The sequence below is a fragment of the Malus sylvestris genome, chromosome 6 (genome assembly GCF_916048215.2).
Source record: "Malus sylvestris chromosome 6, drMalSylv7.2, whole genome shotgun sequence".
NCBI lineage: Eukaryota > Viridiplantae > Streptophyta > Magnoliopsida > Rosales > Rosaceae > Malus > Malus sylvestris.
This window is the reverse complement of record NC_062265.1, coordinates 8,579,473-8,651,561: the sequence shown is the minus strand read 5'-3', so window position 1 is coordinate 8,651,561 and position 72,089 is coordinate 8,579,473. Positions and strand designations below refer to the sequence as shown.

General features: G+C 38.6%; 3 protein-coding genes across 15 annotated transcripts; 1 reads left to right on the top strand and 2 right to left on the bottom strand.

Annotated features, from left to right (window-relative positions):
* Window positions 1-25,148: 25,148 nt before the first annotated feature.
* LOC126625195 (O-fucosyltransferase 29-like) lies at window positions 25,149-30,203 on the top strand. The gene is made up of 9 exons (XM_050294278.1): window positions 25,149-25,886; window positions 26,009-26,099; window positions 26,193-26,269; window positions 26,451-26,539; window positions 26,672-26,861; window positions 27,005-27,186; window positions 27,795-27,897; window positions 28,143-28,471; window positions 29,376-30,203. Exons 1-9 carry the CDS (start codon window positions 25,533-25,535, stop codon window positions 29,752-29,754), a joined length of 1,794 nt encoding a protein of 597 aa, XP_050150235.1. The 5' UTR covers window positions 25,149-25,532; the 3' UTR covers window positions 29,755-30,203.
* A 1,702-nt stretch (window positions 30,204-31,905) lies between these two features.
* Window positions 31,906-36,280, bottom strand: LOC126625196 (uncharacterized). Of its 8 annotated transcripts, none has more exons than XM_050294284.1 (5): window positions 35,660-36,279; window positions 35,064-35,411; window positions 32,481-34,122; window positions 32,264-32,394; window positions 31,906-32,172 (listed from the first exon to the last, which is right to left on the bottom strand). In XM_050294284.1, exon 3 carries the CDS (start codon window positions 34,109-34,111, stop codon window positions 32,939-32,941), a length of 1,173 nt encoding a protein of 390 aa, XP_050150241.1. In that variant the 5' UTR covers window positions 34,112-34,122; window positions 35,064-35,411; window positions 35,660-36,279; the 3' UTR covers window positions 31,906-32,172; window positions 32,264-32,394; window positions 32,481-32,938. The 8 variants fall into 8 exon arrangements, with proteins under 8 accessions (XP_050150241.1, XP_050150239.1, XP_050150243.1 ...); XM_050294282.1 differs by having other exon boundaries at window positions 35,362-35,411; XM_050294286.1 differs by having other exon boundaries at window positions 35,064-35,402.
* Window positions 36,281-37,924: 1,644 nt separating this feature from the next.
* On the bottom strand, window positions 37,925-51,109 carry LOC126625193 (uncharacterized). 6 transcript variants are annotated; one of them, XM_050294272.1, is made up of 17 exons: window positions 50,957-51,109; window positions 50,736-50,832; window positions 46,936-49,034; window positions 46,319-46,852; window positions 45,875-46,024; window positions 44,989-45,374; window positions 44,185-44,654; window positions 43,646-43,740; window positions 43,455-43,562; window positions 41,634-43,387; window positions 41,328-41,436; window positions 40,947-41,121; window positions 40,479-40,546; window positions 40,227-40,339; window positions 39,237-40,127; window positions 38,416-38,512; window positions 37,925-38,309 (listed from the first exon to the last, which is right to left on the bottom strand). In XM_050294272.1, exons 3-17 carry the CDS (start codon window positions 49,022-49,024, stop codon window positions 38,293-38,295), a joined length of 7,056 nt encoding a protein of 2,351 aa, XP_050150229.1. In that variant the 5' UTR covers window positions 49,025-49,034; window positions 50,736-50,832; window positions 50,957-51,109; the 3' UTR covers window positions 37,925-38,292. The 6 variants fall into 6 exon arrangements, with proteins under 6 accessions (XP_050150229.1, XP_050150231.1, XP_050150233.1 ...); XM_050294274.1 differs by having other exon boundaries at window positions 41,634-43,372; XM_050294276.1 differs by having other exon boundaries at window positions 43,646-43,698.
* Between the last annotated feature and the right edge of the window lie 20,980 nt (window positions 51,110-72,089).

The window sequence follows — 72,089 nt, the reverse complement described above, 5'->3', positions numbered from 1 at the left end:
GCATACTAGTCATTTTTAGTTGGTGTTAAAATGTTTGAGGGAACCTCGGTTGTATGCTAAGTTTAGCAAATGTCAATTTTGGACGAATCAAGTGGCATTTTTGGGACATGTGATATCTACACAAGGTATTCAGATAGCTCCTCAATGAGTGACAACTGGGGAAAATTGGGAACAACCTTGAGCCGTCACTGAGGTACTGAGTTTTCTTGGTCTAACAGGCTACTATAGACGTTTGTAAAGGATTTTTCAATCATTGCTTTGCCCTTGGCGAGATTGATGAGAAAAGAGGTTAAGTTTGAGTGGGATGAAAAATTGTGAGTAAAGCTTGCAAGTAAAATATTCCCTCACTCATGCATCTGTTTTTGCACTCCCAGACGATAGTGGTAATTATGTGGTCTATAGTGATACTTCTTTGAACGTTCTTGGATGCGTGTTGATGCAACATGGTAGGATGATTGCCTATGCTTCACGGCCATTGAGATCTCATGAGATGAATTACCCTACTTGTGATTGGAATTGGCGGCTATCATTCTTACTTTGAAGTTATGGAGACATTATATTATTGGTGAGAAATGCAAGATTTTTATGAATTATAAGAGTCTCCAATATCTGTTTATTCAGAGGTATCTTAATCTTATACAACGAAGGTGGATTGTGTTGCTTAGTGATTATGATTGCACGACTAGGGTGATCGAGCAAATGTTGTGGCCAATGCTTTTAGTAGGAAGACCCCAGTGAGAATTAATGCTTGGTACGATTGCCATGTTCATCTTCTTGTGGATTTGAGATCTACTGGAGTAAAGTTGGGAATGGAAGATCGAAAAGAAAACGTACTTGCTAATTTTCAAGTTAGGCCTATTTGGTAGGTCGTACTCGAGACTTAAACGTTTGACGAAGAAATTCAAGAATTTATTTAAAGCAAGGAATAACAAAAAAAAGAAGGACCTCAGAGTTAGAGAATCAGATGGCATGCCTATGCAAGAGAACAAAATGTATGTACCTAATGTTATGGAATTAAAGAAAACAATTTCGGACGAAGCGCACGGTTCAACTTATACAAGGCATCCTGAAGGTATTAAAATGTATCATATCATTCAAACATTTTACTATTGATCGAGTATGAAAAGAGAAATGGTGGAGTATGTAAGTAGGCGTATTATCTGTCAGCAGGTTAAAACGGAAGAAAGAAGTCTTTTGGATTGATGTAGTTACTTCCCGTTCCATAGCGGAAATGAGAAAATATTAATATAGATTATGTATGCAAGTTTCCTCGTTCATGAGATGGTTATGATGAAATTGAGGTGATAATTGATTGGCTTACTAAATCAACGCAGTATTCTTCAATGGAAGAGCAGTAACCTTTCCAGAAGTGCAACAGTTATTTATCTATCTTATGGAAAAGAGATTTGGGCTTACGGATCTGTTGAACTTCTTGGGTATGTTGGTCCTTTCAGTTTGTTCCTTAGAGTAACGCCATAAGGCCGTGGAAAGCTGTGTTTTGTGTTTCAAAAATTGTTAGAATTGTGGACAAATGGTATTCAAGGCCCTGAGTTAGTGGAGGAGACTACTCGGAATAGTCAAGTAATTAAGTCTAACCTGGAAGTGAGCCAAGATCGGTTGAAGAGCTTAGCAAACAAACATGCCACTGACAGGATGTGTAATGCAGGAGATTGGATATTTCTGAAATTATCACCTTGGAAAGGTGCGGTTCGGGTCGAAATGGAAGACAAGTTAAATCCTAAGTACATCAGGCCGTCTTTGACTATTGAAGGAATCGGTGAAATACTTTCAAGTTTGAGTACCCTCGGGATTGGATAAGGTGTATAGTGTAGTTCATGTTTTGATGCTTCGTTACAAAGTAGCAGATTTGTCGCATATGATTCCGGTTCAGCCTTGGAGATTAATCCGGATTTGGCTTATAATGAGGAACCCATGATTATTTTGGAATAGAAAGAGGAAGTCCTGAGAAATAAGATAGTGTACTTGGTAAAAGTTTTATGGAGGAATCATTCAGCAGAAGAAACTACTTGGGACAAAAGATCGAATGAGAGGGATGTGTTCCAGTTGTTTTATGGATATCGATGCATTGTAACGATTGTGTAAATTTCGAGGACGAAATTTTTTTAAGGTGGGTAGATTGTGACAGCCCGTTCCTAATTTTAAGAATTTTTAAAGTTTTAATAAAGGATTTTACAAAAGTGCCCTTTGAGGTACTTGCATTATTTGAGGTTAATCATCATGTTGTGCCATCTAAGATTTGTTTTCTTGACATATCCTCGAAGTACTCGTCGCTACGGACGCGTGGGCGTAGACGGTTCGTTATTTGGAGTTATAACGAAAAAGATTTTAAAGTTTGAAATTTGGGCATTTTATAAATTTTATTATTAAATTTTGGATGGCCCAGATTTAATGAAGATTAAATGGATGGCTTGGATGTAAGGAAAAACAAAAATAAATAAATTTAAGTGAAATAAGGTTTTTGGTGTGTGTGTACGCGTAAGAAGAAGAAGAAGAAGATTGAGGATTGGGCAGAAACTGCCCAACCAGAAGAAGAGAGAGCCGGAGCTCCGGGAAAGAAAGGAGGGAGTCCAGCGAATCAGGAGAAGAGAGATGGAGAAGCTGACCAACCAGAGGAAGGAAAGGAGGGAAAGGAGGGAAAGGAGGGAGAGTGGTGAACGGGGGAAAAGGGGGAAACGGGTCATCCTTGACCCGTGCGACCCGTGCCTTCAAATCGGCGGGTTCTCGCCGTTCTCGTTCCATTTTCCGACGAATTGGATCAAGGTATCACTCCCAATTAGTACCTAGGCCTTCCCTTTTCACGTTTCACCCCAAAAATCAATGAATTTCGTGGTGATTTCGCGAAGAACACCCACACAGGTGCCGCGACTTTCTTGTCTAAATTCTTCAAATCTTGAAATGTTTTCTTTCAATTACTAACACCATTAGTATTCCTTTAGGACCTAGAACAAAGCCCAAGAAGTAGTAGAGGCGTTGGAACAAGTTTGGAGGTCGAATTGAAGCTCACCCAATTCTAGGGTCTGCATGGAATTTGATGAATTTGAAGTGTTTCCAGGCCAAATTGGCCTTGGACACAGGTATGAAAGTTGCTCTATTCATTGAGATCTTTAATTCTGTATTTTTTGAGAATTTTTGGAAATAGTTGGATTTTCCGGCGAACCGGGGCGGCCGACCGCCACCCGCGGCGGCCCGTGCGGCGGCGCGTGGCCAATGGCCCGCCAATGTCATTCTTAGCATGTGTTTAAGGTTCTAGGTTCAGTTTTAATAATTGATGGACGTAAATTGAGTAATTGAACCTAAGTTCGTTTCGATTCGTGGTTAGGTGAAAATGTGAATTGACGATCCGACCGTTGGATCGTCACCAAACTTTGATACGTTGTAATACGTAATATTTGAGGATTATAGGAACTTACGGATCGGGAATCTGATTTACGGATCTTTCGGAATTAGAGTTGTAAGTTCATAAAATAAAATGTTAACCGTCACTTGGTTTCCGAAATTGACGGAGATCCGACCGTTGGATGGTAATGAAATTTTAGGATGATGTCCTAGAGGTATATTGTGGACCTCTGGAAGTTATGGATTTGAAATCTGAGTTGCAGATCGTCCGGACCGAACTACGTAGTGACGTGTCTTATATAAGTTATATATTCCATCGATATGAATTCTGAGGTTGGATTTGATTATTGTTCTAGGCGCTGATCGTCTTGACGCCTTGATGTGTGGTGCTACGGAGTTGTTGGGCGAACTCCAGGTGAGTGGGCAGTTTTTGTTTTTTTAGTATTACCTATATACTATTAATTGTCCCAGAAATTGAATTTATATGAAAGTATGTTTTCAATTGCCATGATGCATATAAAAAAATTATATGAATTGATATTGATGCATATATATATATGTGAATTGGTGCTGTGGACGCACAGGTGAGTATCAGGTGAGTTTATATGGTTTATATGAATGAATGATGATGTGAATTATGTTGAGAGCTCATAACCTGCACCTCTGGTGTTAGTGCTTATGTTAGTCACCCTGCATCACACGCTCACCTTGGATCCAAGTAGATGCTAGTCGTACAGACCACTAGAGGTGGTTCCGACATGCCAGTTGTACAGACCATTAGAGGGGTTGCGACTGGTAGGTGACCTTAGATTATGTGCACAGATGATTGATGAGAGAAGCACTAGAGCGTATTATTTCACCATATTAGTCGTACAGACTACTATAGGTAGTTCCGACTTATGTGCAGTGTAGTGCCATATAGGTCACAGTGGTGACTCCGGCAGGGCCGTACAGGTCACAGTTGGTGACTCCGGCTGGATGAGATATTGAGCTATAGAATCAGCCGTACAGGACCACTGTAGGGTCTCCGGTTGATTTATTATTTCGCCTGATTTATATTGATGCATTTATATTATATTTTGGCATATGACATGGCGTGACATATTCTTTCTGGAAAGCGTTGAAGGATTGTAATTTGAGCTTTTGATGATATATATATGTTTATATGCTATTATGCTATTTTCTGGGAAAGTATACAGGTTTTACAGCGAGGGGTTAGAAATGTTTTAAATGAAATTGTGAACACGGAAATTTCCTGAAACGAAAGAGACAAGAACAACGTGCACAAACAAATATTTGTATTTGATGATTTTGGGTTACAATCTCTCTCTATTTTGATCCTCTGATTCGATCTCCGTAAGGTGTGTATTTGTGGATGTGTGATTGATCCAAAGGGCCGTTGGGCTTGATCTAAGGATGAAAGTTCTTCAAGGGCCGTGGACTTGATCTTGAAGGTGGATTTGAGCGGATATTCAAAGGGACTTTTGGGCTTGATCTTTGAAGAACAGTGATGAACGGATCTCCAAGGGCTTTTGGGCTTGATCTTGAAGAACAATGATGAACGGATCTTCAAGGGCTTTTGGGCTTGATCTTGAAGAACGGTTGGATGTGTGGATTTGTCGACGTTGTTGATCCAAAGGGCCGTCGGGGCTTGATCTTGGATCGCCGTCGGGGCTTGATCTTGAATTGGTGGATGGTTGATCCAAGGGCCGTCGGGGCTTGATCTTGGAAGAACGATGAACGAGGAACGAATAACACTTTCTTCAAGGGCCGTCGGGGCTTGATCTTGAATTGGTGGATGATAGTTGATCCAAGGGCCGTCGGGGCTTGATCTTGGAAGAACGATGAACGAAGACGAATAAGGCTTTCTTCAAGGGCCGTCGGGGCTTGATCTTGAAGATGGATGATTGTTGATCCAAGGGCCGTCGAGGCTTGATCTTGGAAGAACGAAGAACGCTTTCTTGATTCTTCGGAAACCTGGATGCTTAAGAGCTTCGGAGTTTCAGAGCTTCAGAGCTTCAGAATTTTGCCTAATGATTTTTTTGGTTTTTTTCAAATGAATGAATTAGCCTTCTATTTATAGAAATTTCCAAGGCCTAATTTTGAATATAATATTCCAGATGAAATAAGTCGTTTCTGCCAGGTGTTGACACGTGTCCTGTTTGATGACTTTTCCAACTTATTTTGATTTTTTGTTTAGACACACGCTACGTGTAAAATTTATGTAATACATGAGCGTTGAAACTTTGATTTATCGGTCAACATTTATTTACCGAAATTTCGATGTCTACAGAAATGTTTTCGAAAAACCTTGTTGTACTGACCCACTCAATTTTGTTTTGCGCCCCTCCAGGTTCTAGTTGCAGAGCTTTGGTGGCTACGCAGAATCCAGCGGTGTTCTAACAGAAGTTACAAAAGTATGACTCACCCTCGGGTGTTTCATCATAGTAATTGTATTTTTTTAAAGCTTTCGAACTGTGTAAATGGTTACGTCACACTCACGTGACGGCCAGCACGCCCTCCTTCTGGACGGGGTGTGTTAGATGAGATATTAAGCTAAATGTTAAAATTTGAGCCTGTATTGGGCTGAGTTTTTAAGTTAAATGTTAAAATTTGGGATTGGTTTTTTTTTTTTTCAAATAAAAATGGCTCACTTTAAAGTAAGTAATAAAAAAGTGTTTGGTATAAAATATATTGTTTATTTTAAAACTAATGACCTCTAGAGAGCAGGTTTAAAAGTTGTAGGTTGTTTTAAAAAACTGCTTTAATAAAAAACGGAGTTGAGCCTTTACAATAGTTTTAATTCCTATAAAAAAACTCATTATTTTTAAACGAAGACATTATTTATCAAGTACTTACAACACTTTTAAAAATACAGTTTATCAAACGCTGAACAGCTTTATTTTGTAGTTGATTATTCTTAAAGTAAAACAAAAGTAATTTATTAAAAAAACATAGCAATCCCAGATTGGATGTTCGCCTCTGGAATTGGAGAAGTCTATTTGCTATTAGCATAACTTCATTGTATACCTTGCATTTTGCAACAACTCTTTCTGTTTTCATTTTTATTCTAGCCACACTCAGTATATTATTGATGGTTGTTATTAGGTCAATACCGCCGGTCCTGAGGGTGTGCAAGTAGTGCCACTACACAAGGCCCCTCTAATTAGGAAGGACTCTGATTTCGATTTTATTTTACCTGTATGTATAGTATATAGATTTAAATGTGCAGTGATATACCATATTGTTCTTGCAGTGCAATTGTTACCGCACCAAGATTTTTTTTTTTACATCATCTCAATTACATATAATCATAAAAATTAATATGTTGAAGAAAACATAGCAACTAAAATTCTATACTTTTGAAGGATCCCCGTTGAAGTCTCCCACAGAGCCCAAAATCCTCAGGACCGTCGCTGCCGGTCAACCCAAAGGCTATCTTGACATCCTTTAGATATAAGCCAACATCATGATCATTGGAAAAAGCCTATAACAAGCAATAATTTCACATGGTAAGTATCGATTGTTTTGTTTTGTTTCTCAAGTGTGTGTGTATGTATATATAGGCTTAATTAGACATATGGTCGTCGTAGTTGTCTTCCAATTAACATGAAATTTAAATTCTAATTTTTGTTATCACAAGGACTATATTTTGATTACTCTATAACTTCGAGGACTATTTGTCCAATTAAGAGTACATATATATATTGCTTTACAATGAGTATTGTTGAAAACTTTCCAATTGGCAAAAACTAAGCTAGCATGACACATGCCCATAAGGTGTGATTTTGACTTTGAGCCAATGAAATTGAGATAAAGAACGAAAACTACAAAGATGTTGAATCTTTAACTATATAATAAGGATAAAGAGTGCATTAAGAAGGGCCTTAAACAACACAATAAAACAAACCTACGTGACAAAGATCATAAGCAAACTAAATAGATCAGTCAAATTCTAATTAGACCCAAAATCAAATCTAAATAGACCAAACAACAGATTAATTGATTTCTTAAACATTAAAAACATTAAATCATGCCACTTATTACGATAATTTATTATGGACAATACTTGAGTCCTGAACAGTCAGGACCCTTTATACTGCCAAATCTATGTGGCACAATTAGAACTTAACACATGTAATTTTTTTTTCAAAAACGAACCAAGCCTAGTTAACGGCATCTTCTCCCATCCTAAAGACAGAGGACTTCAATCTTCAATCGTCCTTCTCCTTCCCGCTCACACTACCTCTCCCTCCCGCTCACGCTACATCTCCCTCTCCCTCTCTCTCTTAGTCAACCTCTCCTTCTCGCTCAGACTACCATCCACCTAGAGCGGCGATGGCGAGCTCTGAGCAACGACGGCAACTGGAAAAATTGAATAGAAAAACCAGACAATCTTGAAAAACAAGGAATTGTGTATGTTTTTGAAGAATTACACCTTTTGGTTTCTCCATTCTCAATTTTTATGTTCAATTTTTATGCTGTGAGCAGGGTTTTCTCCCTGGCCGTCTCTCTCTCATACTACCTCTCCTTCTCACTCAGACCACCATCCACCCAAAGCGGCAATGGTGAGCTCCGAACAACGATGACAAGCAGCAAAATTGAATAGATCAGTCAAATTCTAATTAGACCCAAAATCAAATCTAAATAGAACAAACAACAGATTAATTGATTTCTTAAACATTAAAAACATTAAATCATGCCACTTATTACGATAATTTATTATGGACAATACTTGAGTCCTGAACAGTCAGGACCCTTAATACTGCCAAATCTATGTGGCACAATTAGAACTTAACACATGTATTTTTTTTTTTAAAAACGAACCGAGCCTAGTTAACGGCATCTTCTCCCATCCCAAAGACAGAGGACTTCAATCTTCAATCGTCCTTCTCCTTCCCGCTCACACTACCTCTCCCTCCCGCTCACGCTACCTCTCCATCTCCCTCTTTCTCTTAGTCAACCTCTCCTTCTCGCTTAGACTATCATCCACCTAGAGCGGTGATGGCGAGCTCTGAGCAACGACGGCAACTGGAAAAATTGAATAGAAAAACCAGACAATCTTGAAAAACAAGGAATTGTGTATGTTTTCGAAGAATTACACCTTTTGTTTTCTCCATTCTCAATTTTTATGTTCAATTTTTATGCTGTGAGAAATGTTTTCTCCCTGTCTGTCTCTCTCTCATACTACCTCTCCTTCTCACTCAAACTACCATCCACCCAGAGCGGCGATGGCAAGCTCCGAACAACGACGACAAGCAGCAAAATTGAATAGAAAAGTCAGACGATCTTGAAAAACAAGGAATCGGGTATGTTTTCGAAGAATTACATCTTTCTTTTTCTCCATTCTCAATTTTTATGTTCAATTTTTATGATGTGAGCAGGGTTTTCTCTTATTAGGGTTTGCTCTTGTCATTGTTAATTTTGTTCGAATTATTTAAAAATTGAATTCAATTCTTTTAACTTCTCCATATTCTTTTCAATTCCAATGGAACCGAAGGATCCATTCTCTGATGTATTATTCGATAGTAAGCTATTTTCGTCCGTTTTGTTATTGTTATTGGTGTTGGTATATCAAGGTTTACAGCTGCACGAATTCTGGGTTTTTGGGTTTTTTATTTATTATAGTTTTGAGTATGTTTTCTTTTTTTGTGTTTGAATACAAGTAGGTTGAAGAGCTGCATAAAGGACAACCACAAGGGCAAAGCCATACAAAGCAGAGTTTCCAACACCGCGATGTCAAACATTTTGCATCTGTGAGTATTAGATTCCTTTTTCCATTTCCATGCCCCTTGATTGGTTTTACAATTTGGTCACTTTTTTAAAATGTATTGTGTTCCATTTTTTCTAGGAGTTGTCAAGATTCTAGTAATCAACTTGTTCCATTCAGTGACGCCCATATAACGAAAGCTACCATATTCATATGTTTTCCAAAATATCTCGAATCTCATTTGTGGGTCATTTGTGTGCAGGATGTTCATTACGAGGACCAGGATAGAAGCACAGGCTCCTCCTAGGTATCACTGACGTGTCTCAGATGCTTAGAGTTGAAAAAGTTGATATGTCTATCTGATATAAATAATGTCTTTGTATATGTTGATGATTATGGTCTAATATGGACATAGATTGTTTCTCAAATTGGTATGAGAGGGTCTTAGTTTCGTTTATAATTTTGGGTTGGAATCTATAAATCTGTAACGAGTAAGAGACTTTTGTTTTATATTTGTATATTTTGATAGCCTCTTTCAAATCTTCTCTATAAGTCAAACAGAGTTTACTACCTTATGTATTCTCAAGGAAACCATTTTTGTTTTCATGTACATCTGAAAGTGTCTTTCTCCTTTATTTAGTTTTACTTAATTAGGGCATTGTCATTTGTGTATGTGGTCAGAGTGTTATGTGTATTGATGCAGAGCTACATTAAGACACCTACAGAGGAGTACATGAGAAAATCAACATATGAAACTAGTTTGGCTCCTTAGTAGTACATGAAAAATAAGACGTTTAGTGAAGAGAAATTTTGTCGTTTGATGAACAAAAACCAAAGTAGTAATAGCAATCTCCAAAATTATCACCAAAGTAGCACTTGACTTGTGATATATCCTTTTAGTCACACTTGTTTAATACATTACAAGTTCAACAAAATGATTACGACATCTTCTCCAATTCAACAAAAATTGCCTCCATGGTCTTTATCTTCTCATTTTCCAATCCCCTTGTTTGCACTATTAATTTGTGAAAGGTCATGATGGTGCATTATAACTTCCTATAAATTACAAAACAAATTATATTATATAAAATCATTCCTAAAAACAATAAGACAATACTTATTAGGTTATACTAGTTACCTGGAATTGTTGAATAAAAGGAATGCTATTATGAGAGTTTGTAAACAGACCCAAAAACGGTGCTTGAGTTCCATTCTCAATACATGATCCCTATAATAGTGAAATATATAAACATGTCATAATCAGAAAATTATACATATATAAACAGAAATCATTTGTACGATATATAACAGTAATTAAATTATACTAGTTACCTGAAGCTGAAGAAGTTGCTGATTAGTGATAGGCATGCTTTCGTGCTGATTAGTTGCACCTATATTTGTGCTTGGAAATGATACTTGGGTTCCAACATTCATATAGGGTCCCTGCTAAAAACATAATTTTTTTTATATGGAGCTTCTTTTTATCAAACAGTGAACAAAACAAAATTAAATATGAAAATGATATCTTACTTGAGTCAGCACATTGAACATAGGATATCCATGTCGAGTAACCTGTTGCTCATTTGAATTGCCACTAAAAGGAGCACAATCCTGTTATATTCATAATGAAAAAAATAATTCCTAAATGAAACATAATCCACATAATTGGGCATAATGATATATAAGTTATAACATATTTATGATGAATTAGGACATGTACTTTCAAGCGGGTGCCTTTTCTTATTGAAGATTTGGTGGCTTTTGTTTGTGGCTTCACACGCCTTTCAAGCGAGTCTTTGTATCTATTATGCGGACGTCCAATAGTAGCTTTTCTTTTAACTCCGCGTGCTGTGATCTCACACTTGTCATCAAGTTGTATCATTTCCTTATGCTCGCTTACACCACTTTCACCATCAAAAGCTTGACATTTCTGTTCACTTGCAACACTTTCACCATCTAAAATTTGACCCTTCTGCTCTATTGCTCCACTTTTTCGTACTGAAGCTTGACCTTCTGATATTTTATTAGTACATGTATTATCTTGACAAAAACTTTTTTTCAATTCTTCCAAACCTTTTAGCATATCAACTAAACACTCATGAGCATATGTTGTGAATTTCTCATGTTCTGTTGCCAAGGATGCCATCTCACGAAAATTACGACACAAATAGCTATAACGCCTCCCCATAGACTCCTTAGCATGGTCATTACCTTCACCTCCATGATAATTAGTTATGCTTCTACCATTTGCATCTCTTGTCCATCGCTTTAAAATGTAATCATGCGGGATTCTTTTCACATTCTTCTTGTCTAACTGTTGACCCTAGAAACTACAAAGCCTACGTGGCGCGCAGGCCGAGTAATTAATGAGCTAACTACGTCCTTCGGTGAATGCGGGGCGTGCCAACTCGTCGGCCGAGCTCGGTCGAGGAGTAAATTTGTTGATGTTGCGTTGGGTCACGCTACTGACTTCTGCGTCTTGCGATTGCGGCCGAGAAAGGAACACGTCTCGGCCTCTTGGGCTCTCGAACTTGAAGACAAGGTTACTATTCTTACGAAGTTCAATATCAAATTCGGCTTTCAATGTGCCGAATGTAATAACTGTAACACCTCACTTCGCCGAGAAGGCTGATGAGATGACCTCGACCAATAAGGATTTAGAAACCCTCCTCGACCGAGACTTGGATAGGTAATCAATCGTTCTCGCCGCAGTGCTGTTGATGCCAACGGAAGGTACTGCGAGACCGACTGACTCTACGGTGACAAAACTATCTATGCCGACTTAAGATACCACCGGTTGCTTCCACAGTGTTGTTGATGCCAACGGAAGATGTGTCAGCGAAAAAGGAAAAAGAAAAATCACAAGTTGTGAGAATTTGCGCAGGGCAGTTTTGTATTGATTTGCAGCCCTTTCCACAGTTGCTGAATGTCTTGTATTTATAGTAGCAGTACATCGAGCCCGAGTTCCAATCCTATTCGGACTAGGTCTCCTTCTCTGGATTAACATCCCCTCGATCAGTCCTATCTCCGCTAGGACTACGAATCTAGTCCTTAACTGAGCCGGATTCGCTTTCTAGATTATTGATCTCGTCGAGAGTCCCTATTGCACTAGGATTCGACCTCTTGCGTTATGACCTAGCCGACCTAGGTTTGAAGGCCCACATACTGAACGATCCGTGGTATTCTTGCCGCAAGGCCTCCAGGGCCGAGAATGACCCTTCACTCGGCCCAAACTGTTATTTTGGGCCCAAACACTAACACTTTTAATGCATGACGACATAAAATCCCAACAAAACTGAACTTCATGCAACTACATGTGATTCCTTTTGTTAAAGCTTCAAATTTGACAAAATGCTCTTGAGGTTTGCCATTATAAGTTACATTGTACTCATATGTCATCCCAGACTTGTTAACTTTGTATATAAATTTTGTTAACTTTGGAATAGTCTATAAATTTCTGGGGCATAAATCTCCGCTGCATGTCGTAACATCTCAACATTAGTTAATAACATAGGTGTAGTTTGCATCATCTTGAAATCTGCAATTAATTCCTGATATCGTCGATCTTCTAAAAGCCTCTCATAATGCTCAAAGAAATGCAAAAGACTGTGACTTGGTTTTAAGTACTTCTTTAACACATTATTCATACTTTCACTACGTTGGGTACTCATCATGTCGGCAGTGAAAGTGTGTCTCCCATATACTAATGCCCATTTTTCCTTCACAGCAAATAAATCCTTCAACCACTTATTTCCCTTGAGGTCATATTTCTCAATCATATCATTCCATGCATAAAGCCATTCTTCCTCATCCTTACCTGTTAAACACATGGCTCAAATTTTTGGCAGCATTTTGATAAATATGCCAAACACACAAGTGATGGTTAGATTCATTAAAAACTTATGATATTGCTTTAGCCATTGCAGCAGATTGATCTGTCAATGTGGTCTTTGGTTGCTTCCTAGACATTGCTTCCAAGAAAGTCTCAAATAGCCATGTAAAAGAATCAACACTTTCTTCATATAGCAGAGCTGCACCGAAAACTACAGTTTGTTTATGATGATTAACACCAAGAATTGGTGCAAATGGTCTACCATACTCATTTGTCCGATACATTGTGTCAAAACAAATGACATCTCCAAAGAGACCATAATCACTTATTGAACGTGAATCTGCCCAAAACATATTTGTGATCATATCATCTTCATCAAGCTGTATCGAGTAAAAACTAGACGAGTCCTTCACTTGCATTTTATGAAAATATTGCAATATAGCCCTAGTATCTCCTTTTTCCATGTTTGTCTTTCGCTTTTGATATATATAATTTTGATAATCTTTATCAAGAAACCCAAGAATCTCTCGCCCACCAACTTTTTTGCTCATCAATTCCATAATTGTTTTTATTGGTATTCCTGACTTATCTGCATCATTAGCATGGGCCTTTTGAGCTCGGGACATCTTACGATTAATCTTCAACATGTGCTTCATAGGGGTTCGAACCAAAGCATGATTATGATTTGCATCAAAGGAAACAATCTTAACTTTTCCATTGTTTTTAAGAAGGCAAGTCATGTGGGCTTCACAACCAACCCTTGAAACTGGTTAAGTATAAGTTGTACCATCAATTGGCTCGTCATTTCTTCCAAACCTTGTCTTGAACAAGTGTAAGTTACTCTTGTTACAATACCTGCATTGTTTTTTTTTCCAATGATGCTTCCTCACGTCAAAACCCTTATCTCTAGCATAGTTGTAGTAATAATCGTATACGCTCTCTTTAGAACTAAACTCCATTCCAAGTTCTAGATCTCCCATTATTTCTTTGCTTTTATTCAACTGAAGATGTCCCAAAGAACCATCATGGCTTTGAGATTGACAAGTAGGTGAAGAACTTACACCTTGTAAATCATCTTCATCACTAGGTAATGACTCACAATCTAATCTTGTAGGTTCTTTGTACTCCATAACTTGCCACATAACATTAACATGAAATATGTTCTCCATTATTCATTTGCTTTCATTTTGTTGCATCTCAATATGGGACGAAACAGAGCCCACTCAATACACATATTGCAAATTTCAAACCCAAATCCACAAGCTTTGTGAAGAAAAACAACCAAAATTTCGAACTCAAATCAAATCATACAAAACTGATAACATAACATCAAATACATTAGAGAATGGATCCTCTGGATAGGTGCCTAGGTGGATGGTCGTCGTTGTTGTTGCTCGGAGTTCGACGTCGCTGCTCTAGGTGGATGATGGTTTGAGCGAGAAGGAGAGGTAATCTGAGAGAGAGAGGGAGAGGGAGAAAACCTTGCTCACATCATACCAACACCAATAACAATAACATAATGGACGAAAATAGCCTACTATCGAATAATACATCAGAGAATGGATCATTCGGTTCCATTGGAATTGAAAAGAATATGGAGAAGTGGAAAGAATTAAATTCAACTTTTAAATAATTTGAACAAAATTAACAATGACAAGAGCAAACCCTAATAAGAGAAAACCCTGCTCACATCATAAAAATTGAACATAAAAATTGAGAATGGAGAAAAAGAAAGATGTAATTCTTCAAAAACATACCCGATTCCTTGTTTTTCAAGATCGTCTGAGCGAGAAGGAGAGGTAGTCTGAGAGAGAGAGAGAGAGGGAGAGGGAGAGGGAGAGGGAGAGGGAGAGGGAGAGGGAGAGGTAGTGTGAGCGGGAGGGAGAGTTAGTGTGAGCAGGAAGGAGAAGGACTATTGAAGATTGAAGTCCTCTGTCATTGGGATGGGAGAAGACGCCGTTAACTAGGCTTGGTTCGTTTTTGAAAAAAAAAATTACACGTGTTAAGTTCTAATTGTGCCACATAGATTGGGTAGTATGAAGGGTCTTGACTGTTCAGGACTCAAGTATTGTCCATTTATTATCATCTGTTAATGTGAAGTGGAATTAAGCTACACAGTAACTCGACAATAATTATTTGATATCAAATTCGTCATCTACATGACGAACCTACCTAAGTGGCTTTACATTAGCTAGTATCATGCATATTTTTACTTATTTATAGGTCTACGTTTCAGATCAATCCATAGAATTCATTTGATCGCTTAAACCAACATGGATCTCATAAATTCTTCATATTCAATGCAGGCATGAATTATGGTATATTCCCATTCTACCCAATCCCCCAACTCTACCCTCCGGTAATTCAATAAATCCAAAACGGAGTTACCCTTGGAATTTGGAGCTGCCGATAGTCATCAAACCACTCTTTGTTTGATAAACAATACATAATCTACACTAAGGAGTACTGCTATTGCCATCCATTAGCCCTATTCTCTCACTCACCTTACCCAATAATAAGAGTTGAAAAAGGAAAATGATCTTTTCTCACCCACCTTGATTCCTAAAATAACCTTGATGTATTTTTTTTTCTTTAATATGAAACAAATAAAATACACAAAAAACGGAAGGAAAACTCAAAGAACCCAACCAGTATCCACCTGCCCGACATGGCCATGGGTGGAGCCACTAAAAGGAACTAGAATGGTCTCTGGCCTATCCTGCTTTTATCCCCTTGCTACTCTAACAGATGTTGCTACATCATATCAGTCTAATACCCTTAGATTCAAGTTTATTCTCAATCCAAATTCTTTTACGTTCCAAGCCATGCCTCATTTTTTGCACTTCCTCCCTTTATTTTATATCAACTTTTCATTAGCTTCATGAGTTTTTATTACAGTCCTTACTCAACCATACATATTCTTTATTGTTTGGATATATGCTACTCATACTCATTTCTTCTCTAAAAGTAATTTCTCTCATAACTCCCTCATACACTTTTTTCAAATCCATGACGACCATGTATAAATCATTTTTCATATTTTTATTAAGATGAAAAAAATATACGAGCAAGGGGACGTGTTTGAAGCGGCCTCGTTAAATTTGATAAAAAAAAAAAAAAAAGTGGGCTCGTTTCCTGGTCAATTATGCCCCCTCTTATACATGATGATAATAGAGTGATAAGCTATTAAGCTAGTCTAAGTAAACACGAGTGTGCATCATTAGGGTGCACTAAATATAACATTCTCTTTTTTTTTTTTTTAATTTCCAAAACGAAAACAAATCTCTGTTAAATATGAGTAACAAATAAACTATAGAGTAAAATAAAAGAAAAATTAATGAAAATTTTTTGAAAATTTTGAATTTTAACGACAAAGATAAAATAAAAGGTAAAGTGAATAATACCAATATTAACTTTTTAATGTAAAAATATAATTTTTCGTTAAAATAAAGAATACCAGAAACTTTTCATTAAAGCCCCTTACAAATAAAAAAACTAAAAAAGGAAAAATTAGTATCCGGTCCCTAGTTCTTACTGTTCATTGACTAAGACCTTATTAGTTCTCAAATTTTGATTCAAGTCCCTATCATTAATGTGATAATGAATTTACATGTTTATTATTGTTGTAAACATTCCTAGTTTAAGTATGATTGTGTAAATCCTAGATAAGATTTGATTCTAGTTATCCTTTCCTATTACAACTTGTATTACTTGGAGAAGAAGGAATATCTTCTCTCCCTTTACTACTATAAATAAAGGCACAATGTAGGAGGGATAACAAAACACACATTCCCCTACAATTCTACAAACACACATCTCTCTCCTCTCTCTCTCTGCCGCCGGCCCTAGTCCCTCTGTCAGATAAAATAGACCACAACACGTTATCAGCACGCTCCTACCGCTACGCTTAGGAATCTGACGTTGGAGATTTTTTTCTGCATCAAACCAGTTCATCCATATCATCACGCAATCAGGTTCTTTCCAAACAACGGCTTTTAACTCGATATTTTGCAAGCCCTGATAGCATGAACATTCACCATGATGCATGACCCAACTTTACGTTTTACGTATTTTAGATTCTACATAAATTGTGTATGCTTCATAATCAAAATTGCTACAATTATGTGAATTTGATATTTGCCATGAATTGAATCTTACATATGTACATGCATTGAAACTATTATTTGCATATACATCAAAGTAAATATGTGATTCATTGAATTATATATGCATCTAATTAAAAAAAAAAAAAAAAAAAAAAAAAAGTTTCTGGGCTCGCCTGGAACGGCCCAAGAAAAAAAAAAAATTTCTGGGCTCGCCTGGAACGGCCCGAGAAAAAAAAAAAAAAAAAAAAAATTTTTAGGGCTGCACACAGCAGCCCATTCCCCTCTGCTCACCCCGTGGGCCTGTAATCCCACCCGAGGGTCCTCGGCCTATATTTTTAGGCCCCAAGATTTTATTATTTAATTTTTTTTAAATAATATGGGTTTTTATATTTTCACCCACACTTTAATTTGGCCCCGAAGACCAAAAATAAATTAATTCACTTATCATTATACAATATCTCTGCATATATTCTTTGCATATTTGTTTGCATATATATTTGTGTTTGCCTGCAGGAATATATGAACCTGAAGTTCATAATTACTTTGAAACCCGAAGTTTCTTATACACATGCCTTGTTTGAAAACCCGAAGTTTTCACTTAAATATATCACCCATGAAAACCCGAAGTTTTTCATGCAAAATTAAACCAATACATGTCTATTAGAACCTGTATGTTCTACTCCTATGTGAATGGATTGATTTTTCTCCATTACACTAACCACATCTTGTTCATCCATTTTGTGATAGGAACATGTCGAATTTGAACAAACTCGACTTCACCGCTTTGGAGGTTTCTGGAAGGAACTACCTCAAGTGGGTTCAAGATGTGAAGCTCCACCTCACTGCAAAGAACTTGCGTCCTGCTATTGAAGAAGCAACGGATGCACCTGTTGGCGAAGCTGAAAAAGCCACTGCTATGATCTTCATCCGAAGACATATCCATGACGCTCTACAAACTGAGTACCTTGCTGAGGAGGATCCACGTGCATTATGAGTCGCTTTGGCTGATCGTTTCGATCACCAAAATGACATATTCTTGCCTGAAGCAAGACACGACTGGCAGCACTTGCGCTTCCAAGACTTTAAGTCTGTGAATGAATATAATTCTGAAGTTTGTCGAATCCGATCACTTCTCAAGTTTTGCAATGAAACTTTGACTGAAGAGGATCTCCTGGAGAAGACCTACTCGACCTTTTCTGCTTCTAATATTGTCCTGCAGCAACAATATAGAGCTCAAAAGTTCACTAAGTTCTCGGATTTGATCTCTGTTTTACTTCTTGCTGAAAAGCAGAACCAGCTGTTGATGAAGAATCATCAAGCTCGACCTACTGGGGCTACTGCTGTGCCTGAAGCACATTATAGCACTAATCAGCACCCAAAACGCCAAAAGAGGCGTGGTAAGGGCGGCCAGAAGCCATCCCACCAAGGTCAACAGAGCCAAGGCCCATCCAAGGGAGGAAACAAAGCCCAGAAGCGCCCAAACCTCGCTCCCAAGGCCCCGAACTTCAAGAATAAGGGCAAAACACCTGCCACAATGAATGACGATATGTGCTATCGTTGTGGTTCCAAGGACCATTGGTCCCGTATTTGCCGTGCTCCCAAGAAGGTTGTGGATGCATATCATTCTCGTCGTACGAAGTTTGAATCAAACTTCCTGCAAGTGGACGAACCGGAGACTACAAAGATAGAGGTTTCTGATTTTCAGGAGGATACCACTCCTATGGAAGATTAGAATCTTAGACATAGACTTATTTTTCAGTTAAAATAAGACAATTGGGGCCGAATTCCACCTTGTGGCCGAACCCCACCTTGTTTTTTGGTTGATTTTGAACAATTTTCCTTTATGTTTTGGATTATTAGTTGGCGATTTATTTTGGATATTAAGTTTTTTCCTTGAATAAATGAAATTATTTTGAATTGATACTTGTTTTTATAAACTTTTATGCATGTGACCGATTCAAATTAATTTTTCATTCTAAGTATGACTAGTGGGAAAGTTAGTTGTCTGGCAGATAGTGCAACCACGCATACTGTTTTGCGTGAACGCATCTATTTCACTAACTTCGTACCTAAGAATGCACATCTGACAACCCTCTCAGGCCCATCCAACCTGATCGAAGGATACGGTAAGGCACGTATAATGTTGTCCAATGGTACAATCTTGACCATTGCTGAGGCACTCTATTCTCCACGTTCCGGAAGAACGTTACTAAGTTTCAAGGACATTAGAGATAACAATTACCACGCTGAAACCCACGTAGAAAACGGAGTTGAATTTCTGTGCGTAACTTCCTACGAATATGGCCAGAAGCGTATTCTAGAGAAGATGGAGCGTAACCCGAGTGGTCTGTATACTACGACCATACGCCCCATAGAATGCCACTATGTGGCCGGCCCTACCACAGGGACCGTGCACGAAATTACACTTTGGCATGATCGTTTGGGACATCCTGGACGAATAGCGATGCGCCGTATCCTCAAAACTTCACACGGGCATCCACTAACCCGAAGCTTAGGTTCGATCCATGAAATTGCATGCCAAACATGTTCTATGGGAAAGCTTATTACTAAGCCTTCTTATGACAAGATTCGTTCGAATCCTCCCATTTTTCTACAACGGATTCAGGGGGACATTTGTGGACCGATTCAACCTCCCTGCGGACCATTTAGATATTTTATGGTTTTGGTTGACGCTTCTACACGTTGGTCACACGTGTGCTTGTTGTCCACAAGGAACGCTGCATTCTCCAAACTGTTGGCTCAGGTTATCAAGCTCAGGGCTCACCACCCTGATTATCCGATCAAATCTATTCGATTGGATAATGCTGGAGAATTCACATCTAAAACTTTTGATGACTATTGCATGTCGGTTGGGGTTGAAGTTGAACATCATGTACCCCATGTTCACACCCAGAACGACCTGGCAGAGGCTTTCATTAAGCGTTTACAAATGATTGCTCGATCGTTGGTCATACGTACCAAGCTCCCGATCGCTGCTTGGGGCCATGCAATATTGCACGCAGCAAAGTTGGTCCGCTTGAGGCCTGTTGCGACACAACCATTTAGTGCCCTTCAGTTGGTCACCGGATGCGAACCCGACATATCGCATCTGCGCGTTTTTTGTTGTGCGGTCTATGTGCCGATCTCGCCGCCCTTACGTACAAAAATGGGGCCTCAGCGAAGGATGGGAATCTATGTCGGATATGATTCTCCTTCGATTATTCGTTACTTAGAACCTTTGACAGGCGATCTGTTTACCGCTCGTTTCGCGGATTGTCACTTCTATGAGACAGTCTTCCCGTCGTTAGGGGGAGATAAGAACGTCAACGTTCCTAATGAACGACGCGAATTATCGTGGACGACTCCCACTTTGTCTCATTTAGATCCCCGCACCGCTCAGTCTGAAGCTGAAGTGCAGCGCATATTAGATCTCCAGAGCATAGCTCAGAGCATGCCAGATGCTTTCACCGATCTAGCGCGCGTGACAAGATCACATATTCCAGCTTCGAATACGCCTGCAAAGATGGATGTACCAAATGTACGACGGACTACCCTCCTGGAAACCCGAGACGCCAATTCTGGTGATCCACGTACATTAGCGGCTAGCCAATCATCTGCCCCTACACAAAAGCGTGGCAGACCCCTTGGTTCAAAGGATTCACACCCCCGGAAGAGGAAAACCACGGCACAAGGTCCTGAAGAGCCTACCGTGAATCCGACTATCGCTTACTCATTTTACCCAACTCATGAGGAAATTCTAGATTATGGAAGCGTCCTTGAAGAGACGAATCCTCCTCCCGAGAATCGTGAGATTTCGGTCTATTATGCTAGCTTAGATGATGTGTGGCGTAGAAATGAGATGATTGTCGACGATGCATTAGCATTTGCAGTAGCTACTGAGATCATGTTGAGCGATGACATTGAACCGCGTTCCGTTGATGAATGTCGACGTAGAGCTGATTGGTCAAACTGGAAACAAGCAATCCAAGTCGAACTTGATTCACTTGCGAAACGTAAGGTGTTTGGACCTGTAGTTCCTACTCCTCCACATGTGAAGCCCGTTGGCTACAAGTGGGTTTTCGTTCGGAAGCGTAATGAGAAGAACGAAATTGTGCGTTACAAAGCTCGTCTTGTAGCACAAGGTTTCTCACAACGCCCCGGGATTGACTATGACGAAACTTACTCACCCGTTATGGATGTGATTACTTTTCGATACCTTATCAGTTTGGTAGTTTCCGAAAAACTGGATATGCAGCTGATGGACGTAGTAACCGCGTATCTCTATGGGGATCTTGATACGGAAATTTATATGAAAGTTCCCGAAGGACTTACATTGACTGGTTCAAATATTTCCAAACCCCGGAACACGCTCTCAATTCGGCTGAGGCGTTCACTATACGGTTTGAAACAATCCGGAAGAATGTGGTATAACCGTTTAAGTGAGTATTTGACTAGTCAGGGATATGTGAATAACGAACTATGCCCTTGTGTGTTCATTAAGAAGTCACATTCCGGATTTGCGATTGTTGCAGTATATGTCGATGACATGAATCTCATCGGAACTCCTGAAGAGCTCGCGAGAACTGCTTCGCACCTGAAGTCGGAATTTGAGATGAAAGATCTAGGTAAGACTCGATACTGTCTCGGTCTCGAGATAGAGCATTGTTCGGATGGAATCCTAGTACATCAATCGAACTACACCCAGAAGGTGTTGCGCCGTTTTAATGAGGATAAAGCGAAGCCTTCGAGTACTCCTATGGTCGTTCGTACGCTAGATGCAAAGCGAGATCCCTTCCGTCCGAAGGAGGATGATGAAGAGATTTTGGAGCCTGAAGTTCCTTATCTAAGTGCGATAGGCGCTTTATTGTACTTAGCTCAATGCACTAGACCCGACATCTCCTTCGCTGTTAATCTTTTGGCAAGATACAGCAATGCACCAACACGCAGACATTGGACTGGCGTGAAAGACATCTTCCGTTACCTTAGGGGTACTACGGATTTGGGCTTATTCTATCCCTACGAATCCTCGAGTGATGCCGCACCCTATGCTCATCGGGTTGATTCTCGCCTTGTTGGTTATGCCGACGCTGGATACTTATCTGATCCGCACAAGGCGCGTTCTCAAACGGGTTATGTCTTTACCGTTGGAGGCACCGCAATATCTTGGAGGTCAACTAAACAGACCTTAGTTGCCACTTCGTCTAACCATGCTGAAATTCTCGCCTTACATGAAGCAACTCGGGAATGCTTTTGGTTGAGAGCAGTAGTGGGCCATATTCGAAGCTCCTGTGATCTTCATCCCGCCGTTAATGCCCCGACGACGATTTTTGAAGACAACGCAGCTTGCATCGAACAGCTCAAGAAGGGTTACATCAAAGGAGACAACACCAAGCATATTGCGCCGAAGTTCTTCTTTACACATCAACAACAAGAGCATCAGAAGATTGAAGTCACGCAAATCCGATCACAAGACAATCTGGCCGACCTCTTCACCAAATCACTACCGAAGGCGACGTTTCAGAAGCTTGTTCATGGAATTGGTATGCGTAAACTTTCTGAGTTGTAACTTTGCTATTTCTCTGTGGAATTATGTCAAACTCAGGGGGAGTATCTTCTATATACTTGCTTGATCTTAATGTACTCTTTTTCCCTACGATTAGGAGCATTTTTCCCACTGGGTTTTTGCTACCTAACTAGGTTTTAACGAGGCACCCACCTTGGGCTGATCATATCCCTGATGACGTCCTGTAGACGTTTCTTTTGACTTTGCATTTCTCACGCATTTTTCCTTAGACTATGGATTTTGTCCCTACTTGGGTTTTTGCCATAGCCTTAGGGTTTTTAGTGAGACTTACTACTTATGCAAGTTCCTACCTTATTGAGAATAAGCGTTGTTCCTTGGAATCAGTGCCAACGAGTCGACTTCCTCAACTTCTGCATGATGCTGAATCTACCTTGAGTATTTACACACTCAAGGGGGAGTGTTGTAAACATTCCTAGTTTAAGTATGATTGTGTAAATCCTAGATAAGATTTGATTCTAGTTATCCTTTCCTATTACAACTTGTATTACTTGGAGAAGAAGGAATATCTTCTCTCCCTTTACTACTATAAATAAAGGCACAATGTAGGAGGGATAACAAAACACACATTCCCCTACAATTCTACAAACACACATCTCTCTCCTCTCTCTCTCTGCCGCCGGCCCTAGTCCCTCTGTCAGATAAAATAGACCACAGCAATTATATAATTTTTAATATAAAAATTAGTAATTAATTTAGGGTTTAATACTCACACCTCTATTAAACTTCTAATTAATTTTCAATTCAAACATTTCTAAAATAATAAAAAATTAAATTAAATTAAGTTTGTACCTATTAGTTTTTTTTATATATATAAAAAGATTCTCAATTTTTTAATCTTAAATGTACCCATTCATATAATTTTTCAATTTTTTAAATCTTAAATGTACCCATTCTCAAATATATCAATTTGTTATATGTAAAATGTACCCTTTTTTTAATATAAAATCCATTCAAATTTTTTAATCCATGTTTAAACTTATATGGGTACATTATTTTTCGTTGATTTGAGAATGTATCCATGTTTTGGTACAATACCTTTTTTTGTTAATTTTGGTTAATGTACCCATACATATATGTACACACACACACACAATATAATAGAGAGTATAATTTATATTTTATTATTTTTAATCCCATAAATTAAGGGTTTTATTTAAAATCTCATTAATATAAACAATTACAAATTTCAATTTTTAATTTTTAATTTAAAAATATAGTAACTTACATTATTATATTAATGTCAGGGACCTCAATCAAAAACTAAAAACTAACAAGGTTTCAATCAAAGAATATTGATAGCTAGGGACCGCATCCAAAGTGTCCCAACTAAAAATATGACTTTAGCCCCTAAAACTTAATTTTCTCTACATAAAACCCGACATAAGTTTTTTTCTTGAATAAAACCCATTAACTAGCTTCCACATCAGCAAATTCATTAATTATGTTTGACTTCACATAGTAAAAAAAATTTGGATGCCTAAAATACCCCTATTTGAATTTTTCTTTAAACCCTATTTAAATGTTTGATGTAGATAATTAATGCCATGCGGATGGATGGTAAGGGAGAATTAATGATTTTACAAAAAAAAAAATTAATATTATAAATTCATTGCATAATATATAATAACATAAAACATGTCTAATATATGTTATTATACATGCTTAATTAAGTCAATAAAATTATATTTTACATATTAATGTAGGTAAATTATTTCACACACACACACACACATATATATATATATATATAAATGCCTGATATATGTAAAATTCATGCAAAATAATTTAACTACAAAAAAAACATTTGATTCAAATAGTGCACCTACTATTAAATTTTTAAAATGTTAGATTGCTTAAAAAAAGAAAAATAATATACCTAGTATATGTAAAATACATGAAGAATAATTTACCTACATAATAACAAACCCATATATGCAAAATACATGCAAACTAATTTACCTTATAAATTCATTGTTTAAGTTTTAAAAGAAACAATGTTTCTACTAGTTTTTTTTTCTTCCAAAAATAAAGTACCTATTATTTAATTTTTACGAAAACTATGTACCTATTGTGTAATTTAAAAAAAAAATTACACACTGTTTTTTTTTTTTTTTTTTATGAAAATAATGTAACTATTGTTTAGTTTTTACAAGAAACAATGTATCTACTAGTTTATTTTTACCTTTTTATTTTAATTTTCACAAGTTAATATATCTACTTTTTCAATAGAATGTATATTGAACTAATTAGATTTGGATTAGGCGATTTCACATAAAAGAAGAAAAGAACTTCTTCTCTCTTTTTCTTTTTTTTATTTAAATTAAAAGCAAAAAGAAACTTAAACTAATTGAATGTTGTTGACAAACGGAAGACAATAAATTAAAAGTATACAAAAAAAACCGTAATAGCCATATTAATGTTGGTGGCATGGTGTTGTAAATAAATTTAAATGTATGGACATCTTTTATCTTACATGGCATTAAATTCAAAATTTAGATTTTATTTAGATGTTTTAATATAGGTGGGTTTATATCTAGAATTTAACAATTGTAAGGGACTAAATCTAAAGCACCCAAAAAACAAATACAAGCCTCCCTTCTTAGAGACAGTTACACACGCGCGCGCACTCTCTCTCTCTCTGGTTTCTCTCTCCAGATATCTCCACCGTCTCTCGCAATACATCTCAAAAGCTGCACAGTGATTGTTGTCTGAAGCCCCGCACTCTACTGGCTTTAGGGTTTGCGCTCCAAATTGAACCAACGTCGATTTCGACCCCCCACATTCCCATTATTTACACCACCTGCCCTTCCTCTTTTCCAGCTTCCTCTCCGCAAACACCACTCTGCCGCGCGCGCTTCCGCAATCCGATCCCGGAAAAGCATGATTCGGAGGGACAATGGCATTCCAGTAAATAAGTTGGAAAAGTGAGGGTGGTTGTTCTGTATGGGCGTGGCGAAGTCGTGGCTGTTCAGCTTGACTCCGGCGGCAGCGAAGCTGGCTCTGTTACAGCAGCACCACCAGAACGGCTTCAGCAATGGCGGCGAGAAGAAGCACGTGCTCAGCTTGAGATCCCCCGCTCCCATCACCGCCACCGCCACCGCCACCAAAATGGCGCCGTCGCCGTCGCAGAAGGAGAGGAAGCAGGCGGCGGTGTCGTGGTCGTGGTCGTGGTCGCTGGTTTGTGGGCTGATGCTGTTTGGGCTGGGCCTGATTTCGCTCTTCACCGGCCAGGTCGCATCTGATCTCGAGTGGTACTCCCAGCGCTTGGTCCTGAACACTTCATTCTACACAAAGCGGGTACTGCACTGCTGCTCCTCGTCTTTCCTTTTTTATCTTTCAAATTTTTGTTTTTATTTATTTGAAGTTTCGATTTTTAATTCAAATTAATAGAAAAAAAAAATGGTGGGTTTTGAATTCAGAGTGGAATTGGTCGCGAGGCAATTGATGTTTGGAAGTCCAGCTACTCGAAATTCTACTACGGGTGCAGTCAAAGAGGCCCTCACTATCGTCGTGAGTTCAATTTCCATATTTCATGTTTGCATTGTCAACTTCCCATTGTTAAGTTTGTGTTTATGATTTGAAGTAATTGTCTTTCGAATTCAGCGGCTGTGAAAGAGCGATCGTCGAATGGGTACTTACTGATTGCAACAAGTGGGGGATTGAACCAACAAAGAACAGGAGTAAGTCACATTGTTGTTCTTATGTTCAGCTGAATTTTCTATTTTTCTGCGAGTAGTAGGAATTGAGACCCAACCGAGAAAATCAGACTCGGTTTAAGGTATCTTCAAATGTTTATTGTTTTACTCAAGTAATTAGTTGTCTTGTCAATGCTGAAAATGGTAACTTCTTTCCTGCTATCAGATAACAGATGCAGTGGTAGTTGCCCGAATTCTTAATGCTACCTTAGTTGTACCCGAGCTGGATCATCATTCCTACTGGAAGGATGACAGGTAATGTGAATCAAACAAGGTTTTAACCCCGTCATATATTTTTGCTGTTTTACATTTTGAAATTTTTTTATGCTAGTGTTTAAATTGGCCTTTGAATTTTCATCCCATTAAATACACTAATGTTGTATGCAGTGACTTTATCCACATTTTTGATGTGGATTGGTTCATGTCTTATCTTGCAAAAGACGTGGCCATTGTCCGGAGAGTTCCTGAGAAGGTCATGCGGAGCATGGAAAAACCTCCATATACCATGCGTGTGCCAAGGAAATCTGAACCTGAATATTATATTGAACAAGTTTTGCCTATACTATTGAGGAGACGTGTAAGACCCCTTTGATCTTATCTGATGGTTATCCTATCAATGGTGTACAAGATGTGTATTCTGAATCTTTTGTCTCCTTTGGTCTTAGTAAAAGCATTGTAGTCTTTTTCAGAATAGCAATTAACACTTTTGCAATTTGGCAGGTTTTGCAATTGACGAAGTTTGATTATAGACTTTCAAGTAACCTCGATGATGAGCTGCAAAAGTTGCGTTGCCGTGTTAATTATCATGCACTTAAATTTACAAAATCTATACAGGAACTCAGTCACAAACTCGTTATGAGAATGCGAAAGATGGCAAAACGTTTCATTGCTGTTCACTTGAGGTTTGTGTTTATTGCCTATTAATTTAGAAGGGAGCCGATATTTTTAAATTTCAACCTTCATGTAATGGTCATGGAGGATAGGAGTGAGAGTATAGGCCACCTCTGCCTACAGGATCTTAGGTCGTGTTTGTTCCAACGAATGGAGTTCTAGGAATCACCACCTTAACTTATTATATAGCTGAACTGGAGATTGGGAATGGGAAAGCCCCCTCTTCCTTTCAGGGTGCTAAACCTTTTTCTTTTTTGTGGGTTTGCAATACCCATGGAAAGACCATGTCATTCACATCTGCATTTACCAGTCATGGGGAATGCATGCCAAAACAGCCAAACCCATTCCAAAGCACCGAAGCGGAGAAACAAACACTACCTTAGAATACACCTTATCTAATTTCCAGAATTATGAATCTCCACATTTAGAATTTTGTAGTTTTTCTGGTTATTTTCCCTTTTAGTGGAAGGCTTTGTTGTTGTTGTTGTTGTTGTTGTTGTACCAATAAAATCTTCACAATCAGTTGTTTTCTTCTTAAAGAACTGCTATCCTTTCATGATATGTATGATTGAATTTCTGTGGTTGTTTTTGGATTTTGGATGACACTCATTAATGACAGGTTTGAACCTGATATGCTTGCATTTTCTGGGTGTTATTATGGCGGGGGTGATAAAGAGAGAGATGAGTTTGCTGAAATAAGAAAACGATGGGCGACGTTACCTGTAAGATTGCTATTCTTTTATAATTTTGATTCATATTAATCTCAACGTGAAATATGATAGGAGTTGTTTGCTCCTATGTGTCAATTCTTAACAAGATATGTTTATTGTATTTATATAAATCTCATGTGGCATTGCATTGTAATTGCATTATATAACATAGTGTACAGTTCTGGTGATGTTGATACAATTGGCCCCACACTGTAATTTGTTGAGTATCCGTGTAATTTTTCTGATTATTTGTTTAGGATTTAAGCGCTGAGGAAGAGCGAAAGCGGGGAAAATGTCCACTGACTCCATATGAGGTGGGTCTGATGCTGCGTGCACTTGGTTTTGCGAATGACACGTATCTCTATATTGCTTCTGGAGAAATTTACGGTGGGGAAGAGACTTTGAGACCTCTAAGAGAGCTCTTCCCAAATTTTTATACAAAGGAGATGCTTGCTAGTGAGGAGCTGAAACCTTTTCTTCCGTTCTCCTCCCGTCTTGCTGCAATTGACTACATTGTCTCTGACGAAAGTGATGTGTTTGTCGCTAATAATAATGGGAATATGGCCAAGATTCTCGCAGGTCGAAGGTTAGAAATCTGTTTCACTTTTTACATCAGGCTTTCTGGGGTTGAACTAATGCATTTAAAAAATATTATTTATATCCAAAATGATACTAGGGGTCAGTAAATTTATGTAAATTTGGTTTCTGAAAATGCTGGTACGGTAAACTTAACAAAGGATGACGGTGTTCAACTACAAATTGAATTTTGCACAAGCACAAGAAGTAGCATTTGAAAGAACTAATTAAAAAAATGCACTGCCTTTTATAATTCGAAGTTATGTTGTTTTGAAGTTTCAATTATTTTTTTCCTTTCTTTTCTTTCTTATGTTTGCTAGAAAATTCATTGTCTTTTCCAGTTGAAACTAGTTTCCGTCGGATTTGACCCCTTTGAATACTGCTATACTTGCCAATGGGGATACTGATTGCTCCTGTAACTTGTTCCCAAAATTTAGACTGGCTAGATTTGCAGAAATTTGACAATTTTCTGTACTTAAATTGAGTATTGGCATACTCTTAAAAACTTTCAACAGTGAAATCATTCCCACTGCAGCAAGTTGATTTGCATCTTAAAAATGGTTAATAAATCTTACAGATTAAGATCTTGCTGTACAGATTAAGATCTTGCTGTCCTCAAATAAACTTGTGATATTGTCTAGTAGTGTATGTATGTTCGTTTAGTTGACTTCCCAGCTGAATAACCTTGCATTGACATCCATTGATGACACGGAGAGATTTATTTCAAGTGAAACAACCTCACGTTTCATATAAAGATCTCAGAAATTGTTGGCATAGTTTGATATCATGGTTTTGTCAATTATATTTGTAATTTGTGCAACTATTTCTACTAGTTTTTTCTTATTAAATTTAATTTTTTCCATTTTGGGAGATTTCTTAACCATTTGTTGCATTCTTTGTTTCATCGTGTGTAGGAGGTATATGGGTCACAAGAGGACCATCAGGCCAAATGCTAAGAGGCTCAGTGCTTTGTTCATGGCTAGGCATCAAATGAATTGGGAAACATTTGCAAAAAAGGTAAAGTCATGCCAAAAAGGATTCATGGGTGACCCTGACGAGGTGAAACCTGGTCGGGGTGAATTCCATGAATTTCCACAGGCTTGCGTCTGCCAGAAACCATTCAAAGATATTGAAAAGAGCAACGATAGAGATCATCACTCGGCAGGAAAAACCAAAAGTACATATAATGTAGAGAAACCAGATGAGAAGGCTTTACAAATACCAATCAAGAGGAACATGGGAAAAGAGCGTTTATCTTTAGGAGACGAAAAGGATGAAGGTTTCCCAGAATAAGGGGACGAAGAAAGGAAGCTGACTAAAAGGAGACCAACTAGGTGGTGGTTGGACGGATTTCTCATCTAAATTAATCGGGTATGTTGGTGACTTTCCGCTTACTTGGTTTGCAAATTTTTCATCTTGCCAGCACAAAATTTCATGCACGGCGTGATGCATTTCTCATGTTATGTCTGGTTGCTGTTTGATCTCGTTGGTGAATGACTGAATTCGATCCATGTACAGGAGATAGGTTCATTGAGCTGCAAGTGTTTATAAATTAGTTTTGGTAGTAAATAACTCTCTAGCAGTGGCAGAAACCCATCGCTGCCAGCTTCTGTTGCATTAACAAAAGTTCCTCAAGAGTATTTTTTTTTTTTCTCTTTTCCCCCCTACTTTGTAGGTTCCAAGTTACCATAATGAGTGTAAACATGTTGATTTTTAGCTTCAGTATCCTCCAGTTTCTTTCATTTTCGTCATATGGTTTTTTTATCAACAACTGTCGTTCATGTGATTTAACTCGAGACTTTCTCCGACAGAGTGAAAATTAGGTGCAACTAGACCAAATGTTGAACTTTATTTACATATCTTAGACGCATAGCCCACTCTTGGGAAGGTTCTATCTACTTTCTAACTGATATTTTCTTTAAAGTTAAGATACTAAAATTACCACAAACATCAATAAACTGATAATAAGTGCAAGGAATTGCTATTATTCTCATTCATATCATATTATGTGTTATCATCAAGGTATTAAATATCGGTAATATCGGAAATATCGGTAATCCGAAAACATGGAAATATCGATGGAAATATCAGGATAATATCGATATCGATAAAAATTACATGGAAACCACGGAAATTGTAAGAAAAACTTGGAAATTTTTATTGAAACTTTGCAGGATATTTATTTAGTCAATTATCTATTAGTTTATCACAAAAAATTGGAAGGAAATGCATTGCATGATGGATTTAACATTATCAAGTTGATTATATAGTGATCTGACAAACATTCTGAGTGTAGAAAATATGTAGTAATTAATGAAAGAAGTCTAAACACACTATAATCATTTATATATAATGAATTAGTACAATATTTTACACTTTAGTACCACATAGAGTTCCTATGAGGTTCAAATTTTTCACTATCTTCATCATCTCTATGTGTAGAATGAGTGTATTGTGAAGAGTAGTTATCAAATGATAAATCCCCAAAATAGTTTTGCATGTAATTGTTAACATGCCACCCATATGGATCCGAGATTGGTTGAGGTTGTCCATAAGAAAAATCATTTGAAGATTGAGGCTGGGATTGTTTCCATGAGTCGCTCGATTCCATCCCAACAGGAATGGGATATGAAGGGTAGGGATATGAAGGGTAGGGAAATGGTTGGTTATGAGTATAACCATAGTTACTACTTCCCAATCCAACAGAGTCTGAAGTTCTAGATAACGAGTCATCTTCTTGACTTGACAAAATCCCCTTGCCTCTTTCTCTGCGAGTATAGTTCTTCCCTATGGCACCAATTCCTGGTCCTGCCCGCCTACTGCCATGGTCATCATCCTGTGTTGCATGCGTGAAGTTTGCCTCACCAGTGAAGGGGCTCATATATCCGGGAGGTGGTGGTCCATAATAGTTTCCATATCCACCACCACTACCTCCAGCTCCACTACCTCCAGCTCCACTATGTCCTTCATCATTCCCACCTTCGGTGGTAGGTGAGTCTCCTGATCTTGTACTAGAGCTATCATTAGTATCAGCACGATGTTGTGGTTGTGTAGGATTGGAAGAAGGTGGAATTCCAGTGTTTCTTGGTCTTGGGCGGAAAAGTTCATCTAAGGAGTCAGCGCTGCTAGATCCCACCTCCTCCTCTAATACTCTTTCTACATTTATCCCTTCATTACGTGCTTCTTCAGCAACTCTGGGAGCTGGGTTGCCTTCATCATCATCTAAATGAAGAGGTCTAATCCATTGAAAAAGTTGGTTACCCTCCGTATCATCATCTTCACCAACAATATCAAACACATCTAGTGGGTCACCACGGTCGACATGATCTATTTCTGCTTCCTTATCTCGAATTTGAAGCTTCATGTTGTAGTAGCAATAAACTAATTTTTCCAACCTACTATGCGCCAACCTATTTCTTTGCTTTGTGTGTATCAGTGCAAATGTGCTCCAATTTCTTTCACAAGCAGATGAGGAAGCTGTTTGTGATAATACTTTGATTGCTAACTTTCTCACAGTTGGTGCATCGGTCCCATACATGATCCACCATTCAGCTACAATGAAAAACAATGTTGATAAGCCTAATAACTCGAACAAATTCTATTATAAACTTATAGTGAAATATGTTTACACTCACTATGAGACATTGTTGTTCGAGCAGCAATTGATGTTGGTTCTCCAAAAGTTCTTCTTGCATCTTTAAACCATGTTAGCTGAATTCAATAAATCGTGTTAGTTTAATCCAACAAAGTAATTATTAATATTATAATTTAAGTAATTATTATAATTTAAGTAATTGTGTACCTCATTTCCAAATTGGCCAACTGCTGGTGATGCAGGGTCTAATTTAGAGTATACATTATGTACAGCACGTATAAGGGTACCATCATCTCCAACACCGGGTCTGTATTGGTATCGAGGATTCAAATAATATGCTGTTCAAAGAAACACATACTCTAATAAGAGAAATAAAACTTATGCACCTAAAGAAATGAATTGCAAATTATGACATAATTTATACCTGCTGCATGCAAATCGTGGTATAATGTTTTATATCATCGATCTTCAATTATCTTTATGACCCATCTTGCACCATGTTTTCTTTCCAATTCATCCTTCACTACACGCATCAACTCATATACTGCCCCCATAGTAGGATACACTTCTGTGTCAACGATCCGTAAAACTTTGTAAAGAGGTTCAAAGAGTTGGCACACATGTTCTGATTGAGTCCAGAAAGCATGATCAAGCACTATACTTTCCACCATACGACCTGTATTTGAGCGGCTGAAATTGTGGTTGGCCCAATCGTCACTAGTGAATAGTTGCTTCAACCCTGCTTTCTTCTTCAGTAGGCTGTCTAATGCAATATAGTTGGTGGCGAATCGAGTGGTAGCTGGACGAATGATTTCTCCTTTGCAAAATTCACGCATCTTTGCCAATAACCAACCGTGATTGTAAATATAATTTGTGATCGTTCTAGCTCTTTTGACCACAGTAGCAACATTCTCTCTTCCCCATTGCCTCAAACATGAGATCAATACAATGTGCTGCACATGATGTCCAAAACACATTATGATGCTTCATTAACTTTTTTCCAGCTTTGACAAATGCAGAACCGTTGTCGGTCACGACTTGGACAACATTATGCTCTCCCACCTCCATGATTACATCCCTCAATAATTTGTAAATATACTTGTAGTTCTTTATATGGTCTGAAGCATCAACAAACTTCAAAAAAATTGTCTTTCCCTTGGAGTATACCATGAAGTTTATGATAGACAATCTGGTCGGCCCAGTCCATCCGTCACACATGATTGTGCAACCATTAGTTTCCCACTTTGACCTCAACTTGTTAACATACTCGCCAATGTCTTTATACTCCATATCCAAATATTTGTTTCTTATCTCATAGGGAGTGGGAGGTTGTACTCCAACACCGGCCTGTTGACATCCCACTACCATATTTTTGAAATGATGTGATGATGCTTTCTCAGCAGGGACATTTTCATAGATAAAGAACTTGCTAATTAGACGCCCCATTCCCTCCTTCACATTACCTCCCTTGAAATAACTCCAAACACTCTTTTGACGTGCGTTGGATGACTTATATAAACTTGGGGCTATTGGTGGTGTTGGTTGTGATTCTCTAAGACTGCCTCCCCGTCTCATTTGTGCACCACCACTTGTCCCGGAACCTTGTCCCCTATTAGGAATTTTATGAAGGTGTTCTCTTTCCCATGTTGACTGTTTGGAGGCACGTAATGCTTGTTTCAAACTGCGTCGTTCTTCAGGTCCCATGTCATCATCACATTCGTCCTCATCGTCATCATCATCACTGTCAACCGCTTGCCCAATGACTTCTCCTCGTAGCCCAGCTCGAATATTTTCCATTCCATGTGTTATCTTTTCCTTCTGCTGTTTTTTATTTTTTAATAATGTGCTGATGAATGCCTTCACTTCTGGGGGGACATTATCGCATCGTTGGACATTTTTTGCTGGATCTAATCCACTAAGATGGTACTTTAGTCGTGTCACTCCGCCACTCTTCATTACCCGACCATAATATTTGCAAATTGTGCCATGTTTGTTTCCGTCTATTGGGTCTCCATGTTCCCAAGCTGGATCACGTTTAGTAACTCCACTTGACATCTTAAATGTACCTATATTTATTTTTCATGAAAATTAGACAATTATTTTTTGATAAAATAAGAGAACCTAAATAATAAAGTTATTCTACAGAAGAATTAAATACGAAGTAATGAAAATGATTGTAAAAATTTAAGTAATTATACAAATAATATGGAATAATAAAACCTAATATTACTGAATAATAATCCAATTTGATAATAATCCAATTTAATGAATAATCCAATTTAATGAAGAATAATCCAATTTGATAATAAAACCCAATATTAATGAATAATAATCCAATTTGATAATTAAAAAAACCTAATATTAATGAATAATAATCCAATTTGATAAAAAAAATAATCCTAATATAAAACATGGTGATGAATAATAATCCAATTTGATAATAATCCAATTTAATGAATAATCCAATTTAATGAAGAATAATCAAATTTGATAATAAAACCTAATATTAATGAATAATAATCCAATTTGATAATTAAAAAAAACCTAATATTAATGAATAATAATCCAATTTGATAAAAAAATAATCCTAATATAAAACATGGTGATGAATAATAATACAATTTGATAATAATCCAATTTAATGAATAATCCAATTTAATGAAGAATAATCAAATTTGATAATAAAACCTAATATTAATGAATAATAATTCAATTTGATAATAAAAAAAACCTATTATTAATGAATAATAATCCAATTTGATAATAAAACCTAATATTAATAAAATAATAAATAACATTAAACATATTAAAATTATCCTAGGGAATAATTATACAACATTACTTAATTACTTAAAAAAATTAACATGTAATTGTTAACATTACTTAATTACTTAAAAAAATTAACATGCAAGTATTAATTACTTAAAAAAATTAACATACGAGTCCACACAAATTTATTTGTTGTTGTATAAATTACAATAATATAAATTTAAGTTTGTAAACTTACCTTAAATATGGAACCGTTTGTGTTCAAGCTTTGGAATGGATCTGGAATAGCTTTGAAAATGGTAAGGGAAATAAAATAATAAATAACATTAAACATATTAAAATTATCCTAGGGAATAATTATACAACATTACTTAATTACTTAAAAAAATTAACATGTAATTGTTAACATTACTTAATTACTTAAAAAAATTAACATGCAACTATTAATTACTTAAAAAAATTAACATACGAGTCCACACAAATTTATTTGTTGTTGTATAAATTACAATAATATAAATTTAAGTTTGTAAACTTACCTTAAATATGGAACCGTTTGTGTTCAAGCTTTGGAATGGATCTGGAATAGCTTTGAAAATGGTAAGGGAAATAAAATAATAAATAACATTAAACATATTAAAATTATCCTAGGGAATAATTATACAACATTACTTAATTACTTAAAAAAATTAACATGTAATTGTTAACATTACTTAATTACTTACAAAAATTAACATGCAAGTATTAATTACTTAAAAAAATTAACATACGAGTCCATACAAATTTATTTGTTGTTGTATAAATTACAATAATATAAATTTAAGTTTGTAAACTTACCTTAAATATGGAACCGTTTGTTTTCAAGCTTTGGAATGGATCTGGAATAGCTTTGAAAATGGTAAGGGAAGAAGAAGAAACGAAAATGCTGAATGCCTCTGATACTATCACTCCACCTCTGATAAGGCGTGCCGCGTGAAAGAATATAATAGGCAATGACACACTGTTCTGCATGTGAAAGAATATCACGGACTCACGCACACGGACACGGTTTCATTATAAAAGCAGTATTATTTGATGTCCATGGTCTGAAACTGCAAAAAGTTATGGACATATTGTAAAATCAGTCAGGCATCTCAGATGAGATGACCCAACCACATCAAAGGGCCACATAAATTTTTTGCAAGTATTGCTAGAATCTAAAACCAAAAAGTAAGAATATTATTGGTGTTACAGCTTTACAGGTTACGAATGCATTATATAATATTTATATGTCTATATACACAGGTCCACAGTCACCTCACACGACACCACACACACACACCGACATGACACCACACACGCACACAACCCACGCACACTCACCTCTCACACGCATACGGTCTTCTCTCAAACTCTCTCGAACCTTCTCCCTTCTCTTCTCTGAGTCCCTTTTCCCCCTTCTCCGTTCTCCGCCACACAACCAACAACAAACACAGATCTCCCAATCCCACACACGTACGTCTCTCGATCCTTCTCCCCCACACACACACTAACGCACAGAGACCCAAGGTCTCTCGATCCTTCTCCCACTCCCACACACGCGCACAGAGACCCACATCGTCGCCGTCGCCGTCGTCTTTCGTTCTAGCTCTCTGCGCCGATGGTCCAAGACCCACATACACACATGCACACCCATCATCATCACCATCGTCTTTCTCCCACTCCCACACACACGCATAGAGACCCACATCGGCAGATCGACTTCTGCTTCTCCCTCGTCGCCGCCGCCGTCGTCTCTCTCCTTTCTCTCTGCGCCGATGGTCCAAGACCCACATACACACATGCACACCCATCATCATCAGCATCGTCTTTCTCCCTCTCCTTCTCATCTCTGCAACTCGGCGAACTCCAGCGAGGCCGTGCGTGTCGACTCAATTTCCGAACACCTCCGATGGTTTCACGGCAAATTTCATATATACAAATGTTCATCTCGTCTTGTTTTTCATTTTCATACCTAGATCGGAGTCTAGGGTCCTATTTTACAGTCGGCCGGAGCTTCTACAGCTCCGGCGTTCTTCTCCGAGAAGTCAGCCACCGATATTATCGATAAATTCGATAATATCGCGATATTATCGATAATCGCGATATTATCCCGAAAACCAGTTGGATATAGAAAAAAAAATCGGTACTCCTCAAAACCGATAATATCGGCGATATATCGCCGATATTATCGGCATTTCGGACCATGGTTATCATCAACCTAGAATCGAAAGTGTCTCGCACTGATTTAGGGTATGACATACTTGAGAAATCATGTATAAAAACGAGTGTTTAGGATGATGTCATCCACATACTCTTTTTTTTCACTCACACAATTTATTTTCATTAAATCTTTTTCAATTTATTTGATCCGATGTTTAGAAATTGAGAGGTGTGTGGATAGCACCACCCCTTGCTTATCCTACACTTGCGACATTCATTCTGATACCGATTCATAGTTTCTTCGATTTTTACGTAACAAGGTCATAATTGTGAATGAGATATTTAGGCTACCAAGAAAACCTGTGTAGCATCTTGTAGTTCTAGTGTTTGATAACATTTACCCAAACACTTAAATTTACAATTCAACGGTCTGCCTATTGCCCAGATGACGAGTAAGAACGGAGTAATGGATTAGCATGATGATAAGTTCAGAGTCCAATTCTCTCCAATGTAACAAAAGAATGCGAGTTCAATGCCTTACCGACCTGCCACGTAATATATGTTTACAAAAATATTCTCTTGGCCACCTGATGACCAAAGAACATGGCCACTTTAATCTTGAGTTAATACCAAGAATTAAAAAAATAAATAAAAAAAAGATTGAAACAGATGAATTTTATCAGCTAAAATAAAAGAATATTATAAGATCAAGCTACCTCTTTGCACATTCCATTCTGTCTCGAGGAGCATTACTCCTAGACTATGAGTCATAGTCATACTGCTGCATGATTTCAAACTGGACAAGAAAAAGAGCACTGGCATCAAAACTTGTACCGAGACATCGGATTTTTCTTCAATACTACGTAGCATTGAATGATCCAACAAAAAAATATTTTGACATGATTATACCAATGCTATGTGATCACGACGAACGAGATAGCATGATATTAAATATCCAAATGGAGGAAACAGTAACTGGTTATGTGATTAATCATCTGAAATCCTCCCTTGCATTACAAACCAAACTACATGGACAATTTTCCATACACGGAAACCACCTCTCTCTGCGAAAAAACCACCTACGGAAACCATAATTTGTAAACTAAAATCGCTATAAAAATCTACTGACTACATTTTTATGACCGAACAAAACCAAGGAAGCAAGAATTTCCATCCCTACGCTTATCCTCGTCTATGATAAATATACACAAGTACGGCTGGGCATGTTGGCATGGTCATCCAATAATTGACGATCCTCGGACTGGAACCCATCATTTGCAGAGCTCCTCTCAACCATTGTTATTCCCTGTCACAATCAACAATCAGATAACACAATCACGTTCACAAACACAAGAATATATGTGCTGCAAATTGTCCGCGAAGAAAAAAAAACCCTGGGGATGAAATTTAACCTCTAGAGGCATTCCGGTTCTGACTTCTGTGGCCCTTGTCATGTGAAACTGAAGGAATCTTTGAGATGATCAACGAGCTTTGTAGTCCTTCTAGTAGCTGTGGCCAACAATGGGAACACCATCAGGCTCACAGGTTAATATAAAAAGAGTGTTCACATTGCGTAAACACGAGCAACAAAACTAGCATGAATGTTACACATGGATTCAGAGAGATGTTGGGATAAAAATTTAGGGCTTTTTACGTGTAAGATATAGCATGGCACTTTCAGAAACCCTGCAAACTCGATACTTGAGGGGGAAAAACCAGCTTACTTTGTAACAATAGAAGTGCACCAAAAGAAATTCACAACTAATAATCAATTAGAGCATGACAAGTTGATGGATGCAGCATTTTTTGTTTCTCTAATTTGAGCGCTTTAAGTGTTTTAGCATAAAACTCATAGGTGTCAATGTGATTTTGCTAGTTTAATGATAATTTTACAAACTTACACTACAATTAGAAATTTGACTTCCAAAAACAATTTATACAAGTCTTGCTGAGGCATCACCTACTTCAAAGTAGCAGATAACTAGGGGAACCACCCTCAGATTGAGAGACATAATCTGGCCAATGACTTGAACCATTTACCGTCATATTTATCATGAAAGGTCGTACCCAGTGCACAAAGCTCCCGCTTTACGCAGGGTCTGGGAGAGGTGAATGTCGGCTAGCCTTACCCCCATTTATGGAGAGGCTGCTCCCAAACCGTCATATTTATCATGACAAAAAAAAATAAACATCTATATGCAAAACAGAGACCAAAATATATCTAAATACTTACTCTTGATGTAGGTTGAATTCTGCGATTTGATCTACGAGGCTCAACAACTTCAGCAGTCGACTTTGCCGGATTTCCACTAAACACTTTGCCCTCCTCAATTTTACCCAACCTTCCACCAGCAGGTGCAAGTTTTCCTTTGTTTGCCCGAGATAGAGCAGTTAAAGTGGAGACTTTCTTGGATGAAGAAGAATCAGATGATGGAGCTAATGAAGAAAATTCCATTGGGCCGTCTGTTGTCCCTTCTGTTCTATGTGTAGATGTTTGTGATAGTGTATGCTTTCCGGATAAACCCTCAGCATGGTTTACAGAATCTTTGATCTTTCCTGTATGGTCCATTTCACTTGAACCATCAGAGGCAGTGTGTGCATCTGTTAAGAGGTGGTCCTTCTGTGCAGCAGATTTACCGGATAAACTTTGCAGCTTTCCAGATCTCAGACCCTTTAGCTTGGATCCAGCCACTTGTTTTTCCCTCGTGTCGATTTTGGATGTATTTTTCAATCCACGGGAACCTGATCCTTGAGGCATCAAGTATTTTGCAATTTTCACCGGATCACTAGTTTCATTAATCTTGCCACCCTCATTTTCCACATAATGTTTGCTAACTTCCATGAATTTTCTCTTCTTTCCAGGCTTGGGGATACCAAAAACAACCCCCCTTGATCTTTCCTTCTGCAACCCTGTCCGAATTGTTCTGGTTGCATCAAGCTTATTCTCAGTTCTGGTATTCTTACCCATATTAAATACCTTTTCATTTGCAGATAAATTCAGTAACCTTGGGTCTACAGGTTTCCCTGAATCATTTACATCAATGCTTTTTGACGCGTTATCATTCCCCTTGTCTTCCACTGCAGGACTGCCAAATTTGGATCGCTTTTCCTGGGGCATATCACCCTGAACATCAAATTGCACTTCAGTAAAATAGAAATAAAATTGACTTGAGAAGTTTTCAACAATCATATGAAATTAAGCATGAAGTTATAAACATAGTACCTCAAGGAAGGAGGTGTCATTTCGTACACTAAACCATTCAACCCATTTGCCATCCTTCCAAATGAGCGAAGGCCGAAGATGCCAAGCTTTAACAACTGACTTTTCCCCTTGAGCTGTAAGAATTCATAACAGGAGAGTCTCAAATCAACTAACAGTAACTTTTACATAGTAACAGTGGAAAACATTTAGATGAAGGGTCTTAATGAAAGCAACCCCCACCCCAAAAAATAACAGTAATAGTAATTCACACACCTGGAAAGTGGACCGTTAATATAGTTTCATCTTTCTTGTTTTTTTCAGTGACAACTCCTTCCCACCAGCTGAAATATAATTGAATATACATGTGATGTGTTATACAAAGGAGATAATAACGAATGAAAAGTCCAAAAATAGATGTCAAAAATGGAAGAACAGCATCAAAATCACGGTTAGTGCAAAGAATAGTAAGACTGGATGTGAGTGTGCAATCACCAAATGCGCTAATCTCTAATATACCAACACTACCATGTTGCTCCTACACCCGAGACTAGGCATGCTTACGATAGTGAAAGATTTAGGGAATGTATATCCAAATAAAGGGACAGTTGCAAAGCAACATTTGTGCATGGTAAAGAAAATTGCAGGCACTAGAATTATATTAATCTTCATATAAAAGATTTCTCTAGCAAGATTCTCCGCAAGAGCAATCAATTTTTTATTTATTTTATAACTTGGGCTTACCTCTCCTGTATCCATGCATCAACTTTATCTCCAACAGACCAAGTATAATCTGCCATTGCTGCTCTGCGCCTTTTCCTTGTTCCGTCATGTCCCAAAGCGGTAACAGGGCGGGCAATTCGTATCTTTGGTGGCTTATCTTCTTCGCCATCAAGTGCCACCCATTCCTGCAGTTTCCCTGAGCCAAGTAGATCAGAAACCAAATGTATAGTAAGTGAGCATGCAGATGCAAAAGGCATAACATCTTAATAACAAAGAGTTCTATTCATATGATCCATAAGGTATCCAACCAAAACTTGTAATGATAGACAGTCAACATGAAATTATCACTTTAAAGAGAACCGGTAACACCAACATGAGGCAAGGCATGTTGAGGCGGTATACCTTCATCTGACGGAAGCTCAGTGTAACACACACTAGCTTTTCCATTTTGCAAACACAATACCTTAGCAGTAAACCAGGCTTCTCCAAATCCAGCCCCATCTTTGAGAACCTAAAAGAAAAACAAGTCAATTTTATTTTACGGCCACAGAGCACATCGAAATGCCAAGCTTCACAAAAAGATAGCACATGAACGTAGAAACTGCTGTAAACAGGTCCAGTGAACAGAAAAAAAGCTGATGTCAATTGTTTTTGGGGAAAAAAAAAAAAAACCTACAAACCATATCAGATCACACCTCAGCTTCATACCTCTACTAGAGAACCCTCCTTGATGCTGCTTTCTTCAGATGCTCCTGCTTCCTTTTCAAAATCATTCTCGACAGTAATCAAAGCAGACCTTGATCTGATTTCAGAAACATTGCGACCCTTCGGTCCTCTTGACCCCTTTTCACTGGCAGTATCAAACCCTGTGGTTCCTACTCCCGGCCTCAGTTGATCATCCATTGATTCCTTATTTACCTCTGTCAGAATAGGTGACTTCTCATGTGCAGTTGGCTGTGCTTTGTGCTTATCTGATTGTCTATCTTTAGAACGCCTAGAAGAAGAATCAACATCTTCTCCGACAGTACCCAAATTTGACTGTTCTCTCAACATGCCATTTGATTTCATAACCAGACCTGAAGAAACTTGAGGTACTTTCCAATAACCCTCTGGACCAGCTTCTACTAACTGACTCAATGGCAAAGGATCACCCATAGCTACAATTATTCCAGCTTGTGATACAGCTTCTGCTGCCAACTCAGCAGCTTTTACAATGGCATCCATATTTTCAGCTTGCTTTGAGGCTGCAGATGCAACTTCAACTCCCTTTCTAGAAGCCTCCCTAGCAGCAACAAGGATCGAAGTCGAACTATTAGTTACATCTTCACCCCTTAAAATGGGCACAGGAGTAGTCATTCTTATACTTTGGCTCGCATTCCCATCATTATATGAAACCGAGGCTTCTTCAGCCATCAATTTTGCTTGTAATGCAGCATTCAAAGCAACATTGGCAGCTGCAGCTGCTGCCTTTGCAACAGCAGCCGCGGCAGCTACAGCTGCAGCAGCAGATGCCAACGTAACTTCGCCATCAAATATCAATCTGGAATCTTTTTGCTTATCCAACTGATTCCATATTTCTTGGCTGTGACTAACAGCTGTAGCAGCATAAGCAGCGGCTTCTTCTGCCTGTTGCCTAGCCTCCTTAACTTTACTAAGAGTCGCCTCTGTAAAAGCTTCCCTCTGCTCCAAATCCTGATCTGCTTTTTTGAGGCGACCAGTGGAAGGCGTTGGAAAGACAGACATAATCAATTTCTCTGGCATGGTCTTAGACACAATGGTACTTGGGGTTGAGATGGCAACAGATGTAGACAGACTACTACTATCAGCAAGTGTTAGAGCTGACTCGGGTTGAGATCGAGCTTGCATAGTAACCTGAACATGATCCTCAGAAGCTGAAGTCTTTTTTCTTTTTCTAGGCTTAGGGTCAGCAGAATGCTGGCCATGTGATGCCGACACTTTTTTTGGGTCAAACACTGGAGACACCCCTGCAAAAACACTAGTTGGGCCTCCAGTCTGAGTAGAAGAACCAGAGGAAACATGCTTCTTACTAGGCAATTGTGGCAAAGATGTTTCTTTTACAGGAGTCAACTGCACTGCTTCTGTACTAGGAAATGCTGAAAAATGAGTACTGGCTTGAGCTGCAGAAGACTGTGGAGAAGTAAGCCAGGGACCCCGAAAGGAGGGCTGAGGCATCCAAGTAGTATTATGGCCCCCAACAACGTTCCCTATTGATTGTGTTTGAAAGGGATGCAATGGATTAAGTGCCTGCTGATAATTATATTGCAGGCCCTCGCAAACAGGGGTAGAAATACTCCAAAGAGGTGATGAAATAGGTATCATTGGGCTACCCATTGGTGGAGCACCCTTCATGCTGGGTCGACCAAGAGGTGAGGGAATACTTTTACTCTGGAATGCACCTTTAATTACTTGGTCAGGAGCCCTGGAACCTGTAAACCTCAGTTCTGAAGCACAGTTAGACCCCCGATCAAACCAGCAGAGAATTAAGCAGCTTAAAAAGATAGAAAGTACCCGAGCGTGATTGCAAAGGAGTTTCTGGATTACCCAGAGCAGACTTTTGACCGTGTAGCCTCTCTATGGACACACGCCAAGCATTCTCCCACATGCCCCTTCCACCATCTAATAAAAGAACATAATTTTATAAGTTACTTCACATTTGTAGCAATTAGTGAAACGATAAGACAGAGAACAAAATAACTTACCATGTCCCCCAAATGCTGACACCATATAAGCTTCTTCAGGTGCTATTCCTTGACTGCAGTGAAAATTAAAAGAAAAACATCTTTCATTTTCCGTCCTGAAATTAAATCTCCCTTTACTTGAGTATGTTATAGGAAGGTGACTGTAATGCATTCAAAATTTGGAAATATGCCATTCCAAATTTTGATAAAAGCTTTTAAAGATATTGAGTGGTCACTGAAGTATCATGTGCCCTTTTTTTTGTGGCATAATGGTGTCCTCAAAACGAATACCCAAGCATCCAAAACCTCCCTTCTTACTTTTCTTCCTAATTTGCACTCTTGCAGAAATTTTAATCTCTCTGTTTCTCTAAATCAAAATAAAAAATAAAAAAAACAGTAATCTGATCTAAATCAGCAGTCTTAGAAACACCTTAGTACTTTCCTAATCCCTTGGGTCTGTGCCATTGTTAATTTTTTTTTTTTTTTTAAACCATGTTAAAGCAAAAAAATAAAAAATAAAAATATTAGTACAACAATATGTATTAAGCAAAAAGACTCACATTAAAGCTCCATAAACAAAGATTTGAGCACGTAATTGCACTTGCTGCAAGTCAGTGAACGGCTGTTGAAATATTACAGATGGTGGAGCAGAAGTATTCAGATCTGGCAAACTAGATGTGGAAGTACTAAGAACAGAAAAGGGTTTTATAGCACCATCCACATGTCCATAGGGCTTTGTCTCACTAGGCTGCACAAGCTGGAAAATTCCAGATTGGTTTTGGGACACACTGCTTGATCTGTCTCCTCTTTCTAATTGTCTCATAGGAGTTCTTGCTTGTGCACTTCCCTTCTTAGCGCTCTGTTTACCCGTTGCCTTGCTAGATGCTCGCCTTGTTTTCCGTTCAGGGGTAACCTTAGAAGCACCTCGTGCAACTCCATCAAATACTAGTGAACCTCCATGAGAAAGATCTTGTGAGATTTTTGCATCCAGCTGGCCTGAACCAGAATTTTGTATAGACCCCTCTCCAAACTGCAAAAAGTATTTCTAAATCAGAATATAGAAAAATTGGTGTAAAGACATCAATAATTATACATCTATATATCTATAGCAAGCAATCTCCAACCCCTAAAACATATACTTCTGTTAACAGATATAAAGTATCAAAGACATGGGATCTGCAAAATAATTCTAAATCAGAATACTGAGATGTCGAAATAGAGCACATTTATAACAATAAACGTACAAATTTATTGCAAGAATAGCCCAATCTACAAAAATAATGTATATGTCAAGAAATAAAAGGTTCAAAGACACAAGTATTATTTAGCATGAACATAAACAACAATAAGGTTAGAAATAATACTCTGGGAGGTATAATAGTAGGAACGGGCTGCAAGTTGTTGGGAGCATCCCCTTTTGGCAAATCTGCAAATGAACTCACGTCCGACGTGCCATTTCTCCAATCCTTGGAGGCATCATTTTCTTTTGGATTCCAGGATTTAGGAGAATGATTGTCCCCATTCCTAACAATGTCAGAAACTGGGGCATTCAGATTTTTGGGCCCCTTGATATCACCTGATTCATGTTTAGTCTCAGAAAGCTCACTTGTTTCAACAACCTTAGTTGAACCACAATCATTTTTATTCGGATTAACAGAACTTCCACCACTTTCTGGTGCAACAAACCTAGCATGAGATTCAGGCAAAGGAGCAGAACAGATAGAGGCTTCACAAATCGGAGAAGCATCACCTGTGGAACAAAATATAACAGTCAGAAAAGAAAAAGAAAGGAAAGCCAACATGACTTGGAAGTTAAAACAATGCGTGTAGAAAAGAACTATATTTCTAGTGTTGCATATTACTCCTGCTACATTCTTATTAAATCCCAAACATTTCATTTACATATTAACTTCTATGTAATCCAAACAGGCAATTTGAAACCTACCCTCAAAATTAAAGTTGTCAACTTGCAAAAAGTTAAAATTAAAAAGTTCTAATACATCTTATCCAACTCTAGCATTTCATTCCCTTAAAAACTCAAAAGCCCAAAAATCATGAGTTGGAGCCACCAAGTTGAAACAGAATGACTCTTACAACCACCAATGAACCTCAAAGCCATTCTATCTGCAATAGCCTCGTTAAATTATCCCAAAGAACCAAAATGTGAAAGTTCACTACATTCCCTTAAGGTTTATCTTTTATGTTATTTGACAACTCATTCAAGAATACTAATCAAATTAAATTACTCACAATTAATGCTGGGCATAGTAGCCTCCGCAGAAGTCTTATCCTGAGATACTTCAGAAGTGTCAGTGTCTTCCATTGCATTTTTAGCAGTACCACCACACATTTCCACCAATGTTGAAGGCCCAGGCAGCATGTCAGAATCCATACTTAGTTCTGCATAACAGCAAAAATCATTCCAAAACATCAATACGCAAATGGAAATAGTAAGCACAAAACTTTTATTTCATGAAACATACAAACAATAACAGGAGCAAAAGAAGGGACGCCCTGTTAGTTAGAAATTGCAGTTTTATCCAGGAGGTCCGTAGTTCAAGACACACTATTAGCATTTGTAACTTGTGAAAACGAACCAGGGAGACAAGTTGACTGCACATAACTTAAAGCAGCAAGAGATGATAAGTGAAAAATAAAAGAGAGAATGATGACTGGTGAATGTAAAACTCTCACCTGTTGCATTTGCAGATGCCTTTTCAAAACTCTCTTTTATGGTTGAGCCATCCTGTCTTCCAAAGAAAATAGCTTCACTAGCATCACCCACTTTTGTAGAAGATTCACACTGAACAGAAGCTACTTCCCTCTCATTTGTGTTTCCCTTGCTAACTTCATTAGCGACTGCACTTTGTGGTTCATTTTGGCACTCTGTATTGCAACTGTCTGTGACAGGCAGAGATTGATCAACCGTCTTGCATAACGACTGTCCAGAACTATCACAGGAAACACCTTTTTCAGCTTCAGAAACGGAAACTGGCCCTGTTTCTACCAAAGGAGGTGGCACTATACATGAAAAACTTGCGTCCTTGGACATTTCACTTGCGGTTTCTTCTTTTTTGTCACAGTATGAACCCCCAGCAGAAGAAGGTGCTGCTTGAACCTCTGAGTTGCTAACAATATCCCTGGCTACACCATTTCCAGAAGACAAGGGAACACCATTCATTGTGCCACAAGAAGCCACGTTCGAATTTTCCAAGAAAAGGTTGGTCACTGCAAGCAAAAGAGAATCCAAGTTAGTATATTTAAGGGATTTGACATTTATTTCCATTCAAAGTTTCAATTTCATAACATACCCGGTTCATTACCATCACCTTCATTTGTTAATGTTGGAACAACCAGCTCTTTATCTGTGCTAGCTCCACACAATGGTGAGGACCCCAATCCCTTAACAACAGATCCACCAAGCTCCAAATATTTACCATTAGACTCATTGAGCAATTGTGTACTATCCTTTTCACTGGAAGAGAGATCCAGGTTACCATCCTGTCCATCACCAACATCACCTTCTCCGTAAACTTTATTATCATCACATATTTGAGAAGACTCCTCAACAATAGAAAGTGATACAAGTCCATCAGCATTCAATTTCTCTCCAGAAATTCCAGAAGCATCAAGAGAACTTTTAGAAGATCCAGTTACATGTGCTTCACTAAATACTTCAGCTGAAGAACATGTTGCAGTCAAATTACAATGAACTTCCCTATTTTCATTACTTTCATCCTTTGAGACCTCATTTTCCTCAATGACTGACAAAGAAGCCTCGGACGTTCTGACCAAAGTCCCACTATCTGGTTGGAAACCACTTTCTAAAGAATTCTCCTTGGAGCTATTCCATCCAGAATCCAATTTCGGTTTAGGATCTGGACTTGATGGACTTGAAGAAATACCAGCATTGCTGTTGGTGACCTCACCTGCAAACCTATCATCGCCTCTGGTAACCATTGGTGATAAATCATTTGTGTTTAATTTAAAAATATCACCACCACTACCTGAGTCTTTAAGCAAGACTGTATCTTCACATTTGTTGGTTTCAGCAGGAACCCCAGAGCACTCCCTGTCACTGAATACGTCCACTACATGTAAGTCAGAATCCCCTTTCAGCATAGGATCTATACTTGAAGAAATTTCAGCATTTTTGTTGCTAACCTCAACTGCGCAGCTAGTATCATTTTCACACGCCCTAGGTGATAAGCTGTGTGTGTTTAGTTCTGATTGATCCCCACCAGTATCTATGACTTTAAACAAGACCACAGTTTCATATTTGTTGGTGTCAGCATCAGCTCCAGAGCATTCCCTGTCACTGCATCCGCCCAGGGTATGTAAGTCAGAATCCTCTTGCAGTATATCCGATGGTTCCTCCACACTAACAACATTTTCCTGATTAGCAATTCCTCCTTCCACAGACTCCACCTCAAACGATGAACAATGAGGGTTTTCAAGATAACAGGTAGCCTTTTCAACTACTTTTTCATTCACTTGAGCCTCTATGCGCAACACATGCCCATCTGGATCCTCTTCACTGATATCTTTTAAATTATGTTGAACATCTTTTTTACTCAACTCATCACTTCTTGTAATAATATTCTGCACAGATATCATATCATCAACTTGCATTCCTGAAGCAGAGGAATCTTCTTTTTCATCTAGACGTTCATCAACCGCATTGTCCAATTCCATCTGATTTGCATCTTTGCATTTCCCATACGTAGAAGGACTCCCTTTACTTACACTTGGGCTGTCCTTTCCACTGAGATCATTTGGTTCCAAGTTATTTGAATTTCCATCAACTAATAATTTACCTTCACGAGTTTGTGAATCATCAACACAAAGCTGATCTACTCCTACATCCTTTAAGCCAGAAAGATTTTCGGAAATCTCCACCCGTGGTAATGTAGGCCCTAGATCTGTAACATCCCCCATTTGAGAAAGAATGTTATCATCATTATTCAAATTAGGCTCCATCTGCTCAGTTAAGCAACACAGTTCCTTACAGGCATCTGATTCCTCAACGATTGTCTCAGAGGGAATAATTTCTTCCTGCCCAACAGATTTTAATAGCATTTCAACAGATTCTGAGGAAGTGGCTTCAGACCAAACATTGTTGCGCCTTGATATAGAGCAAGATTCTGCTGCAGTGGAACTAAACTCTATCCCACTACTCCCACGAGAGAAATCCTCAATCCAGTGATTAGGTTCGTTATTCTCAATACCCAGAAAAACCTCGGTTTCAACCAAACTATCAAACCTCAAATGCCCTTGAAGGCTATCGTCAAAATCAAACTTGGGAAGAGCATATGGCTGTAAAACTGGAGGAAAATTAGTACTCCCTTCACCGGCTAAATGAAGATTCTGGCTTTGAAAATCATTGTCATCATAATCCATGGGTGTATCCCTAAAATCGAGCAACAATCAGGGAGAAAGAGTACAGATACAAAAAAAAAATAATAATAATAATAATAATAATGATTCAAGTTGACCAAATAGACAAAATGGGGATAGACAACAATACGTGCAAGTATATACATAGAAACCATATGGACCAAATATTCAGGCCTTACAGCCACCATTTTGCAGAATAATTAACTAGCACATACAATCATTAAAAAGCAGTCACTAACAGGGAAAAGAATCTCAATCCCTACATCCCTTTGCTCATCAAACAGCTAATCATCCCCAAGCAAGTTGTAGCCTGGTAACCGTTTATAATCAATTATGTTCAAAACTTCAAACTCATAATTTCTCAAAAAAAATAATCAGTTAAGACAGTTTCCAAACTCTATCCCATGACACTCACAATCTGAATTTCAAATACTTTAAAATTGAGAAAAATATATGCTTTGGACGTTATTTTGTGAATTATACAAAAATGTTATACCATATATAATGTAAACATACAACAGCCAAAGAAAAACCAATGAAACCTTAATCAATTCAAACAACAATTGACATATCAATAGAAAAATGAAACATCAAAGTTTTGTGCAGTAAAAAAAATCGTAATATCATGCTTTGAACAAAAACAACAGAGAGTTATAAAAATATATTCATGACATATATACGTTTCTAAATGCTATATAAATTCCGTGCCAATAAAATTTAAGCCAGTGGAACCCTTAATATGTTAAGAACCCTTGATTGGTAAACCAAATGAAGTTCCACTTGACCAGATACTTGAAAGTGTACTATTTAGAAATTCCTCAGAAATTCCTCTACAATTAAAAAATATACAAAACAAAAAAAAAAATGGAAGTCGAGGCACTTTCCATAACATGGGATATCGCACATCAACTAAAATAAAAAAAAATAAAAAAAAAACTAGAAAAAAATAAATGCACATCATTTGTAACCGAAATCCTTTTTTACAGATAAATCATGTTAGAACCCTAAAGACACCAATCCTAGCATACTATTTTGAGTAATGCCTTCCCAGGATTCTTCTCATTTGAAAAGCATGTAAAATTAATGAATTTTTTTTTATAAAGGAACAACTGAAGCTATGCAACAACAGTAACGGTAACTATATTATACATGGTCACTGACCTCGAGAAATCCTATAAGTTTCAAAATTTCACAAATGAGACAGCATACAGAGTAAAGGTATGGCAGAAAACAAAATCTACATTCAAGATTAAGCTTCTATATATTTAACAGTTAATGATTACTAAGAATAGCCCATTACGGTAATCCTTAAACTCAAATAATTGCAAAGAAAAAATGTGTGCTAAACTCACAATCATGCATTTAGATGTTTTCGATTTCCAAAACATCCATGTTCCTTACAAGAACCACAAGAATCCACCTTTGTTAACAAATAGCAAGTATAAGCTGAATAATACCTTAAAAAACAGTACAAAATCAATAAACAAATTACACACAATTAATGATAAACCAATACCGCAAATTCAAAGATTAAAGCTTCAGCACTTCTAATTAGCTCCAGGTATGAATACGAAACCAACAACAACGGAACAAAAAATAAGAATTTTGAATTAAAGCTCACCATTTCTAATACTTTGGCCTAATTTTACAGATACCTTAACTCTTTGCAGAACCAGAAAAATAAAATAAAAAAAAAGGAGGAAATGAACAGTACCAGAAGAAGTAAGAAGTCTAGAGACGCTACCTCCCTCCATCCGGTGACGAAATCCAGCCCCTTTGATCTCTCAACTGTTCCTCAATCGTACGGTCATCTGCGAGCCAAAACCCAAAGCGTTAGTCTCCCAATCACACTCTCACCCAACTGGTAACGACACATCAGGGAAAAAAATTGCAAAACCCTAACAAGCGAAATGGAAAATCCGTCGGAGTTCATACCGGAGACTTCGGGTTCCCGGCAGATCGAATTAGGGTTCCGGTGAAATCGCGAAGCTACAGGCGAAGAGTGAGAAAGACTTTACACGAAGAGAGAGAAAACGAAAGAGTGAGAGAGAGAGAGAGAGAGAGAGAGAGAGAGAGAGTGTTTGGGTGACCGAATTTGCAAAATTCAAAATAAAAACGGAAAAAGGATAGGCCAAGGGTAATTTCGTACATTGGCTGAATCTGACGGGTATAGACAGTATGGAATTGATACGTGGCTTGTCAAGACTTGATTTGACGAAAGATTCCTAGGGTTAAACTCATATTACCAGCCGATATGTGTGGTCGGATCACAGGCAATTGAATTATTCTAATTGGACGGTGACGATGGGTGATTAATTTTAAGAAAGTCATAAGATCTTGACACGTGTCTGGAGTTGTTGATGGGTTCAGAGGAGCAGATGACCCTATGCTTATAGAGGTAACAAGACCAAAAGGCTATATATTTGAAATTAATCCCCTTCAATTAGATGTCACTTAATACTACTATTTAGTGGTATTCCTTCACTTATGAATGTGATATCTTAGGTCATCTCCAACAGACCCAACCAAAAACCCATAGGGCTAAAAATAGCTCAAAATGACACGAAAATGGTCTCCAACCGAGAGGTAGGCCAAAGGGCTTGTAGGCCTCACCGAACCAAAAAGATTAAAATCAGGCCAACGGGCTGGTCTTATCCAGCTAGCCAGCCTTCTCCCGACCCAAAATTCAAATGCAACGGTAACTTGGCGTCAACATGACACCAGCTAGCAACAACTAGCTGACATCATGCTGACGTTAAGTTACCGTTGCATTTAATTTAATTTTTTTTTACGAATTTAAAAAAAAAATTCTAATTTTTTTCATATAAATACCTAAGTCATTCTACACCATTTATCACATACTTTTCACCATTTCATACTATCTTACCTCATTTTATTTTAATTATTCACATTCTATTCTCTTACCTCTTCTAATAATTTTTCCTTCAATTTTTTCAATAATTTTCATATGGTCACATCTGCAATGAAAGGAAAGGTTTGGACCCGAAAAGAAGATGAAGCTCTTTGCAGGGCTTATGGATGGGTCCTGGAAGATAGTGTCAAGGGGAGTTCTCAAACAAGTGAAGGTATTTGGATTCGTAAGTTCAAGAAGTACTATGAATTCTACGAAGGCACCACTCCACCGAATCCCCGAAACCACGAGAGTAGTTCTTCATGATGGAAAAAACATCTTCAATTAAGTTTGAATAAATGGCATCAAGCAGTGGTAAAGGCCGAAAGCAGACATGAAAGCGGAGCCAATTACTACAATGAAGTAACTGTTTTCACAAATTATTTTAAGTATTTAATTATATTACATTTAATTTCATAAATTAATTTCCTTTAATTTTTGTAATTATATTTTCTAAGTACGCCAAGCAGAGGAATTGTATATAGAGGACATGAAAAAACCCTTTAGTCATCATGATTGTTAGGAAATTTGTAAAGGGTGGATGTTATTTCAAGATCCACCTCAAGAAAGATTTGATCCTACACCGGTGTTTATAAATTTTTCCTCAAATGCAGTTGGGGATGAACAAGGATCTCCTATCATTCAAGAAACTAGGGTAGAAAATTCGTCTCCTGGTGAATCTTCCATATCTAGGGCTACGGGATGAAACAAGGTTCGAAAATTAAAGGAAAAAGGCAACGCAAAGGATGATTTAGCCTTTCGAGAGGAAATAGCGTCCTCATTGCGATTAATGGTGGAGCAAAATGCCCTTGCCGTGGAAGAAAGGAAGCATAGCCACGAAGAACGGGCAAAACAAATAAAAGAAGAGATGGATGATAGGAACATGCAAAGGAACACTTCAGAGGACACTCTAATAAGTAAGGCATATTTTGATAGGAAAAAGAGGGAAATTAAGGCCCAACAGAAGTTGTTTACATCCGACTATACTCCTACAATGGCAGATGAAGATGATGATTATAGTCTTTAAATTGAAGTTGTTATGATCTTTAATATTTAAGTTGTAGTTTTTAAATTGAAGTTGTTGTAGTCTTTAAATTGAAGTTGTAGTCTTTAAATTGAAGTTGTAGTCTTTAAATTTAAGTTGTAGTTTTTAAATTTAAGTTGTTGAATCTTTAAATTAAAGTTGTTGTAGTTTTTAATAGGAGAAACTAGGTTCTCATCCTTCTTTTTGCTACTCCATTGATTAAAACCTTATTCTTTTTCAATTTTTGATCAAGTTCCTTAGATATTAATATCATCATTAATTATTTTAATAATAAAATTATGAACACGAAAATTTCCTGAAACGAAAGAGACAAGAACAACGTGCACAAACAAATATTTGTATTTTTTTGATGATTTTGGGTTACAATCTCTCTCTATTTTGATCCTCTGATTCGATCTTCGCAAGGTGTTGATTTGTGGATGTTTCGTTGATCCAAGGGCCGTTGAGGCTTGATCTTGGATGAACTGTTGGAAGTTTCTTCAAGGGGCCGCGGGCTTGATCTTTGAAGGTGGATTTGAGCGGATCTTCAAGGAGCCGTTGGGGCTTGATGTTAAGGATGAGTGTTTCTTCAAGGGCCGTTAAGGCTTGATCTTGAATAACGGTGATGAACGGGTCTTCAAGGGCTTTTAGGCTTGATCTTGAAAAAACAGTGATGAACGGATCTTCAAGGGCTTTTGGGCTTAATCTTGAAGAACGGTTGGATGTGTGGATTTGTCGACGTTGTTAATCCAAATGGCCGTTGGGGATTGATCTTGGATGAACGGATGATGAACGATGGTGCTTTCTTCAAGGGCCGTCGGGGCTTGATCTTGAATTGGTGGAAGTTCTTCAAGGGCCTTTGGGGCTTGATCTTGAATTGGTGGATGGTTGATCCAAGGGTCGTCGGGGCTTGACCTTGGAAGAACGATGAACGAAGAACGAATAACACTTTCTTCAAGGGCCGTCGGGGCTTGATCTTGAATTGGTGGATGATTGTTGATCCAAAGGGCCGTTGGGGCTTGATCTTGGAAGAACGATGAACGAAGAACGAAGAAGGCTTTCTTGATTCTTCGGGAACCTGGATGCTTGAGAGCTTCGGAGTTTCAGAGCTTCAAGGTGTAATATGAATTGGTTCCCTCTAAATGAATGAATTAGCCTTCTATTTATAGAAATTTCCAAGGCCTAATTTTGAATATAATATTCTAGATGAAATAAGTCGTTTCTGCCAGGTGTTGACACGTGTCCTGTTGATGACTTTTCCAACTTATTTTGATTTTTTGTTTAGACACACGCTACGTGTAAAATTTATGTAATACATAAGCGTTGAAACTTTGATTTATCGGTTAACATTTATTTACCGAAATTTCGATGTCTACAAATGCCCCCACTTCAAGACGCATTGCATACATGTGCTTGTCATGTGTAGGAGATGCGTTTTGAAGTCCCTTAATGTAGATGTCGATCCAAGGGTCATCGAGGCTTGATCTTGAATTGGGCTGGAGATTTCTTCAAGGGCCGTCAAGGCTTGATCTTGAATTTTTTTGGAATTTCTTCAAGGGTCGTCGAGGCTTGATCTTGAAGGTTGAAATTGGACCACAAGGAGCTTCATGTGGTAGATGATCTTTGGCTTGGGTAGTGAATGAATCGGCACGTATTTGTTTTTTGCGCTTTGTTGACTTTCCACAGCTTTGATATTGAACTGGGTTGGAGGATTTTCTGGATTTCTCCAATTATTGATTTTCCACAGCTTATTCTTGAACTAGGTTTTGATTCAAGAGTGGTAGACACTTGATCTTGAATCGGACTTGTGATTTCTTCAAGGGTCATCGAGGCTTGATCTTGAATTTGGCCGGAAACTTCTTCAAGGGCCGTTGAGGCTTGATTCTTGAAGGTTGACTCGAACACATGGCAAGCAGGCACGAGGAGAAAGTGACGACTTGTTGCTTTGTTCAATCTTTCTAATTCACATCTGAGCAGTTTGGTCAACGGTATGATCTTCAAGATTGATGGGCTCTTCTTCCAGTTGGTGACTTGATCTTTAAGGATTTGATTCAAGGGTGGTGAAACGGCACATGCAGCCCACAACGCCTAGTAAGTCGACCCAAGAATTTGAGGGTCAAAACGAGTCCTCCACCCAGAGTGATTGCAAACCTGATGATATGAGATACTTTTGATTTTGAAGAAGTAGCGGATGAATCGGCACGTGCTTTGTTGTGCTTGTCTCCACATGCTTCAATGTATCATTTTCCCTTGTCTTATCTATTCTTCTGGCAGAATCTAGCATCTTCTCGAGTTCTTCAGCTCAGACTCCTTCTGCTGAGCTGACTGTGCAGGCTGCATTATTCTCTGCTTGTTTCTTTAGGCAGATGTGGCAGCTTCTTGAGTTCCTCAGCTCGGACTCCTTCTGTTGAGTGGACTGTGAAGACTGCATTCTTCTCTGCTTGTTTCTTCTGCACGTTGTCTCCACATGCTGCAAGGTATCATTTTCACTTGCCTTATCTGTTCTCCAGGCAAATGTGGCATCCGAGTTTGAGTGGAGGTTCCGGCATATTGTTTTCTTTATCCTTGTCTTTGTAGGTAAGAACAAGGACAAAGGACAAGGACAAGGAGAACGCATGATATGAGATACTCTTGCTTTCTACCCTGGTGATATGAGATACTTTTGCTTTGGTGTCATTTGTTTGCAGAGGTACCCCAAGGAATAAGAAACACTGAGTGACTCGAGAGGCTTCGTTGGGAAGGCATTCTCAGAAATGAAGAAAGGTTCTCGGAGATGAAGAAAGGTTCTCGGAGATGAAGAAAAGTTATGTATGTCTGCCTTGCTATGGAGGGTGAAGGTGGACAGTTATAGGAAATTCTTTAGTACCTGTAGAGGTACTATTCTTTTACTCGTGTCGGCAACCAATGCGTGATTAATCAGTATGGCTTCACGTGCTTTCTTCTTTATCAGAAATCTTCGACAAATTGTCCGTAATTTTCGTCAAGCTGAGTGTGCATGTGACAGGTGTTGACGAGGCTGAAAAAGACTGGCGCCTCTTCGATATCTGGGATAGGCGCTTCGACAAATTGCCCGTGATTTCCGCAAAGCTGAGTTTGCGCGTGCCGGGTGCTGATGAGGCTGAAAAAGACTGGAGCCTCTTCGATATCTGGGATTGGCGCTTTAACAAATTGCCCGTGATTTCCGCAAAGCTGAGTTTGCGCGTGACGGGTGCTAACGCGTCTGGAAAAGCAAGATGCTTCTCCGATTTCTGAGCTTGCTTCCTCGATTTTTTGAATTGGCCTCTTCGAATTCTGAGCTCGCTTCTTCAATCTCTGAAATCCCGTCGAGTGTTGATTTTTATAGAGGCACGCAATTCGTTTCAAAGCACACTTGAATTTTTTTTTTTTGCTTGTAGAAAACTCCCTTCGTGCACTTCTAAGATCTTGATTTTGTCCGACTTCTTATTTCTTCAACACCTTTGAAAATGTCTGAACCCTCCGACCGTCGTTTGGATTTGAACCTTGGTGAAGAGGCAGCCCCGTCTTCTCCAGATAACATATGGCGCCCATCCTTCATATCCCCTACTGGTCCTCTTACCGTTGGGGATTCGATGATGAAGAATGATATGACCGCTGCGGTGGTGGCCCGGAACCTTGTCACTCCCAAAGATAACAGACTACTTTCCAAGCGGTCTGATGAGTTGGCTGTTAAGGATTCTCTGGCTCTCAGTGTGCAGTGTGCAGGTTCTGTGTCTAATATGGCCCAACGCCTATTTGCTCGAACCCGTCAAGTTGAATCATTGGCGGCTGAGGTGATGAGTCTCAAACATGAGATTAGAGGGCTTAAGCATGAGAATAAACAGTTGCACAAGCTCGCACATAACTATGCTACAACCATGAAGAGGAAGATTAGCCAGATGCAGGAATCTGACGGTCAGATTTTACTTGATCATCAGAGGTTTGTGGGTTTGTTCCAACAGCATTTGCCTTCGTCTTCTGGGGCTGTACCACGTAATGAAGCTCCAAATGATCAACCTTTGGCTCCTCTTCTTCCTAGAGTTCCGCCGAGTGGTGTGGCTTCAAACAGTCAACCTCCGGCGCCTCTCATTTTTGGAGCTCTGCTGAGTGGTGAGGCGGCACCCGATCGTCCTTGAAGATCCCCTCTTGTAAATTTGATTTGATTTGATTTTTTTTTTTAAGTATGTATAATGCAAATTTATGTAAAATTTCCAAAAAAAAATAAAAAAATAAATAAGAACGGACTTTATTTCTCTCAATGCATTTGTTTTGTTTTGTTTTTTTTTTTTTGCTGTAAACATACATATATTATGCACACACACATACATACATACATATTAATTTTTTACATGGACTGATCCACCATTCTAAAACCTTTTCTCCTTTTTTTTTGCATGGTGCTAGCCACCAAGGATCCGCTTTTTATTTATTTATTTATTTTTATTATTATTATTTTTTTTTTTTTTTTGCAGATGGTGACTCATGCACCATCCATTTATTATATATATATATATATATATATATATATATATATATATATATTATTATTTTTTTGCACATGGTGCCTGATGCACCATCCATATATATATTATTTTAATATTTATTTATTTTTTTATTGTTTCTTTTGTATGGTGCCTGATGCATCGAAACCATTATAATTTTATTTTGTTTATTCTTTTTTTTTTATATATGGTGCTCTCTGCAAGCTGGGTTCGTGGGTGAAAACCCAGGCCGAGTCCGAGAGACGGAAGAAGGAGGAGGTAGTGCATAGCGTCGAGGAGGAGATGGATGCAATCCAAGTCCCACGGCACAGCAGCGAGGCAAAGAAAGACTTCAAACCCAAGACCCTTGAACTGAGCGGAGGCAAGGCAGGGACAACCTCGATGGTGGAGGAGATGGTGACTTGGGCTGTATTTCTTGTTGGGTGTCTTGAGGAATTCCTGATGTGAAAAATAAGTTAACACACAAAATTAAACCCTCTTTTTATCAATTGTAGTAAAGTATGTAAGTAGGGATCGTTCTAGGCAGGGCATTAGGAGGGATTGCTAAATCACTTGGAAACTGACTTGAAAACGTAAAAACAAAGTTTAAAACACTAACTAGACTCAAAGAATGCAAAACTATACTTTAAAACACTAAAACAAACCAAAAGACTCAAAACAGCCCCTAAACACTCAAAACTACCTTAAACACACAATCTGGGCAGTTTTGGGACTCTAACACAAACTTGGACGAATTTTGGTTTTCTAATGAACTAAAACACTTAAAAACATAATCTAAGACAAGTTCTAATTAATATGACTCAAAGAAATAAGATGGGGTTGATTTTGGACGAAAATAATTAAATTAAGACAAGAACAAAGTAAACAAATTCTTAGACAAATTTAAGTGAATCAAAACAGATTGTAAAATGAATTTGAATGAAACTTATGGATGGAAGGCTAGCTAGGAGGTTCTTCTCCACACATGTCACATTTGCATACAAAACGATTTCCAGTTGCTTTTCGATAAGCTATGAATACTCAACGCCCCAAATTAACCGTGAATTGCACTAATTAACCTTCAGTTTTTTCCACAAGTTATTGGATTGGATGATTGCATACGACAACCCAAAACATTCCCTACAAGTTCCCTACATGAATTGCATAATAGAGATACAAGCAAGAATCATTAAGTTCTATGAAAAACATAAGCATTGACGAGGCACTCGTTACTATGATTTGCATGAAACTTATGCCAAGAATTTACTTAACGTGATTGTGACTAGCAACCTTCACTACTTGTGAATATAAGTTCATAACGATTAGGTGAAAGTCCCTTATATTCTAGCGTTAAATTCATGCCTGAAAATTAAGCGTGCATTCTCAACCAACATACACAAATCATTTTTTATACGATCGGATAAGTAAATTGAATTCACAACTTATGAATCACAACTGGATGTAATCAAATCATATTGCAAGTATGAACATGGTTTCGAATCACCCCCTAACTAAGAGGGGTTTAGTTCCTCATACTCACAAAGCAAAGATACATAAAATTAGACATTAAAATTAAAGGAAAGAAAACACCTAAAATGCTCCAACTTGGGTAGCAAGTGCATCCAAGAATTCTCCTTTGCTTGCTTGCGGCAGATTGCTTTGTTGACGGATTTTTGGGTAGTTTTATGATGTAGAATGGATGGGGAATGGTATGGAAAGGTTTAGGGTAAGTGTGGAGGAGTGTTTGAGGGTTGGAGGGTGGTGGAGAGCTAGGCAAAGAGGGTGGAAGAAGGTGGAGTGGCTGTTATGTTTTCTAGGCACTAGAATGGTGTTTTTGGGGTGTTTTGCTACCTAGGGTGAGTATGGACGAATTTCTGTGATGAATGGTGAATATGAGAGTGTGTACCCTTTGCCAATGGGTGTAAACATGTATATATAGGCCCCAAAAACCTTAGAGAATCAGGTTAGGCTAGGGAGAATGCATGGCAAAGAGTGTATGTGGTGTGCAATGGTCCAAGGGTGAAAATGAAGTGATGATGCAAAGTGTGAAGGGTAAAATGGAGTGGTCTTGAAGCTAGGGAGCATGAATGATTGTGTACATTGCATAGAGATGGAAAGGGAGGTGAAAATGTGTCAATAAATGGGTCAAAGGTGCAGCAACATGTGGTACACTAGGCATGGGATTCCAAATGTGAATGATGGAGCATCAATTGGTGCATGTTATGGTTGTGAAAGTTGTCTAAAATTTTGTGGGTGAAGGGAACAAGAGGTATCAAGCAATTAAGTGTAATAATTAAATGAATTGAAGCATGAAATCAGAAATTATGTAGGGGACAAGAGTGATCAAGCATGGCATGGGAATCCAAAGGGAATTCTATGTTGTTTTGCATGGCAATGAAGGCAAGTTGGGGTGACAAATTTTTGGGCTGAGTTCTTCATCTTTTGGACCATAATTCTTCACATTCTTGGCCTCTTTAGTTCTCAAATTCGTCCATCCACTTTGGCCCAAATATGTGACATGCATTCCAAGCTCTATTTTGCTCCAAAATGCTCCAAAATGCATCTTCTTGCCTACTTTGTCCATAAAATCTGAAAACACACGAAAATGACTTTAAACATTAAAATAACTAAGGAAACACGACATAAATGCACAAGAACAAGCCAACTAAGTCGCATAAATATGCTCCTATCAAATTCCCCCACACTTAGCTTTTGCTAGTCCTCGAGCAAAACAAAGAGATAAAACGAAACAAAGTAAATAAAACACAACCTAAACCTTCTAACATTTGCCTCAGGGATTTCCAATGCACATGACATGTTAAAAATTATTATCCCCGCAGATTTGAGTCATCTTCACACTCACGTACTTAATCATAGTCACCACTTACTTGTTCACAATTAATCGATTAAAATAATGTTTTTGATGTAGTAACATGCCTTAGAGAAATCACTCAATTCCTTACAAGATATGCACTCAATTTTCACTCAGATTTTCTAACTACACACCCTATACTAGTTATATGTGAGAAGATTGATGTAGATATGAAAACGAACGCTCACATATATGTATCACAAAGAAAGCAATTTCTGGAGTTAATAAGCATGTTTAGATATGATCTCATGAATGGAATGCTACTACTTAGATGCGAGATGAAGTTAAGGGTTGTAACGGGGCTTGGGGTGATGGCTAACAAATGAAGGATAAGGATAACAATCGTTCTTAAAGCAATAGCAAGTAAAGTAATGAAATTGAACTTAGAATTCACTTCGATTGCAGAAATCAGCTTTTAGACATGAAGGGAAAATTCAAGCAATATTTAGGGCCGAATTCTATGTTTTGGACCCTTTCTTCAACAAGCAGCACTTTAAAACTCTTTTTCGTATATTTTTCAACTCCTTTTTTTTTTTTTTTTTTTTTTTGTTTTCTTTTCAACAAGCATAATAACTCACACTTCCCCCACACTTGTTTTCTGCCATACATTAATCAAAAGAAATTCAATTTGAATCATGCTTTACTATGCTTCAAGAACAAGGGTATGGATGGTCCTAAACTAGGCTAGGTAAGGATAATGTGGTTTAACAAAGAATGTAGGCTATCAAGGCTCAATGGGGTTAACTTAAACATATAACGATATGGGATACATGGCAGTTTGGCTTTGGTGGTGGTAACTACACAACTTCATCTTGAATATGTTTTATGCAAATCAATAGCATGCTTTGAATGAAATAGGCATGAGTTCTAGCATTTGGAACTAAATGATGAAACGCCTTCTAAGTAATAACCAAGCAAAGAATAATGAGATCATGCAACGACTTTAGAAAACAAGAATGCACAGATTTTAACTCTCCAAATAAACGTTTAAGCTCAAGTCTCACAAGGTTGTAGCGTTAGTTTGAGTTCTTTCCTTCAAGCATGTTACAAAAACTAATTTTTTTCTTTTATGATTACATGTGATTTCATAATTTATAACCACAACCACGCATAAATAAAGAGTAAATCAAACTTTCATCCATGTTTATAACTCTCTTTAACAGTCATGCAATTACAAACCGAATCCTCATCATTGTGTTGGAAGGTACCCTAAGACACAAATAAGCGCACAAAAACAACTCTTTTTTGGATTTTCAAAAACAATTTTTCAAATTTTTATGAATTTTCGGATTTTTATGTCAAAACACACTGAAACACTCCAAAACAGCTTAAAAAATACTTAAAACAACAAGGAACAACACTAGAAGTAATGGGTGATAAATTTCTACGAATTTCATGCAAAACAATGGTTACCCCCCCACACTTAAATCAAACATTGTCCTCAATGTTTCAAGCATATACTCACACCAAAAACAAGCAAATAATAAACGACAAATAAACATGACAAATATGGCAAAGTAAAAACCAGACAGAGTAGAGTTTAAGAACGCAAATCTGGTTTTGGAGATAGTTGATCTTGTTGACTTTCCACAGCTTTGATCTTGAACTGGATTGGAATTGTACGGCGAAGCTTTTCTCTTTGGCGATGTTGCAATTCCTTATTTGTTCTCCAAGCAGATGTGGCAGCTTCTCTAGTTCTTCATCTCAGACTCCTTCCGCTGGGATGATTGTGCAAGCTGCATTCTTCTCTGTTTGTTTCTTCTGCACGACGGGCAGGCACGAGGGAGAGGTGTTGGTCTGTTTCTTTCTTCAATCTTTCCAAGTGCCCACCTCTTGCTTTCTTTCTCCTTGTCCCTAGTTGAGGATGAATCAGCACGTTGTCTCCACATGCTTCGAGGTATCATCTTCACTTCCCTTATACGTGAGAGACGAAGCGGAAACACAAGATGATGAGTACTCGAGAGCAGGTGTTGGCTGGAGAAAGGACAGGGAGAAAGCATGATATGAGATACTCGTGCTCTCAACCTTTATGATATGAAATACTTGTGCTCTGGATGGGTTGTTTGCAGGGGTATCCCAGGGGATGAGAAATACAGAGTGACTCGAGAGGGTTTGTTGGAAAGCCATTTCAGAGAGGATGAAGGGTTAAGTGAGGCTGAAAGTTGGGTGAGACTGCTTCACTTTGAAGTTCAACATTTATAGAATTTTCTTAATGGCTGGGAAGGCATTGTTCCATTACTCGTGTCGGCAAGCCTGGGATAATTTAACAGTAGTTTTTCACGTGCATTCCGCTTTTCCAAAAATTTTCGACAGATTACGCGTGATTTACGTAACGCAAATGTGCAAATTGACAGATGCTGACACGTCTCAATAAAGCAGAGGCCTCTTTAGTATCCGGAATTTACGCTTCGAGTTCTGAGCTTTGTTGAGGGCAGAGATTGCATGTGACAAGTGCTGACGAGGCTGAGAGAGACAGATGGTTGGAATCGGTGCTTCGACAGACTGCCCGTGATTTTCGCAAAGCTGAGTTGCGTGTGATGGGTGCTGACGAGGCTGAGACAGTTGACACTCTTCGGTATCTGGAATTGGTGGTTTGTGAGCAAGCCCAACTTTTGAGAAAGCTGGCGCCTCTTCGATCTCCGAATGGCTTCTTCGATTTCTGAGCTCACCTCTTCGATCTCTGAAATCCCATCGCGTGCTGATTTTTATAGAGGTATGCAGGACGTTCAAAGCACTCTTGAATTTCTGCCTGTAAAAACTCCCGTTTTGCACTTCTACGATCTTGACTTGTCCGATCTCCTCTTTCTTTAACACCTCTGAAAAATGTCTAGCCCTTCCGACCGTCGTTTTGACTTGAACCTTGATGAAGGAGCAGCCCCTCATTCTCCAGACAACATATGGCGCCCGTCCCTCATATCCCCTACTGGTCCTCTTACCGTTGGGGATTCGGTGATGAAAAATGACATGACCGCTGCGGTGGTGGCCCGGAACCTTGTCACCCCCAGAGATAACAGATTGCTCGCTAGACGGTCTGATGAATTGGCGGTTAAGGAGTCTCTGGCTCTTAGCGTGCAGTGTGCGGGTTCTGTGTCCAACACGGCCCAACGCCTATTTGCTCGAACCCGTAACGTTGAATCGTTGGTGGCTGAAATACAGAGTCTCAAAGAGGAGATTAGAGGACTCAAGCATGAAAATAAACAATTGCACAAGCTTGCACACAATTATGCCACAAACATGAAGAGGAAAATTGACCAGCTGCAGGAAAATGATGGTCAGATTTTACTTGATCACCGGAGGTTTGTGGGTTTGTTCCAACCGCATCTGCCTTCGTCTTCTGGGGCGGCACCGCGTAGTGAAGCTCCAACTGATCAACCTTCGATACCTCCTCCTTCCGTGGCCCCACCGACTGCTGAGACTCCGCCGACTACTGCAACTCCGCCGACTACTGCGACCTCTCCCAAGCAGCCTTTGTGAAGGCTCCCTATTGTATTATGCTATGTTTCTTTATTTCCCAGTTTGCTGTTCATTTCCACGAAGTTTAATGTTAAAATCCTTTGCATATTTGTTAATGTTTCAAAATAGAAAATCACAACAAAAAATAATTAAACAAGTAATAAAATTGACAATTAAGCAGAATAAATGGGTTGCCTCCCTTAAAGCGCTTGCTTTAACGTCTTCCAGCCGGACGATGAACACAATTACTCCCTACTGGAGCCCACGGCATGCAAGGGAATGTCCTCCACAACATGCTCAACAAAGTTCTCATAGATTACATCCTTGAACGGAAATGGATAGTGATGTTTGTTGATGGGTGCGTTGTGTTGCCTAAGGTTCATGTTCATACACCCACCATCGGGGATTTGCTTGGGTACCTGCACCAAAGAAGGGAACCACCTATCAACTTTAATGGAAATTGGATTTGGATTAGGTGGCTTACCTATGTGTTGTGATGAAGTGGCAGCAATGTGAACATTCTTCCCCATGGTGCGTTCGGCCAATTTGAGCATTTTGAGAGCAGTGGCCGTATGGTCCTTGTGCGCCACTCCAATTCCCTCGTCTTGCATGGTTCTTGATGCATCCTTTGTGCCTAGTGCTGAATGGTCCGGTCCTATATTTTCTATTTTATCAATGGCACAACAAGAATGAACAACATTAGGAGTCTCAATGGATTCAGAAATTTTAAAACTAATCATGTCACCACCAAATGCCATAGTTACTAATCCTTTGGCCACATCAATCTTCGTTTGAGCCGTTTTCATGAATGGCCTTCCAAGGAGGATGGGCAATGAAGGGGCATGGTCTGATTCATCCATTTCGAGAACATAGAAATCCGCTGGGAAGATTAAATGATCAACCTGCACTAAAACGTCTTCCAAAACTCCCTTTGGATAAGCGTTAGATCTATCGGCCAATTGTATGATTACACCATCATTTTTCAATGCTCCTAAGTTCATAGATGCATAAATGGAATATGGCATAACATTTATAAAAGCACCTAAATCAAGCATGGCAGATTTGAAACGGGTATTACCAATGACACACGGAATTGTAAAACTTCCCGGATCTTTGCATTTGGGGGGTAGTTTATGTTGCAAGATGGCGGAGACATTCTCACTTACATGTACCACCTCTTTCTCCCGGACACGTTTCTTTGTTGTACAAAGCTTCTTTAAACACTTGGCATACTTCGGGATTTGCTTTATGGCATCAAGGAGGGGAATGTTGACTTGCACCTTTCTAAACGTCTCTAGAACATCTTTTTCCTCCTCTTCGTTCTTTGATTGCAAAAATCTGCTAGGAAAGGGGACATTCAAAGGAAAAACATTAGTAGGAATTGAATTTAACACATTCTTACCCTTATTGGACAGATTTGAAGGTTTAGGGGCCATGGACACTTGCGGCATAGGCGTGTCCACCTTTGCCGTGGGTGGGCATGCTTCCTCCTCCTCAAATTGAAGTTTTTCATCCTCTTTGTGACCTATTTTTGATGAAGAACCTGCCCCAATCTCTTTTCCACTTCTCAAGAGTATGGCTTTTGCACTTTCAAAGCCTCCCTTCGGGTTTGGAATGGTAGAACTAGGAAGCCTTCCTTGGTCTCTAATCTGCCCAACAACGTCGGCAATCTGCCCCATTTGTTTCTCTAGTAATTTTGGTTTTCTAATGAACTAAAACACTTAAAAACATAATCTAAGACAAGTTCTAATTAATATGACTCAAAGAAATAAGATGGGGTTGATTTTGGACGAAAATAATTAAATTAAGACAAGAACAAAGTAAACAAATTCTTAGACAAATTTAAGTGAATCAAAACAGATTGTAAAATGAATTTGAATGAAACTTATGGATGGAAGGCTAGCTAGGAGGTTCTTCTCCACACATGTCACACTTGCATACAAAACGATTTCCAGTTGCTTTTCGATAAGCTATGAATACTCAACGCCCCAAATTAACCGTGAATTGCACTAATTAACCTTCAGTTTTTTCCACAAGTTATTAGGTTGGATGATTGCATACGACAACCCAAAACATTCCCTACAAGTTCCCTACATGAATTGCATAATAGAGATACAAGCAAGAATCATTAAGTTCTATGAAAAACATAAGCATTGACGAGGCACTCGTTACTATGATTTGCATGAAACTTATGCCAAGAGTTTACTTAACGTGATTGTGACTAGCAACCTTCACTACTTGTGAATATAAGTTTATAACGATTAGGTGAAACTCCCTTATATTCTAGCGTCAAATTCATGCATGAAAATTAAGCGTGCACTCTTAACCAACATACACAAATTAGTTTTTTATATGAACGGATAAGTAAATTGAATTCACAACTTATGAATCACAACTGGATGTAATCAAATCATATTGCAAGTATGAACATAGTTTCGAATCACCCCCTAACTAAGAGGGGTTTAGTTCCTCATACTCACAAAGCAAAGATACATAAAATTAGACATTAAAATCAAAGGAAAGAAAACACCTAAAATGCTCCAACTTGGTAGCAAGTGCATCCAAGATTCCTCATTTCCCTTGCTTGCGGCAGATTGGGTTATGGACAGATTTTGGGTAGTTTTATGATGTAGAATGGATGGGGAATGGTATGGAAGGGTTTAGGGTGAGTGTGGAGGAGTGTTTGATGGTTGGAGGGTGGTGGAGAACTAGGCAAAGAGGGTGGAAGAAGGTGGAGTGGCTGTTATGTTTTCTAGGCACTAGAATGGTGTTTTTGGGGTGTTTTGCTTCCTAGGGTGTGTATGGACGAATTTTTGTGATAAAATGATGAATATGGGGGATTGTCTTGGCTGATTTTGGCTTTGAAACCCAATGGCATTAGCGCTCTCCCATCCACCATTCTCAATGAGTTGAGGACACTTTTCGGATGCATGTCCTTGGATAGAACATACGCCACACACCATGGGTCCTTGAATCTTCATTCCCTCGGCCATCTGTGAAACAAGAGAAGTAAGATTAGCTAACTGAGATTGAATATTGGAAGTGGAACTTACCTCATGCACTTGTTGCCGTGGGGGTCCTCTTTGGCCTACACTTTCGTATTGTTGAGCGTTCAATGCTCGATTAGCAATCAAGATTTTTGCAGCCATGGGCGTTTTGTCTACCAATGCTCCACTCGCCGAGGCATCGAGCATTTGACGTTCTAGTGGTAGGAGCCCTTCGTAGAAGTATTGCAAAAGCAATTCCTCCTTCATCTGATGCTGTGGACAAGAAGCAACAAGTGATTTAAATCGTTCATAATATGTAGGAAAAGACTCACCTTCATCTTGTTGAATTCCACTTATTTTTTTACGAAGAAGAATGATGTGAGAAGTTGGGAAAAACTTCTCCAGAAACGCCCTCTTTATACTCTCCCAAGATGTAACTGTACCGGGAGCCAACTCGTATAACCAATCCTTGGCTTTGTCCATTAAAGAGAATGGAAAAGCCTTCATCTTTAAAATACTTCCGTCAACGGTAACCGGAGTCATACTTGAGAACACCACTTCAAATTCTTTCAAATGTTTGTTCGGATCCTCCATGGACAGCCCATGGAACTTTGGAATGTGGTGGAGCAAACTTGACTTTAACTCGAACTCTTCGGTTTTACCTTGAGCAGCCATGGGATATTGGATACACAATGGTGCGGCATTATCCAAACCCGAGGCGGCAAGCTCCTTGAGCGTACGGTTGTCCATGGCTATACCTTGCTCTTCTCCACCCACTTGTGCCGTGGCCTTCTCTTCAACCTCAACTTCTTGCTCTTCTAATTCAGGCTCGGGACTAGGAGGATTAGACTCTTGCAATTTCTTTTTCCTTCTCAAAGTCCTCTCAAAATCACCATCAAAGTCGGAGATATGCTCACGAACAGGTTGTGAGCTACGGGTCATAAACTAATACCTAAAAACAAAGAAAACAAAACAAATCAGCAACTTAAACAGAAACTTAAACAAAATACAATAATTCGAAAGAAAACAATCCAAGAGATTAGCAAAGTTGCTAATCCCCGGCAACGGCGCAAAAATTTGTTGTGAAAAATAAGTTAACACACAAAATTAAACCCTCTTTTTATCAATTGTAGTAAAGTATGTAAGTAGGGATCGTTCTAGGCCGGGGATTAGGAGGGATTGCTAAATCACTTGGAAACTGACTTGAAAACGTAAAAACAAAGTTTAAAACACTAACTAGACTCAAAGAATGCAAAACTATACTTTAAAACACTAAAACAAACCAAAAGACTCAAAACAGCCCCTAAACACTCAAAACTACCTTAAACACACAATCTGGGAAGTTTTGGGACTCTAACACAAACTTGGACGAATTTTGGTTTTCTAATGAACTAAAACACTTAAAAACATAATCTAAGACAAGTTCTAATTAATATGACTCAAAGAAATAAGATGGGGTTGATTTTGGACGAAAATAATTAAATTAAGACAAGAACAAAGTAAACAAATTCTTAGACAAATTTAAGTTAATCAAAACAGATTGTAAAATGAATTTGAATGAAACTTATGGATGGAAGGCTAGCTAGGAGGTTCTTCTCCACACATGTCACACTTGCATACAAAACGATTTCCAGTTGCTTTTCGATAAGCTATGAATACTCAACGCCCCAAATTAACCGTGAATTGCACTAATTGACCCTCAGTTTTTCCACAAGTTATTGGATTGGATGATTGCATACGACAACCCAAAACATTCCCTACAAGTTCCCTACATGAATTGCATAATAGAGATACAAGCAAGAATCATTAAGTTCTATGAAAAACATAAGCATTGACGAGGCACTCGTTACTATGATTTGCATGAAACTTATGCCAAGAGTTTACTTAACGTGATTGTGACTAGCAACCTTCACTACTTGTGAATATAAGTTCATAACGATTAGGTGAAAGTCCCTTATATTCTAGCGTTAAATTCTTGCGTGAAAATTAAGCGTGCACTCTCAACCAACATACACAAATCATTTTTATACGATCGGATAAGTAAATTGAATTCACAACTTATGAATCACAACTGGATGTAATCAAATCATATTGCAAGTATGAACATGGTTTCGAATCACCCCCTAACTAAGAGGGGTTTAGTTCCTCATACTCACAAAGCAAAGATACATAAAATTAGACATTAAAATTAAAGGAAAGAAAACACCTAAAATGCTCCAACTTGGGTAGCAAGTGCATCCAAGAATTCTCCTTTGCTTGCTTGCGGCAGATTGATTTGTGGACGGATTTTTGGGTAGTTTTATGATGTAGAATGGATGGGGAATGGTATGGAAAGGTTTAGGGTAAGTGTGGAGGAGTGTTTGAGGGTTGGAGGGTGGTGGAGAGCTAGGCAAAGAGGGTGGAAGAAGGTGGAGTGGCTGTTATGTTTTCTAGGCACTAGAATGGTGTTTTTGGGGTGTTTTGCTACCTAGGGTGAGTATGGACGAATTTCTGTGATGAATGGTGAATATGAGAGTGTGTACCCTTTGCCAATGGGTGTAAACATGTATATATAGGCCCCAAAAACCTTAGAGAATCAGGTTAGGCTAGGGAGAATGCATGGCAAAGAGTGTATGTGGTGTGCAATGGTCCATGGGTGCAAATGAAGTGATGATGCAAAGTGTGAAGGGTAAAATGGAGTGGTCTTGAAGCTAGGGAGCATGAATGATTGTGTACATTGCATAGAGATGGAAAGGGAGGTGAAAATATGTCAATAAATGGGTCAAAGGTGCAGCAACATGTGGTACACAAGGCATGGGATTCCAAATGTGAATGATGGAGCATCAATTGGTGCATGTTATGGTTGTGAAAGTTGTCTAAAATTTTGTGGGTGAAGGGAACAATAGGTATCAAGCAATTAAGTGTAATAATTAAATGAATTGAAGCATGAAATCAGAAATTATGTAGGGGACAAGAGTGATCAAGCATGGCATGGGAATCCAAAGGGAATTCTATGTTGTTTTGCATGGCAATGAAGGCAAGTTGGGGTGACAAATTTTTGGGCTGAGTTCTTCATCTTTTGGACCATAATTCTTCACATTCTTGGCCTCTTTAGTTCTCAAATTCATCCATCCACTTTGGCCCAAATATGTGACATGCATTCCAAGCTTCATTTTGCTCCAAAATGCTCCAAAATGCATCTTCTTGCCTACTTTGTCCATAAAATCTGAAAACACACGAAAATGACTTTAAACATTAAAATAACTAAGGAAACACGACATAAATGCACAAGAACAAGCCAACTAAGTCACATAAATATGCTCCTATCAATTCCCTGGTTGCAGATCTTCGCACATGAAACGGTTTGTAGTAAGCAGAGTCGTTGATAATGGTTGCAGCTCAGGCTTAGGCTCCGCCGCCGAGTCAGTCCCTGAAGGAGTCGTTTTGGCGTTACAAGTTTCTCTGGCCTCTGCTCGACTGTTAATTTGGGCGTTTTGAGCTTACCTTCAATAACCATCATACGGCAGCGGGGATGAGAAAATAAGAAGCTTGATGGATCTGGTCTAAACTCGACCGCCGGAATTGCAAGGGGAGACGGATTTATAGAAGACAACATCTGAAAAAGCTTCCACCTCCGTCGGAGACTCGGGCTTGCATTGCTTATCTCCTTCACTTTGTCATAACCTTATCCCGCATCAAATGAGGACCTCTTCATATAAACAATGAGCAGTTGAATTTGAGTGAAGTGGTTTTACTGAAAAGCCAACAACTTTAAGCTTTTCTCTCTCTTTTCTCACAACTCAACTTGCAAAAATGGAGTTTCATCACCACCAGCAGCAAACCCCTCACAAAATGAAGTTTCACTCATTCGGCAGTCTCCACGACGCGGGGCGGAATGATGACGTCGTTATATCTCCGTCCAGGAAGAGTAGTAAATGCATACCCTTATCAATCATCCTCCACCGTACGATCATAATTATCACAAGCGCAGATCAAAGCTATGGCTCCAAACTCATGCCGTCAGCATCGCTCGCTCCTTCCAGCGACGAATTGGGAACTGACGCGAGAAGGGAATGGTGCGGATGAGATTCGATTGGGCGTTGAGGGAGAGACGGTGAAGGTTCTGTCCCTCGATCCTTAGCCACCGTCGGCAAACCAGAGAGCAACGTTTCTGGCCGGACCCAAGGGACTGGAATATGCAGGCCAAACACTCGTCGGGAATATCGAAGATGAAATCGGACGCCACGTCGTTGACGATCTCAGAACGTTCCTCGTCGGGCTGCAGCATCGGGGAGATCGCGGCCGTTGCTTTGGACTCGGATCAATGGCTGTGGTTGTTGCCGTCACGACAGCTTGAATTTACAGCCGCCGAGGATGATTGACCCATCCACTGGTCATTCACTTCCATGGTGATGTAAAGGTTGCTGGGTATGGGTGCGAGGAAAGAGGACGCCAAGGGTCAAAGACCGTATCGGTGGAGATGAGATTGAGAAACTTGCTGGGCTTCTTAGCGCCGTGGGAATTGAAGAGAGAGACTGATGTTGATGTCGACAAGGCTGCTGAGTAGGCTGCCTTTGGTATCTTTTGGATCAGGACGACTTCTTTTGATGGGCTTGCAGCAGATTGGGCCTGGTGTTGCTTTGGGATTCATATATATATATATTTTTTTTTTCTTTTTTTTTTTGTAAATACGTAAAACATGTATCTCTTTGTTTTTTTTTTTGTATAAAGAAATTGTAATAGCATCAAAACTTTTAATTAAATCTTTATTCCTTATTTTGGTGTGACTGAACTCAAATTTTGAATATTCGAGTTGCCTACGTACCCTTCCAAAGAAAGAGATCAAGTCAAAACGTAGTTCAAATGGGTGATGAATTTTAACAGTGATTTTGATGATGATTTTGCCGTACACAGTTTATGCTCTTGGGGCTAGGAGCTTTGATGTCGCCTTTTATGCTCGTGCGGACAAGGAGCATTGGTGTTGCCTTTTATGCTCGTGCAGACCAAGAGCTTTGTGCCATGCAGTTTAGACTCGTGCGGGCGAGGAGAATTTGTGAATTTTGTCAAGCAATCAGGGAGAGTTGTTCCTCGCAATCTTCATAGCAAGGAGCCTTGACTGAGTAGTTGAAGAAGTCTTCTGGGAAGATGTCACACATCGTGATGGGGATGGATGATCTTTGTGTCAAAGTTTCATTATCTCCAACACTTTCACATTGTTCTGGAGGTTGACGAAAGCTGCTTTGCCTCCTTTCTGATTGGTGCACTTGTGGAGAAAACATATGCTTCTTGTGCAGTTTCTTCGGAGTGACATGAATCCATCCTTCAACTTCGCTTGGCTTGACTGGCATGGTTTTGGAGCATGCC

Bases quoted from the DNA above. Each gene is read 5' to 3' on its own strand.
- LOC126625195 (XM_050294278.1), top strand. From the start codon at position 25,533: ATGGGCGTGGCGAAGTCGTGGCTGTTCAGCTTGACTCCGGCGGCAGCG. The intron at 26,100-26,192 runs GTGAGTTCAATT...TTTCGAATTCAG, and splicing joins AAGAGGCCCTCACTATCGTC to CGGCTGTGAAAGAGCGATCG. The intron at 27,187-27,794 runs GTTTGTGTTTAT...CATTAATGACAG, and splicing joins TTCATTGCTGTTCACTTGAG to GTTTGAACCTGATATGCTTG.
- LOC126625196 (XM_050294287.1), bottom strand. From the start codon at position 34,111: ATGTCAAGTGGAGTTACTAAACGTGATCCAGCTTGGGAACATGGAGAC.
- LOC126625193 (XM_050294272.1), bottom strand. From the start codon at position 49,024: ATGGATTATGATGACAATGATTTTCAAAGCCAGAATCTTCATTTAGCC. The intron at 46,025-46,318 runs GTGAGAGTTTTA...GCTGTTATGCAG, and splicing joins GGCATCTGCAAATGCAACAG to AACTAAGTATGGATTCTGAC. The intron at 45,375-45,874 runs GTGAGTAATTTA...TTTGTTCCACAG, and splicing joins TACTATGCCCAGCATTAATT to GTGATGCTTCTCCGATTTGT.